Source organism: Sorghum bicolor, chromosome 2, assembly GCF_000003195.3.
Source record: "Sorghum bicolor cultivar BTx623 chromosome 2, Sorghum_bicolor_NCBIv3, whole genome shotgun sequence".
NCBI lineage: Eukaryota > Viridiplantae > Streptophyta > Magnoliopsida > Poales > Poaceae > Sorghum > Sorghum bicolor.
Window position 1 is genome coordinate 14,501,405 of NC_012871.2, and position 72,089 is coordinate 14,573,493.

Genomic DNA, 72,089 nt, shown 5'->3' on the forward strand with positions numbered 1-72,089 from the left:
ATTCGTGGAGTTCTTGGCAGTGAATCGGTACAGACAAATACAAGGAGAAATACAAAAAAATACTACGGAAAGACAGAGAAGAGCAAGGAGATGCTCATGAGCTGCTCACCCCGTCCTGCGACGACAGTCGAGCTCGGCTTGTGCGTATGACCGTATACGATATACGCGAAGTGAGAGCGAGTGAGCGAGTGAGTGAACGTGCTTCTCGGGTGGTGAGAGTGAGCACTCGAGGCTGGCTTTTTATAGGCCAAAGCGCTCAGCTGCGTGCCATTACAAATGCTACTGTAGCGCATGGTCGGTGCCTAATTTGCATGCACGATGCATGCAAATGGACGGTGCCTAATCACCATGTCCTTGCATGCAGGTGCATGCAAATGGTCGGTGCATGCTTGCCATGCATTCATGCATGCATGCATGATATATTCGTGTGGGTGCACTGCTATGTTTTTCTTGCAGGTAAGCTTGCTGGTACTTGCTTGAAAAACTATGAATGGTGCCCAGTTGTGCGTTGCGACTTGCTATCTTTTTGTACAGCAAAAGAGGAGCGGGAAAAAGGCAAGAGGTGGGGCCCACATGTCGCGGTGCGCGTGCGAGCGAGTGCGATCGGCGAGGGGGTCGGGCGTGAGTGCGCTGCGGCGCTGGTGGTGGTGGGGTCGGCGCACGCACCGTTGCCGGGTATCGGACAGAGCGAGCGAGCAAGAGGGATAAGTAGCGGACATATGATGCTCATGCCATGTGGTGCAGGTTATATTTAAAGATGGATAATTAGGATGGATTAGATGGAGATACTATAGAGCTCAAATTATTTTTATAGTTTTTAAAATATATTTTGAAAATAATTTTTAATGCGAGTGATTTTTGAATGTGAATTTTTGGATGTTACAAATACATATATCTTATATTAACATGCATCTACATGTGTTCAAATAAATGTGATATCAAAACATATTGCATGAAGACTTCGATAAAACTAAATTAATATTGTAGATGTTTGTGCCCCTTTTAATAAATTCAGCTAAAGTTAAAAAATTGACTTAGAGCAAAGTCAAAGTAAAACTTTGATTTAAAACGAAGGATTGTGCCAAGCAAAAAATATATATCAGGTAGCTTAAGGGCTTGTATGGATTCATTGGCACTAAAAATTACTTTGCAACAACTAAAATTAGTACTAGTGGATCGAAACAAACCTGCTAATTATTAGTTAGAGGGCTGCTAACGATTACTCTATTAGCAGGTTTGGAACTGCTAATAGGTGTTAATAGTTCATATGCATCTTCAACACACTATCCAACCATCTATTAGCAGATGGATTTAAACAATTTCCTATAAAAAATAGCAACTATTAACTATTAGCTAGCTAATTTTTAGTGCTAATGAATCCAATAGACCCTAAATATAGAAGAACCTAAAGCGCGAAATGTGATGACTATATACAGAGTATTCCCTTTGTTTTTTCATATGGCGTATTAGTCAGGTCCTAAATCAAACATTTGTATATTTTAATCTTAATTAATTTTAAAAATCATATACTTTCTCCATCCCAAATTGTAAGTCATGCCAAAAATGTTGGAGAGTCAAAGCATATCAACTTTGACCAAAATTATAGAAAAAATCACAAAGATTTATAATATCAAATAGGTATAATATAAAAATATAATTAATGAACAATGTAATGATACTAAGTTGACACCATAAATATTATTATCTTACTATATAAATTTGGTCAAACTTGAGATGATTTGACTCTCCAAGATTCAGGGTTCAAAATTTCGGCGAAATTTCGCGAATTTCGGTAATTTCGGTGGTGGCCGAAAGAAAAATCCGAAATTTTATTATATACTAATACATGTGCTATATAACTTTAGACTCATATTTTCTATTGTTTATATTGTATATTCTTCTATTCAATAGATGTGTAATCATAAATCATATTGATACTTGTTTAGATCTAATTTTTTTAAAAATAAAAGCATACTTCATGTGCTAGTCTCTAAAAAAATTTCGGCGAAATTTCGGCTGAATTTCGCGAAATTCGGTAATTTCGGTGGTGGCCGAAATTTTTGCGATAACGAAATTAAAAACCTTGCCAAGATTTATAGAAAGACTTATAATGTGGGATGGAGGGAGTAGATTACAATATAAATTTATGTTTCTGACTTACTATGGGAAATAATTCTATATATTGAAATTAATGGCCAAATCTAATATGACATGCAAAAAGTCTGGGACACGTTGAAATTCACGAGCTAGCCGCTTCCCACACGCTGCAGCCATGCTAGATCGTTGGTTTGCATTACATATATTGAATTATTGATGGACCATGGACCCATTCTTTTCTTGATTTCTTCGTTGGATTCCCTATTACAGCTGGTCCCCTTTCATACCCCACCTTTGATATTACTGGGTCATGCTGACATTGCCCCCTTCATTTCCACGATTCAAGTAAAGATTTGACCTGCTATTTTCTCCAGGCGGGCACACGGTAAAGGTGACAACTGACAATTTTATTATTGGCTGGAGGCAAACAAAATACTAGCAGCATGTTCACAGAGGAGCTCACCAACTGGAAAGATCACATACACATCGACAACTATATGAACATCTTGATTGACAAAATCTCCACATGCAACATCGACAGTGGAGACAACTATAAACATTTGAACTTGTCATGTCGTATTCAATATTCGCTACGTGCTACTCCGAACTGAAACGTTTGTAAAATGTCTTTGTAAAGTATGCACATGTCAATTCAGCAGCAATCGGCTTCAGATCAAATAATTGGGTGGACAAAAGTTTGGATGAAATTCCGTATATCCCGCTTAGTTTTGTAATATATATACAGTTGTAAGGAGCCGAAGTCTCAAGTTACCGTATTGTATGCACACTTACCACAAGCTATATACATATATATAAAAATTCAAAAACTTAGTAGCTCTACATAGGGCATGTTTGATTCCCTTTCTAAATTTTAGCCAGCTAAATTTTAGTCACTTTAGTAGCTAAACTTCCAAACACACTGACTAAAAGGAGCTAAAATAGTTTAGTTCCACTAGTCACAGCTGATTAAAATTTAGTAAGGGGAACCAAACAGGCCTCTACATTCTTTAATCTTTATAGGTAGGATGAAACGACTGGCTACGCATGTTGGTACTTCCCCTTCTCCTAAGCATGTGGCGCAACTTGTTCCGGACCGGTGATGCCACTTGCCACAAAGCCAAAGCAGGTGCTTGGAAATGCGGGGTTAGGAATTAGGATGCCATGCCAAAACACCTCTTTACAGGGAGAAGCAGCGGTTGCATGAATGTTGACTGTGGTGCAGTTGGCGTTGCCTCGGAATCCCTTTTCTGTGGAAGATGTTTTAAAAAGGATTTTACAGCCCCATCAACACCATCTTCTGATTCGATTGCCTTTGCTAGCTGAACAGCTCGTTCCTTTACCTGCAGTCAAACATAGCGAAACAACTCAATACGAATTGCAACTTAGCGCTCCATCTTTTTAGAAACATAGACATTAAAGATTGCAGGTAATATCTGCATTATTTTCATACACCTCCTTTATATAATCTCTTTGATTTCCCATCCTATGTATAGAAACTAGCACAGAAATTAAAATGTTTACCTTTGGATCAATCATAAATTTGATTGCATCAATCAGTGATTGCAATTGTAATTGCTCCACAGGTATAGGTGGCGCCCCCAATCCTCTGGCATGCACCATGCTGCCCCAAAAGAATTGATCACCAAAGAATGGTATGATGGTAGTGGGGCACTACAAAATTTAGGGGTAAACATGTCAGTCGGAAAACACACACACACAAATAGGGAGAGACGAGGGGATACCCCAGCCTTAAGACCAGCAGCAGTAGTGCCAGCACCACCATGGTGTACCTGAAAAGGACAAAGGCCATATTACAAGTCGTTAATTCCAAGATAACTAAAGAGTTCTTCTATGAAGTTCCTCTATTAACAGCCAGTTTGTCTCCTTACGTCGATCAACTGCCATTCCTGGGTCTGAACTGTTTTTACATAGCACAGCAATATCACACTCAGAACAAATATAGAAGAAACCACACTCAACAATTAAAATCAGTGCACTATTGCAAGTTTTCAGACACAGCACATAGCATAGCCAGAGCTATTGTCAGAGGTAAAACTAAGACAAAGGAAATGTCAAGCACTTCCATTGTCACAGCTTCACAGGGCATGACTTCATTCAGTCTCTCAAGTCTGCAAAAATACAAGGAACCACTTGCATTTCACTACCTTTGTTCAATAACATGATCAGAGAATCCCACTGATTCTTTAAGTATTCCTAATCTTTGTGTATTTATTTATTCAACCCCATTAGTTACAAATCCAACTGCTTCTATATTTTTATTAGAATCCCAAGTATGAATTCCAGGACAACACAGCCTAACATGCAATGAGGAATGCAACTATACACATGATTTGCAATCAGCAAAGCTCATCTCTAATTCTTCCCCAGCTTCATCTGCATAAGCTTTCCTCCATGTTAAACCATCATACTTGATTTTTGGCGTATAAGCATCTGAGAAAGAAAGACAGGTCTTACCACAGCTTTGCATTGCAAAAAGAGCCAATCATGTGGAACATTATCAAGTACATACACAAATTCCTTTGATTCTTCCACTGGAAATAAAATAGTTAGACATGCACATGCTATTATTATTTTTATTATAAAAAGTTGGACATGCAAAGCCTCTGAAAGTGAAGAACATGGTAACATATCAAAAGTTAAAGAACTCTTATAACTTACAATTTCCAAGCCCGCCCCAACCCTTGTTAATGATACCTCTTTGTCCAGTAATTTCAAGCGCTTGGACAATGATTCTTGTCAACTTATCTGGTTCTGGGATTGGCTGGAAATAGGAGTCAGCAGTAATAAGCTAAAACATAAGACTAAAAAAAAAATGTGTAGCAGCTACTTATCAGGAAGGCCAAAATGTCACAAAATAATTAAAATACAACTGTAGGGAGATTTTATCTTGATATCAATGATAAATTATTCCAGATAGCAATTGTACAGCAACAACTGTAGGCCAAAATGGTCGAGCCAACATTTAGCCTCAATTCCAACTTTGTACATGAGATTTGACTTGTTAGTAGTGGAGCCAAAAATGTAAGCATGTTTGAGATCCTTGCTATAAGATAAGAAAAACTCATAGAGTAATTGTTGGTGTGCGATCTGGTGATCACCACACCGGCGAGTAAATTTGTATTGGCGTGCCCCTGATCCGGATGGTTGTGCAAGAAGGACACAAGTGATTTATACTGGTTCAGGCAAGGAGTGCCCTACATCCAGTGGGGGGAGAGATCTTGTATTATCTAGCACCGAGGTGCTTGTAGTAGGGGTTATAAGCTTAGCGAGAGAGAGTTACTCCCAAGTCTCAGGATGTGGGTGTAGCATGGAGAAAATACTCTGTGTGTTGCGAGTGTTGCTCTCGTGGTGTGTGAATGTGTGTGCCTGCCTAGAAAACGGTTCCTGCCCCTCCCTTTTATAGTCACAAGGGGAGGCAGGGTTGTACACATGTGCATTAAATTGTAATCTCTATCAGATCCAAGGCCCTGTAGCCTCACGCTCACACACCACGAGAGTGACACTCGCAAAACACAGCTTATTTTCTCCACGCTACACCCACATCCTGAGACTTGGGAGTAACTCTCTCTCCGCTAAGCTTGTAACCCCTACTACAAGCACCTCGGTGCTAGATAATACAAGATCTCTCCCCCCACTGGATGTAGGGCACTCCTTGTCTAAACCAGTATAAATCGCTTGTGTCCTTGCACAACCATCCGGATTGTCACCCCTAGCGCCCAGGCCATACCTCGACTGCACCTCGCCATACCTCCGCAAAGCAGAGAGTTACTCCCAAGTCTCAGGATGTGGGTGTAGCGTGGAGAAAATACTCTGTGTTTTGCGAGTGTCGCTCTCGTGGTGTGTGAGCGTGTGTACCTGCCTAGAAAATGTTTCCTGCCCCTCCCTTTTGTAGTCACAAGGGGAGGCAGGGTTGTACACATGTGCATTATATTGTATTCTCTATCAGATCCAAGGCCCTGTAGCCTTGCTCTGCGGAGGTATGGCGCGGCTCAGTGGAGGCATGGCGTGTGCAGTCGAGGGACGGCCTCTGTCCTTCGGTCATTGTGGGCGCTAGGGGTGACAGTGCTCATCGTGCTCGTCCCTATAGCCGTCATGCAGAGCCATGCTAGTCACTGTAGAGGCGTGTCCGACCCTGCAGACGACGTGCTAAGCCCGGCTGATTGACGGGTAGGGAGACCAGAGGCCCCTCAAATTGGGAATCACGCCTTGACTTTGTCGGGTTCATGGCTATAGGAGCCTAGAATGACGCCTTCATGTTTGTACAGACCTCAGCCGTACGCAAAATGATGGGAGTTGGCAGCACAGTGGTTGTCAGACCCTGTCCTATGCTGTCGTGGGCGAAGTGGCGATTTGACCCCTGTCTCGTCCTGTCGTACCACGGTTCCGTCATGGGATCGCGGCTGACGTCACGGGGGTCTCGAGCGAACCAATGGCATGGAAGCGCCCGATCCCCGGGGTCGGGTGATGCGGAGATTTGCGGGGCTGCTCGCTTGAGCTAGTCTCGAGCGAGTCGGAGAAGTGATTGATCTCGGTCGAGTCGGAGAAGTGATTGGTCTCGACCAGTGTCTGAGGCCTCAAGGCTTGGCCTCGGGCAAGACGGATTGCCCGTGATCATCTTAGCTTTAGTCCGTTTTCACCCTGATTTTGGGTACCCCTAATTGTGGTACCCGACAATATTGAAATGTCTTCTAATGTTAAATTTCATCTGAATATTTCAAAGAAACTCAGCTTAAGGTTAAGTTCATGTCTACTACTCAAAGAAACTAAGCTCATGCTTTTGTTGGGCAAATTAAGGTTATTTTTTTCTCAAACAACGGAGGAGAGCTACGTGTCATTTCATTAAGACGAAAAAACAAAGGGTATACAAGATCATTCGCGCCATACCCTAGTTTACACACGACCATGATCCAGCAAATTAATAAGTTTATAACATAGTAAGTTTTGAGTCAATTTCTAATCTACACCAAATGACCAAAATAAGGACCTTGATTGCAGATTAAAACTGAGCTGTGCTTTTGTGAGGCAAATTAATTTTAACCAATGCTCTTTGAACTATAAAATGTCACTCTAAATCATATAGTTATCAGAAATACCAACTATAAGGCCGAGTGGCTGGCATTGATCCGCTCATGGGCACATCTTTATGTCACAAATTTTATTACATATCAGTTCCTAATAATAAACCTACCAACTCTATTATCCATTTGTTCCACACGATAGAGAACAAAGAATGGACCAACATAGAATAAACAGTATAAATACAGCATTTGGCCAGATATAAATGTAACAGGATTTAAAGCATAATCGTGGTCAACATGTAGAAAGAAAAGTAAACGCATCAAAATACATTAGTTCTGAGCACTAAATAAAAACTTACAAGGCTACCAAAACCAATATAAATAGGACTCTCACCACTCCCTAACCACCTCAAAAGGGGCTCGGGAGGCTCATAATTTGAAGCAAGATCAAGGAAACAAAATCCAACAACATCAATTTTAGGTCCCCAGTCTGTAAAGGAGGCACAGGTTAATTTTTCAGCAATAAAAAAAATCAGTAATTAATATCAGTAATAGTAACTATGACTTGGTGAAATTTAGTCCAAAACTGACAGAAGTATTCAGATATTAAAGGAAGCTCATTAAATACAAATAAATAGTGACCATGCTTTGCTTCGATTTCCAAAATTGTATGACCAGTTTATGCACAATAATCTTGATGAAGTAAAAGAAAAAATACCAAGGCATTTTCAAAATCTTGTTAACTTTGATTGGGGTATTACGAGGCACGAGGTACCGACCTTTTGGTTTTGGGACAAGGTAAGGACTCCAGATATATGCATGAGGAATATCATTCGAATAAGCATGTGTACCACTTAGGTATGTAACTGGTCTCAATTTCAATTTCCTTTTTCGGAGATCATTTATCATATCCCTTATGCCAAGCCAGACAAAAGAGTCAACAATCTGGTATGAAAGCTGTAACCCAAAGTAATAGTCAAATGGGTGCCACATGATAGTCTTTGATATGTAATGGAACTGTTTCACAAGAAACAGTGAGGAAGCTTCATTTAAAGATAGAATGTCTACTTGTTGTAAGCCTGTGTATTATCATATTTGTCAAACATTATTTTGATATTAGGTATTATGAGGAAGTTTAACATTTAAAGTATTAGTCTTTCAACCAGTAGACATTCTATCTTGTGATGATTGCTTCATGCAACAACAATCAACTTACTCTATATCCAGCAGGTTGCTTCACATGAGAGAAAGGATGTGGAAATTCACAGGTAGGCCTGGCAATAAAATAAAAATCATCACTGATATGCTTGAAGTTAAAATCTAGGCCATATTGGTCCATCGAGAGAGAGATCTTACGTCCACGGCATTGTGAAAATTATGTGAATCGGTATATTGAGAGCCTCTGCCACATGTACATGTCCTGTATAGGCACTCATTTCGGTCAGCAGTTGAACTAAGATAACAAACAAAATGCGGTAAGTGGAAAGGCTATTCCTTTAGAGCCAAAAGAATGCCTTATAATTGACCTATTAGAAGTGTAACAAATCAAACAGAAACGTAATATAAAGTAGGAATAATAAGAGGATTACCATATGCTGCTGGATTAGCTATTATGGCGTCCGCACTAAAAGAAACACCAGTATCAATGTCCGGATCCTTGCAAGCAGGAAGCAAGGAGAATATGATGTCCCTAATCTGCTTGCGCTGGATAGGAATTTCTGATGGAGTTGCAGGCAAGAATCCTTTGTTCTTAACCATGTCTGCTCAAATTACCAACCCTGTACTGTTATGCAAGATCTATTTATAGCGAACTCTAAGGTGAAAGCACAAAAACAATCAAGCATTACACTCACATACATCCAGCAAGAATTTTTGGATCTCCACCAAGGGGATAAAACTCCAACCCAGTAGTCATCACGAAGTCCTTGAAGTTGGCATGGGTTGCTAATCTAACACGATGACCGTAGTCCTGCTAACAGAAGTAATTGTTACTCATCTTGAACAAAACATAAAACAATTAGCATGTTGCAGTTCCATTTGGTGAAAAATTCAACAATTAGTATAGCTCCCTTATGCTGTGCTGGACCCTCAAATATTTCCTGCCAACCAGTTATAACATGCACATAGCAATAATGTTATACAGCCTATTTTATCATGACATGCTCTGAATCAAATTGGTCCTAGATGACATTTTTTCACGAGGACCAGTTATAACATGACATTTTTTCTTCGTTAGCTTACTCATCGTAAATAAATTGGTCCACATACTGATCCTCTACAGGCACATTTCACAATCTTTTAACTAACCACCATGAAAAATCTAATAGTGAAAGGATCATATTGTATCAAAAGAATTCGATAACATGCTCACCTGCAAACGTTTTCCTATAGCTATGAATGGCTGAACATCCCCTCTTGTACCAACAATCAGCATAGCAATTTGCATTGGTGGCCTGTACTGAAGATCTGAAGAGTCCAATGTTCCGCCACCAAAGGCCACATTGTGGTGATCCTCAGAAGGAAGATCAAGTGACGCAGCTTCAATATTAGTGGGGATATCAACAACTACAGTTCCATCATCTTTCAGTGTAGCCATTCGACTAAACAATTTTAGCTGCAATGAATTCAAACCAAGATGCAACAGGTAGAAACTGTCATTTAATTAGAACATTGCAGAAAGGGATAAAAGTACACACATAACTAACTGAGAGCGAGTTGCAAATTCACGAGCTTTGTGCTGTGTGAGTGTGGGGCCTGTGCTGTGTTTGTGAGGCTTTGATGGGGCTTGTTTTTTAATAACATTTTTTCTTCTTAATATAATGACATGCAGCTCTAAGCTGGTTTGAGAAAAAAATAATGGTGCTAGAAATTCAGTGATGATTACAGACATCCACTGCTAATTTTTATACATGCATGGCTATGTAATATAGTACATTAGCAGTGCAACTATTAAATGTAGAATCTGTTCCCTTAGAAAAATATTTTTGCATGTAAACAGTGGCTAAATACAGGAGCTACATATTTTTTGTCAAATGCATGAATAATGAACCACAATAGCATGGGCGAGCAAACATGATAGATTAGATTACCTTCTTTTTAATAGATATCGTATCAAGTACGGAAGATGCATTTTTGCTATCTACAGGTCTTGTTCTCTCAGAACCTGACACCTCTGAGGACGTCTCAGAGAATTCAGTATTGTCCATTTCGCTGGAGCTTGTACCCTCATCTTGTGGGAAACAATTGTTGGACACTAGAAGTACAAAATTTCAAACAATTACATAAGAATAAAGTCAAGTTTCAGAGAAGTAGTGAAATGAATAAATACAACCTAGTTCACCAGACAAAAAAAATCAATAAATCAAAAAAAAAAAAGTTTAACTCTAGGAGCTAGCATACTGTTTGCCCTAATCTCTTTCCTTTGCAATAAACAACTATTGATCTATCAAATTATGCATTATTCAAGATGGGATAGAATTATAAAAATCATGGCATAAAGCAAGCAACACAATAAGGTTTATGAAGAATCAGATAACTAAGAATTAGAAGGTTAATCTATTAAACCATGAGGAAATCAAAACCACAACTAACAAGCAGCAACAAACATTGCAAGGCAAAACTTCAACAAATCCTAACAACTATGTAGTGCCACACTTAGTTTTAGTCACTAGAAAATATATAATAGAATAATGTCCATAGCAAGAGGAAAATGTGACATTTTAGTGTTGGGTAAAGTAAAAATTTCAGCCACCGACAACATGCGTGGAGTTTGATTTTCAACCCTGCCAAACGACCTCCAATTGTCAAAACCGGACAAATTTCATCCTCTAGCTAGTTTCAAAGGTGGTCTTCTATTTTCTAAAAACAATACAGATCCAATTTAATCTTTAAAAATTCATAACTGATTTACTTTAAATACAAAAATCTAAAACTACTACCAATTTTCTTCTAAAAATGGTATATATCTGTTGCTACTCCATTTTTAGTTATTATTTTAAATAAATAATGAGCCCGACTAGCAATAAAGCAATGGTTTTGGAACATAAATACATAAATTACCAATACTCCAAACAGAGCAGCAACATATAATAACGTTTTAAAAAATGGTATAGTTTCACTCTTTTCTGATTTAAAATAAATTAGTAATGATTTTTTAGAGATTAAACCAGATTTTTATTATTTTTAGAAAATAGAAAACCTCCTTTAAACCTGCTAGAGCACTAAATTTAGGTTATCCTCAGTGGGGGTTTCATGACCCCGTTTTCAACACATTCATATTTTAGAAACGGTGTAGAAGAGTTTCGTCACCATAAAACTCTCTCTACTCCCGTGAAACTCTTATCAACTCTTTTCATTAATATGGTGCTATATCAGTATATTTAATGTCCATAAAACTCTAATGAGAGGCCATCTAGGACCAGACTGCCGTCTTTGAAGACAAAATGTCCAAGTCTCAACCACTGTGGAGTCAAAGGAACCAGGGGACCACGGATCAGGCAGGAAAATTCCCCCAAATCCGTCCACTTGTACCAGTTTGCCGACCCAAACTGCAATTACACCGGAACACAAGAAAACAAAACATTGGCCCGCCTCAACCTCCCCTCCTCTTCGAATCAGGACGACAATCTCAGCAGAATTCACCAGAAAGCCAGCGATGAGCGTGAGCCTGCTGTCTGCATATATAAACCCTAACGCCTCCCCTCGAATTCGGCCGCTAGAAGTCTAGAACCAACCTTCAACACGACAATGCCACACCACGACGCCATCGCTATCAAGTTCTAAGACTAACACGGATCAAATCGCTTCGTAGAATACCGTTACGATCGAGGACACGACACGGAACCAGATTGGCTAAGAATTTGACGATGAAGGAGGAAACTAGAAACTCCTATAATCATCGGTAGGGTTATCGGAAAAAGGGACCAAACGGGCTCACCGGACGAGGAACCGACGTCCTCAGCGCCGGCACCGGCGGCGCCGACACGGCTGCTGCTGGCTTCCTTCATCGGCCGCGGGAAAGGCTTCTAGAAGATTCCTTCCTTCCCTCCCTCCCTCTCTCCCGAGGCCGAGGGGCAAGGCCTCCTCCAGAGGACCGGAACCTCCAAGCACAAGCAGGCGACGCCACCACGAGAGTCGTCGGAGGGTCGGAGCCAGAGGAGAGAGAAACGGTGAACGCGGACGGAGGCTTCTCACGGAAGGACGGAGACGAAGGCCATTGGGCGTTGGGTAGGGGACACGTGGCGGAATCTGGAAGCGAAGACGTGCGCCCCGGGTGCGGACGGACGGTCCGGATGCGTGGTGGACCAGGTCTGCGGATGATGGAATTGCCGTTGAAAACGGTTGAGCGACCGTCTGTTGTCCAGAGGCGAAAGACCATAGCGGCTGGGCTGCCGGCACTGTCCTCAGTACGCACGCACACTCAACCCTATGAACACACGTACGCAAACCCTACTCCTATGAGCACTGACCACTTATTTTCACAACACTTTTCCTTTACAACATTTTTCACAAAGCTTTGAGTTCCCACAGCTTAGCATGCAAAAAAAAATCTCAGAATAAGAATTTTACTGTTTGGCAATGCCAATTTTATTAGGAGACAAAAAGCTTTAAAGAAGAACGCCTTCCCTTGTTTATTTGGATTTCACTACTGTAGCACTTTCGTTTGTTTGTGGCAAATATTATCTAATTATGGACTAATTAGTATCAAAAGATTCGTCTCGTGATTTACAGGTAAATTGTGTAATTAGTTTTTAATTTCGTCTAAATTTAATGCTTCATACATGTGCCGTAAGATTCGATGTGATGTAGAATCTTAAAATTTTTTTGGTTTTTGGGCCCTAATATTATGCTACTTGCCGCAAGTGCCCCTTGCTCGAACCTTAGCTCTCCTATAGAACAGATTAAAAAAGCATGCCCATCGCTTCACGATCTTGAGACCGCTTTCACATTGGTCCTTGGATGGATCACCTCCCAAATCTCCATAGTTTCGTCATTTACTTGCATCAACATCGATCGCTCGTAGTTTGTATGTGGGAGAGCATCGGCCACATGACCATGCCCTCCTTGACGCCACTAGACATGGTGCTCTGTGGCGTGCTGTCATCACCCATCTTCTTCCTGATGTCGCGCAGCCGTTGCTTTTTGGCCAAGGCCTTGTTTAGTTTCAAAAAAATTTACAAATTTTTCAAATTCTTCGTCACATCGAATCTTTAGACGTACGCATTAAGTATTAAATATAGATAAAAATAAAAACTAATTACATAGTTTGGTCGGAATTGACGAGACGAATCTTTTGAGCCTAGTTAGTCTATAATTAGACAATATTTATCAAATACAAATGAAATTGGTACTATTCACATTTTGCAAAATATTTAGATATACCCAAAAATCCAAAACTTTACAAGATTCTCCGTCACATCGAATCTTGCGGCACATGCATGAAGTATTAAATATAGATAAAAAGATTAACTAATTGCACAGTTTACCTGTAAATCACGAGACGAATCTTCTAAGCCTAGTTACTCTATAATTAGACAATGTTTGTCAAATAAAAACGAAAATATTACAGTGTCAAAATCCAAAAACTTTTTGCATCTGAACAAGGACTAAACAAGTTGGATGGTTCCACCGTGTGTCTTCCACGTCGATCTTCCCACTCTAATACTAGCTGTTGTAACTAACGGTGGTTGTTGAGCTCTAGAGCTTGTCGCTGACGAACTTAGGAATGAAGAATGATGGACGCGCACCGCAAACATGCAGAACGCAAGCAAACACATGCTTGCGAGAAAGAATTCTTTTTTACTATAAATCTCAGTTTTTTTATGTATTGCGATATACTCAATGTATTTTAAATTATAAGACGTTTGTCTTTTTTAACACCAAATTTAACTACTTTTTTATTTAAAAATTTATGTAAAATATCAATTCTTTTATCGTGGCTTGGTTTATTAATAAAAATTTTTTAAGGATGATTTAATTTGACTATATTTATATAAATTTTTTTTAATAAAACAAGGGACGGAGATAGTATTAGGGTGTGTTTGGTTGGGTTGTGACTTTTGGAAAAGCTACTGTGAGCTTTGAGCTTTTTGAAAAGCTGCTGTGGGATGTGGGTTTTGAGAAATCTAAAAGTCATTTGGTTGGTCACTCGTGGCTTTTGAAAAAAAAAATGAACGGATCTCAAAAGTTAGTGAAAACAGGGGGTGAGTTGCTTTTGGATTTGTACTACGAGAAAAGCTGCTTTTGGGCAAAAACACTTGTGGCTTTTGAGCTCTTTGGTTGGCTTTTGGCTTTTACAAAAGCAGGTTCAAAAGGCCAAATAGAGCTTTGATCCGCTCTCCCCACCACGCCGAGCAGCTGCACCAGTGTGCCGTCATTTGCGGTTGTCCGTGCCACATGCACGGCGTACACAACGTGGTGGAGAGGAAGCCTTGGACGCGGTCACAGGTGCAGTTGCTATAAAAACATGTTCGTTACAAAACCAAACTACCTTCTGTCAAAAAAAAACTACCTAATGCATCCACATACTGATACATGACTGGCACGATTACATGTTGCTAGGTGCAACAGTCAATAGGGACGAAGAAGCGAAAATGTCTGGTGGCTCCACATGCTGAGCACCCACTATCCTCACCGTCAAAAATTGTTCTCGAGATCCGTGACTACCTTCTCTTTATCATATTCTCTTCTGGTGACCTTTATTTTTCAACCGTATTCATCCTGTATTACCTTTTTTCAATGACACTGCTATGTATAGAGCCCACCACGTGTGGGCAGCATCCCATCCTGCACACCGCTCACAGCGATGCCCATCGCTTCTCTTTCTTTTTAACCATTGCAGCTTCAACCATTGTAGCTTCAACATGCCCAGCGTCACATCTTTTATTATATTTTCTAAACTATCTTTTATTCCATTTTTAATTTTTTCCATTCGACTTACTTGTTTTATCTTTTTTTTTATATTTTTTCTACTACTTGTTGCCAGGCAGTGGCAGAGCTCGGATTTTTGCTTGGGGTATGCCGAACAAAAAATTTTCATATATAAACCGATAAAATCTATTTAGCAATTCGATAGAATTTCATAAAAAATGTCCAATAATTCGGTACACAATTATTAAGGTCTTGTTTAGTTGCAAAAAAATTTACAAAATGAACACAATAGCATTTTTCGTTTGTATTTGATAAATATTGTCCAATCATAAACTAACTTAGCTCAAAAACTTTGTCTCGCAAATTATAGGCAAACTGTGCGATTAGTTATTTTTTATTTATATTTAATGTTCTATGCATGTGTCACAAGATTCGATGTGATGAGAAATCTCGAAAAAAATTGTAAATTTTTGGGAAGTAAACAAGGCCTAATTGGCATAAGTCGCGCATCCATCGTGCGTTTGGAATGGAGTCTTTTTTTTATCAAAGCCTTGTTTAGTTCTAAAAAGTTTTTGAATTTGACTACTGCAGCATTTTCACTTTATTGGACAATTAGTGTCCAACCATGAATTAATTAGGCTTAAAAGATTCGTCTCGTGATTTATAACCATATTATGCAATTAGTTTTTGTTTTCGTCTATATATGTCTAAAGATTTGATGTGACGGATAAAAAATTATTAGGTATGAAACTTACATTTATGTTTTTTTGGTCTAGGCCTAGGGTATGTCATGCCATACCCGTGCCACCCACTGGATTTCATTATTGGGCCTACGGTATGCCATGCCTTAATAATGGCATGGGTATGGGATGACCTAGTAATAATAATTGTGTACCGAATTATTGGACATTTTTTATGAAATCCAGTGGGTGGCATGTCATACCCATGCCATTTGTTTCTTGTATATCTTTCACACGCCATTTTAAGTACATAAACCCTCTTTGCACTACTGTGATATATTCTCAATAAGTTATCACGATTTACCATCTAGAGTAAATTTAGGAAACAAAAATTGCTAGGTGTGTCTAAAAATGAAAATAACTTTGCTACAATTGTAGTGCTACTTAATGTGAAATTGTGCAAAGTGTGCTCATATCTTAGCACAAATATGTAACTCCAACTATCATGGGCGGCGCCAGGGGAATACCCATGATTTTTATGACAAACACAAATATATGTATATATTATATACACACACATGTATAATCAGCATATATGTTAGTTTGTTGAATATTACAAATATATAGCCCATAAGAGCAACTCCAATAGTCTGGTTAAAATTAATTGTCAAATTCTATTGTTTAGCTATTTTGTCGAATAGAAAATTTCTAAAAAAAAGAAAAGATCTACAACAATCTTGTTATTTTACAAAGTCTTATAGTTAGCGTCTGTAATAAGCTATATAGCCACTGAAAATCAAGAGAAAACCAACTTTCTATTTTACAAAATTAGATAGCATATTAGCTGGAGTCTACTTTTTGCAAGGGGGTCAAACACAAGGGAAATGAGACGTAAAAGGTCAAAGTAAAACAGCAATCAAATGAAAAAAAAAACAGACAATTCCAGAACACATATTCCTTATAATAATTTAACTATACAAGTTATTCACATTTCTCTGCAGAACCAAATCCAATCAAATTTGGATAAAAGAATGATTTTCAACGGATCCCTAGCTGCTACCATTATACAACGAAAATGAGGATTTCAGTCTAAGTGGCAAGTGCACTGCACACACGCATCTCAGGAGGCAGAACAAAAAACCTATCCCAACCTCAACTAACAACTTACCTATTGCCAACCGAGCCAACTGAAACTTGAGACAACAAACCAAACTATAAGGACAAAAAAATAATTACATGGCACAAGAAGAATGGAAACCCTAGGTTAAATTTTACATCTGATGGAAGATTCTAGATGTATCTGCGTGTGTATGCACGTGCAACAACGTAGGCCTAACCCGCCCTTCCAGGGCTCAGCTCTTCAAGAATTGAAAGGCAGGAATTGCAGTAAGCTCTTGTGGTGGGGCAACATTCTGAAATTCTTTGGCATCCATAGAATCTGCTATCTCCTCAAGTGATATGGGCATGCTACAGAAAGTAAAATGTCAAGGATTAAGCACATCCCTGGAATCATGCAAGCAACATAATAACGGCACCATAAATCCTTTACGCACCTAATTTCATCATCCAGTAGAAAGGTATTCTCCAGAGTATCCTGGCTTGATTCCTTGGTCATCAATGTTCGCATCTCCTCAAGGACCTACAGTAAGTAGGAAATCAATCAGCACCCACTTGGCTGCTCTATATCCTATGAATAAGAAAAATGTCGAATTCAAAGAAAACAAGGGCACAAGAACAACGGTGAAATTTGGAAGAAATAACACTTGACTGAACACAAGTGGTATTACTTATATTCAAAACTGTACTATTCCATATTACATGAATTTAGAATCCAAATAAATTTCCAATAAAACTGCTTGCAGAAATTGTGCCATTTGCATCCAGGGCGGAATGCAACTGACTATAACTATCAACTTTTAGCATAAGAAAATGATTTTCCCTTGTTACCTCTTCTGACACGCTCTCTGTATTATATTTGTCATCCCAGTACTGAGTGCATATTTTGTAAAGCTGCTGCACACTTAGTACCTGCAAAATACCAGAACAGATTTAGTGTGAGTGAATAAGAACGTGGGTTGTGTGTGTGATAGAGAGCACTTACTGGGCAGAGATCATTGACAATCTCATCATATGAAATCCTGAACTTTTTGAATATGACCTAGACAACATAAATATATCAGTATTGTTGTATTGAGAATTCATATATCAGTATTGTCATAATGAGAATTCAAATCGCATATTCTTTAGAAAGACACAAAATATAACCATCAGCTGCAATAAATGCCTGTGTCAAATTTACCAAGCGGAAAATATTAAGTAAGGACCAGTCTTCTTTTTCTTGAACATGCTGGAGAAGTGCAGGTCATTGTATGTTAGGGGCTGACTTAAGGTTACTGTCAAGGGCAACATCCCAAAAGTGGTCTATGCCCGATAGGAAGTAGTATGAGTTTGGTATGTACCTAACATTAGCCCCCCCCCCCCCCCCCCAAACACACACCAAAAAAAACAGGAAAAGGTAAAAAAATATTTGATCAGGATGCAGTGGGTGACGGGATTGAACCAGATCAGGAGATTGCATGTAAGGACCATCCCTCAAGCTAAATAAATATTTTCCACCTAACTAAATCAAACTAACAATCTATCCCTAACAACATCTAACTAATGTATCATGGTCGCCATGCCAGGTGTGATGCTCTGATGCTAACAGGTACACACATACAGTGCCTGCAGACATGACCAGAAAAAACATCACAACAGAACATTGCCTCACCAAAAAAAAAAAACATTGGCGTCTTTCCTTTTTTTTTCCAATTAAGAAAAAGATCCAATCTAGAAAGCTATTATACTCACTTCCCTCTATTCAGGTATGATGTAAAAATGTGACACCTTCAACTATCTGGAAACACCAACCATAACTAAGTCTACTATATCTTGCTACTTGTTTAACAATTTCTCAGTTCACACTACCTAACCATGTTTTATACAACTTGGACAATCTATAAGCATAGGTCTGAACAAACTGTTTGGGTGAGCTGTCCAAGATAGTAAAGACTGGAACTAAAATAAAAGTCACATACCAAAAAATCGACAGCTTGCCTGATATGCTTGAGTTCATCCAACGCAGATCCTGCATACTGTTAGCAAATAACAGTTAGGTGGGAGCAAAATAAACAAAATGCATACTTAATGTTTATATTTGCATTTCCATATTGAGGCACAAGAAATACAGTGATATAAAAGTCCTGTAAAATGATAGCAAGAACGCAAGATTAGAGAGGGGAAATAGAGGGGTTTTACAAGATGAGCATGTATCGCACCCAAGAGATGCTAGTGTAATGGACAATTTTGCTCTACCTCACAAGAGAACCCCCTCTATTGCTTTAAATTCTGCAAAGAAATATGTATCTAGGGTACATAGGAATTCAAAAATCATTTTAACTTTTAACATTATGGCTTGTGCAACTAGGGGAAAAAGATTTCAACAACGTGCATAAGAGGAAATTGGTACAGAAAATCTCAGGTTCAGATATATGCAGCAACTCCACATGTATGATTACCTCTGGCTTGACTTCTCCACACCACACCTCCAGTTGTGCCAATCCTTGTTTCACATATTCTCCATTACTGAAAGAGCAGCATTCATGACGTACAAGAAGGCTGCAGAACAGTGTTGTGGCGTAGTAAGCAATCTATGCATTGGAGAAAAATGGCAAAGCACTAGATGGCTGAAGTCAGCATATAACTTACTTACCTATTGAAAAGTTGTGCATTGATAAATGAGAAAACCTGGGTAAATATTTTCCGGATAAAAATAGATGGGACCTACAAGTTCAGCAGATGTTTAGAACAATATCCAGCGTTATAGGGAAGATATGTTGAATAAGTTTAAACTTACACAGTTGTCTTGCAAAATTTTCAGGAGTTCACTCAAATTGTCGACTATCGCCTGCCAATAACTACCTTGAGTCGAAAATGAACGTCCCCTCGGCAAACTTGATGACCCAAAAGAACGGCCTCTCACCATACTAGCTTTCACAGTTCTTGGGACCTGCAGTCATGACGTGATCCAAAAGTTTAACTAATGAAGACACTAAAAACATAGCATCAACTCATCCTTTGAAGGTATTGGAGGAAGAGCAGCTATGGCGTTTAGTGGGAGCCTGAGGTTTGGTGCAGCTTGATGTAACTGCCAATTTTGACTCGGTAGCTTGGTAGATGTCGTTAATAGTTTAAGGAGTGCACGTAATGTAGGTGTGGGGTTGTGTTGTATTTTTTGACAGCTCTCCTATGTATGCGAGGAAAAAAAACTAAAAGCACAGCAAGTACTTTTGCATGTGAAGGCACTGAAAGTCTTTAAAAAAAACACAGGAGAGCTGTGTTTCATTGTACTAGAGAGGTGGGGTGGTCCACAACAGGATCCTCACTCATACAGGAACAAAATATGAGTAACATCCCCCCTCAGTCATAACAGTTGATGCGCCGCGTATGCTGTGGTTGGAGAAGAAGCCGATGAGTCCTTATGCAAGGCGATAGCCCTTTATGCCGATGTCGAGGTAGCCGAGCGTGAGGGCACAGTAGCCATGGTCGAAGAAGCCGTGCTGAAGATGGCCGAGGTTGACGTAGTTGTGATCAGATTGTGTGTCGATGGAGCTGCAGGCGCATAAGGGGCGCCATGGTAATGACGGAGACGCGTTGAGGTAGTCATCATGTGAGGAGGCGATGCCGAAGTCGACGCAGTCAGAGCCGTCATAGACGTAGAAGAAAGGCAACGGCGCAATCGAGGCAGACGGGGTGGGAACGGGAGGGTCGATGCCGAAGTCGATGCAGTCAAGCCGCCTGAGGGCCGAGGCGTAGCTAGATTTGCCAGATCCAGCAACGCATCGGGGACGAAAGCACACGTCGGTGTCGCCAATACCAAGCGTACAAGGGAGAGGGCCCCAACCGTGTGGTTGAGCTGGACGAAGAAGAAGCAATGCGAGAGAATACGCGTCGGCGAGCAGGTCTCAGCGACGATACGGGTAGTGGCAGCTCGATGACGAAGACCCAATCAGTAGGATGAAGACCTTGTGCAGGGATTGCGCAGCACAGTCGTCGATGCACAGATGACAGCGATGGAGATGCAACGGCGAAGCGTACACACGGACAGCGGTGCTGTGGCCCGATGAGGCGACACAACAGCAGCCCTGTTGCTCAGAGAAGATGCACATAGTACTCGGAGACAATGTCGATGAAGTCGATGCCGATGCCGGAGTAGAACGCGCGAGGTCGATGGGCGGTGGGCGACTCAATCCCGATCACTCATCGGGCAAACCAAAAAGATACAACAGCAGGAGATCGGGTGTACCCAGCAAGATGACACGACTGCGGCGGCGCGTCCCGATCGGGCGGTGCAAGGCGCATGGCGGGTCACGAACACGCGAGGTCGAAGGCACCGACGCGGATCGACGAGGTGGAGATGGACACATCCACCCGACAACAGCGACATGCTAGATCTGGCTACCTCCATGGCAGCGCAAGGTCGAGACGTGTGGCCGGCCCTGGCCGCCACCACGGCGGCACGGGACGGTGCGAGATCCATCTGCCTCCATGCGATGAAGATCAGGTGTTGATGGCAACAGCCGGAGGTAAGCCCGGGGACAAGACGGCAGCGGCAGCCTAGCGATGACATAGGGGAGATCCCAATCTGCTGTGCGACGACGACGACGGCAGCCAGATCAATAGGATCGGGAGCCTAAACAGGGGCGCTGCCCCTGGTGGAGATCGACCTCTCCCCAGGGGAGCGCAGTGCGGAAGCGGTGGCAGCTAGGGTTAGGATCTAAACCTAGGCGAATGATACCATGAAGGAGAATATAATTGGTGGAATATTGGATATATTGCATTGGACCTCATGGGCTGATTATATAGGGTACATAGGACTAACACCTTATAAGGATACACAATGTGGTACTATTCCTATTTACTCTAACAACTACGACAACTCAACATCCCAACCTAAACAAACTCAGGACCTAGATAGTGGCCAAGAGTAGCTCAAATAGCCGTGCATTGCTCCAGCAGCAAACCACAAAGCACCTTCCTATACTAACCCTTACAACTCTATTTACGTCAAGTGAGATAAAGATGCAACCGTTACAATGCTTATAAATCTCCTTAGCAACATGGATGATCAGAGAATTGAGGACTTCCCACAACAAAGATGTACATCCTAAAAGAACAATCTTATATTAGCCTAGAGGAAGTGTGCAATCTGCCAAGTGTACGAAGGCCAGAAAACCGTTGCTCTTCAGTATGTGCCCTACTGCCCTCAGAGTTGCAGTCGGCCAACTTTTTCACTTAAGCACAGACTGAGCAGCATCGGATTTACTTGATCAAACTCAATGCTTCAGATCTTCCACTTCCATCTTGAGTTTGAAGTGGGGGAGAGGGGGGGTTGGCTAAGTGTATAAAGGCCTATCTACTACAGGCCCATATGGCCCATGAGGCTCTCTCTATATATAGCTTCGCCAAAAAAAAAGGCTATCTCCATTAATGGACTGTTGAACTTCTCAAACCCCCAAGGTTGCTAACACAACCGATTGACACAAGGTTACCAATGAAGATCACATGGTAAGTAAGATACCTGAATAGCATATGCCAACAATGAAGAAAGATCTTTCTTCACATTGTCTCGTATCATACCATATAAGCCTTCCACAAATGCTGTAAGTTGCTGCTTAAAAAGAAAAGCAGGATACTTCGCCTCGATTTGGCGTACAAGGTCCATATCAACCGTGATGTTTGAAGAGCGGAATACCTGTAAAAATGACATCAGCAGATGAGGCCATCAAGTGGCAACCTTATATGGTGAGAATAACAAAACTATGGCATGTTCAGATTCAGAACACATCCTGTCCAGATGGCACTGTGAAGAATTTGGATCATAAACAACAAAATAGGCACCAGAGCGAAGTGTTCCAAATTATTGTACCTTGTACCCCACTTCATGTTCAATGAAAATATTTTTATTTTCATGCAGAAATGACTCAATATTACAATATTGATTCTTGTCAAGAGGACATGCATGTGTTTGAGAAAAGAGGAGAGCATGTGAGACAACTCCAATAGTAATTGATGAAACATACCATCCTCCCAAGGAATGATGATTGAGTCTGTGGCCTTTTCTGTGGACTAGTTCCTGTTGAGCCAGCAGCTTTTAGGCTCTTTTGAAGCATGATCAATAAAGTTGATGAATTTGATAGCCAGTATGCAAGATCCTCATTGCTGTCGTGTTTCTGAAATACAAACAACATCAATCGTTGAAGAATAAATTTACTGAGATATAAATTGGAAAAATGTCTGTGGAACATGGATCCTTGTAAAAAAACATATAGAACACAAAACACAGGATACCTGCATGGCGGAACCAAAAATTTGAATAAGCCGATCAAAAACACTTGTTTTCTCTGTTTCAAATATCTTCCAATGAACAAGACACTTATATATGGTTATTGCAGCAACTGGCTTTCCTTCACTAAAGCCAATATTATCACTAACACAGTTTATAAGTGCATCAATACTCTCCTGCAAAAAGTATATGGTTCAAGGGAGCTTCACATGATATATTGTCCTATAAACACACTAAATGGTTTAAAACATACAGATATGAAAGTTTTAACATACATGCTGCCTCTCAAAAAAGGATGCTCTTGGCTGTCCAAAGCTCCCATAATCTTTGGGAGCAGGAGGAGTTCCATGAGGTGTCTGGAGAGAGTGATAAATTTTAGATTCAAACATAACAGAACTGGTAGTTGGCAATTGAATATATTATATGCTTCTGACCTTTTGTTCATCAATGCGTGGACTGCCATTAGTCAAATTCTGCAAAGGCAGAAAGACATTGACACATTTCAACAATGAAAATGTGTAGTTTAAAATATTAACAAGTAAAATATGCAGAAGTAGAAATACAAAAGAGAAAACACCAACAGGTGAACAATTGTACTAAAATGTTTGTATGACTCAAGGAATGGAGACACCACATACAGATTTCGGAGATGCGTTTTCAGGTATTGTTCTAACAGGAGTACGCAACAGCGCCTGCTGCCGAAGTAGTTGATTTTCTGCTTCCATAGTAGTTACCTTTTCTTGAAAACTGCCACCATGCAGAACAGACAATTTTCAATTCAATCCGTAAAACATGTACATGATGCATCAGATAAAAAAATATTACATATGTAGACAACACCAACCTTTGCATTGTGTTTGTCAATTCATTTATCTTTGACTCAGCATCTGTAGCTTTCTTCAGCCACTCTTCTCTTGCTTTCTTCATTTCTTCAAACTTCTGTTCTGTTTCATCAATTTTGGTCTCAAGAGAGCCCACTAAAGCCTAAAAGTTTAACACAACATGGCCATGTCACCATCTTTTGTAGTAATATAAAGGAAAGATAGGGAAGAGGTAAATGAAAGGAAAATAAATGAATTTATAGAGCCAGACGATATCACAAGCTTCGGTGAAAAAACTAAGATAGATCAAGAGGCACTTCCAATCAGCATTTGTTAGCTTTCCTGAAAGCAAGGGCTACAAGGAAAAGATGAGCATTTCACCATGACCATTTGCTAGAATTCACCAGGTAAGATCGGGAAGTTTCTCCAAGGCGATAAGATGGTTGAAAAACAGACCATGCTTATGTTTTGAGTTACAGACAGCTAAAGTTACTAGGATAATTCGCATGAACAATATTTAAGCACAGGCTTTGGAGAACTTCCGTAATTCTGTTGGGTCTCAGACGTTAAAGGTACACTCTCTGTCCCAGTCCTGAGTATCTCCTGCTATGGAATTTGGTTAATAGTATGTTGCTGCAAGAGGAGATTGAAGATCAGCACTGATGGAAGCTCACCAGGTCTGGTATTTATTCTAGCAAATCAGCCTATAATGCTTACTTTTGTGGCTCCATTCGCTTTGCTCCATGGAAAAGAACTTGGAAGAGCTGGGCTCCTCAAAACTGCAACTTCTTCATCTGGCTTGCAATCAACAACAGATGCTGGACTGGTGATCGTCTAGCAAAGAGAGGACTCCCTCATCCAGCAGCCTGTCCTCTTTGCGATCAGGCAGGAGAGATTCATCCAGCATTTGTATTTTGTAGATCTCTTGCGTCTTTGCTAGACAGGTCGGGTTTATTATTTTTCACTTTTCAGAGATTGGGGTTGAGCTCCATCAGCCTGGTTTCTACTAGCAAATTTTAAGTTGGCGGCACCAGGCAATCAAGATACCTAAGGGCTAAGGAGATGAAAACAGGGTTTAATACACTCATTTCCCTGGTCGCCTGGGAAATTTGGAAGCACAGGAATGAGTGTGTCTTTAATGGTGCAAGTCCAAGCATCACAATTTTATTGCAGACAATCACAAATGAATGCATCATATAGTGCTCTGCTGGTGCAAAAGGACTCCAGGAGCTATTGGCTGGGTCACTTGCTGTGGGTTAAATTTTTCCCTATGTTTTTGTTGGTACTCTTTGTTGCTTTGCCTGTGCTAGACTAGTTTTTTTGGCCTTGTGTCCCATAGTCACAGGTCTTGTTAGTTGTGGAAGGCTAGTTGCTCTGGTCTAGTGTTTCGCTTAGGGAAGGGATTCTTCTCCCTCTACTTTTTCTTCTTTTTCTCTCTTAATGAAATGATGTGCAACTCTCTTACGTGTTCAAGAGAAAAATATTTAAGCACAATACCATCACTTGTAGCAACATGGTTATGTTCAAACAATATGGTTTCATTTAGTTCAAGCCTCGATAAGCACCTTTAAAACTAAACTATTCCCATTTGAGACTAAAGTTCCTGGTCTGCTCAAGGCAGCAGCACCATCAACCAGATGGAGGATTACTATGCTTTGGGGCATAGCTCATTAGCATTTCTCATAGTAGAATACTAAATATTGCAGTCTACAAAGTGTACTTCAATTCTCATCAAATAAGTTTGCCTTTAACTCCTTAGCACAATTTTATGATGTAGCATTATGCAATATGCAAGCAAACTCATTCACCATACATACCTTAAGATTCTCATTCTCGGCAGTGAGTTTATCAATAAGAGTTGTATCAACTTGAACCTCTGGTACTAACGAAGCTTTCTCCAGCACTTCTTTTGCAATTTCCCGTTCCCTTTTCAACAGATCTTTGGTCTCCTTGGACTGTAATTGCAGTTCCTGCAATTGTTGTTGCAACTTCCGATTTTCTTGTGTCTTGGCCTCTTCCATGTCAGTCTGCAGGCAGGGAAAACATACATAAGGTACTTACAGAGGCATTAGATGACTAGAGCTAATATGAATGTTTTTAGGGCGTGTTTGGTACTTTGGTTTCCGGATTTTTTTCTCGAAAATGCAGGAGAGCTGTGCATCATTATATTAAGAAGATAGTGTTTGGCTTCCTGTATCTACGCCAGCCAGGCTCCATGGACACAGGTGCACTGTGTTTGGTTGCCTAGGTGATGGTTTGGGCCTCTCCACGGGGTGCAGAAGGGACCAGCGAGCCTGGCTCTCTAGGAACGAGAATGGGATCCATTTCTCCAGAGCCAGGCTCGCGAGATGCAATGTATTAGCAGGTTAATGATGAGTTAGCATAATTAAGGCATATTAATGTATTTCAAAGTAAACTAAAGCTTACTATGTTGAAAATAAGTACTCCATCCATTCCAAATTGTAAGCTGTTTTGTCATTTCTAGGTACATGGCTTTTACTATGCATCTAAACATAATGTATAGGTGCATGGCAAAAGCTATGTATCTAGAAAAGGCAGAATAACTTACAATTTGGAACGGAAGGAGTACTATACAATCGATTCAGGCAAAATAAATAATATCTTAATACTTGTTTTTCTTATTTCAACGCAATATAACATATATTGATGCAGCCAACCAAACAAGTCCACTGCTCAGCCTGGTCTTCTAGATTCAGTGAACCAAACAGCAAGTGGTTGCATGTCTTTGGTCTGTCCCTGTACAGTCTGGCTGGTAGATACCAGCCAGGCTCTCCTCAGTGGTGAACCAAACAGGCCCTTATTGACCTAGGTTGTGCCAACAGTTACAGTCCATGTTACAAAGTTACATATCTGTTTTAAATTAACCTTACTTAAATGGATAAAGTTTACCACAAAACTGGGAGTTACTACTATATTGTAGTAGTAATAATGAAATTCAGACAATAGATAGCTAATTTGCAGTGAACAGTTACAATAAACATGTAAGATGATCGATCATCTCCATTAAATACCGTGCACTTCCTAACTCATACGATACAATGTTTATATATTCAGTAAACAAAATCGGCTAGGATGAGACAATTGGATCAAGCTAATCCAATCCAATCCACTTGCATCCCTAGATAACAATCAACTTCAAACTGGCTGGAACTGGAAAAAAAACTAGTTAGCTTTAGAAGCTAAATAGAATGATAAATAATAATAAAAAATTAAGATAACCACAGTTTGCAAAAACACACTTAAGTGCATTCATGTGCTCTAGTGACCGCATATTTTTGGACCCATTCAGAAAAGTTGAGTCTATAGGTCATAATACATATGTTATGTGGTCAGCAGGGGTGGAGTTTCCTTGGTTGGTCAAATTTTTTTAATGTCCCTTCCATGCAAATACAGAAAGCTAGAGCATCTGTCAAATAAAGTAAACCAAAACTTTACCCTCATGCGTTTCTCTAGTTGCAGCCGCCAGGTGAGCTCCTCAACTTGCTTCTCTAATTTATTCTTGGCAGCTTGGAGAGCACCAGTTTCTTTAGCAGCCTGAAAATACAAAAAAGAAAGGTGAAGTTAGTAGATAATGTAGCTTAAATAATGATTAGGTTACATAACTCTGACTCAGTTCCCATTGTTGATCCAGGATCCAGAGTACCAGAAGTGAAATGGCTAGACTTATGGCCATTAGGTGCAATTGCAGATGAGTTGGCCCATAAGGACCATAAGCTTTTACTGACCATAACTCCATAAGGAGTTGGCCTATAAATCGAGTTTGGCCCATGAAGACATTGCCTCATTTTCATGTGTATAGGTACCCAGTTGTCAATTGATAACGTAATGATGTGTACGCCTTTTTTGATAATTCATCAGAAATCTCTTATGCATAGACATTGGAATAAAAATAAATACTGCAGAAGCATGCCAATAACTAATAAAGTAAAATATAGTCAGGCCATTTACAACATAGCTTCTTACCATTTTAAGTTTCCGAAGCTCTTTTCTGGCCACTCTTCCTCTCCAAGCACATTGAGTAGCAATGGCTGCCTTCTTCAAGCTCATGAATCGAGAGTGTGCTACATAACTACGCCAGAAACTCTGTGGACGACAAATCAGTAAAAGCGAGGTTGATGTATTGGACCATAAATGAAGTAAAATAGTGATTAGTAAAATATGGACACAGATGCACAGGCTTGAACAGGAGTCTAATTGAATAACGATACTTGAAGAAATAAAGCTACTCAAGATTAAAAAGAAAGTCATCTGGAATTCTTAACTTGGTAATTTCTTTGTAGCATCTAGCAAGTAATAAAACATGTACTTAAAAATTATAATCATAATAAGTGTAAATACAAACTTATTGAGGATATGGAGGTGCAGAAAAAAGATATAACAATCCCTAGGTAAACATGATAGACTTTAGTCAATAATTGCATATGGATACGAAAACATAAGCAAAAATAATCATAGTTTGACTGCCCTAGTACCATGATCCCATTTATTTATACACAAAAAGATAAGACTTTGAATGGATGACTGAAAATTAGATGCTTTTAATTTAAAGAAACTAAAAAGGAGACCTGAGATATACCTGAATGATTACCGCAGCATTTGTTTGCTGACGGAACTGGAGTTCCTTGCGAGCAGCCATACCGCGTAGACCAGATTGGATAGTAGTTGATGCAGAACAGATATTTCTGTAATTCTTCCTTGCCAAGTGCATACGATAGCAGGTTTGTATGGTCAATGAAGCAGCCTCCCTGCGGAGATCTTCATAATAATGTCTTGCAATTTGTCCTTCAGTTATCACATTTCAGCAATCATTATCTCCACTTCAAAATAAGAGATATTACTAAAACGAATTTTTAGTTTCAGTAATATTAAGATGTACCTCTGCAAATAGCCTGGAGATGAGTAGCAGATATTCGCAGTTGAATGAAATTTTTGTGAGCCAAGTATGACCGTACTTTTCTCTGGATTTTACTAGCAGAACGGCCCAAGACCTCAGTTCTCAGAGCATCTAATTCAGCCATTTGACCAGCACGCAAAAACAGTTTAGTTTTCCCTATCTGTAAATTACAAGAGCAATTCAAATTAGCATATTAAAGCTAGAACTACAGAAGCAGAAATTTGTCCGGATGAGGATGGAAATATTGCATTGCACTTAATGTTTCTCTTATTAACAATTGCCATGATGCAACGACAAATATATAGAAGGTTGTCAGGAATTGCAAATATTTATCCCATGACATCAAAACATGTCCATTGTTTGGGTTGAAATTGACCCAATCTCCTAAGCCATCAAACCATAAAACTAAAGTAGAACTAACCTCCACATGGGATTTATCTGGGAGCAACATAAAGGCTGAGCCGCTGAGGCAAGAAAGTATATACCATTCAACTAGATCTGCTTACTGGAGTGGCCCTTTAGGGCCTGTTTGGAACACAGGAATTTTACAGGAATCATTAAGGAATTTCACATGAATCAGCTTAATTTTGCAGGAAAAATGCAGGAACAAGAAAAAAATCCCATTCCAAACAGGGCCAAGATTACGAGAATAAAGGAAATATGTTGAATCACAATAAGGAAAACAGTAGAGAAACCAAAGAAAGACCAAACATAGTACAATTGGCAAATTTGATTATTTAAACACATCAAAACTACTAATTTCAGCCACTTGTAGCTGACCTGATAGCCTGTGAGCTTAACCTTCTCAAGAAGCATGTTTGTAGCAGTAACTTCATCATAACTGCCAATGTAACAGTAAGTACAAACTGTAAGATCAAAATGGAAACGAAAATGCAAAAGACCAGATCAAGGTATCAAGAATACCTTTCACCAAGAACTTCAGGTAGTAAAACACCAAAACGGTCAACAAATTCATCAAATCTCCTCCTTGTTGGATATCCTAGACAGCTTATTCTTATTGCCTCTAATACTCCCTGTTTACAAGATTAGGTAATGTATCAGTTTAGCATCTCTATCTTCAACAGCTAGTTCATAAAAAAATGCATTAAAAGCAACATTTAAAAGCATAAAAATCCTTGGGCATACCGCTATCATGTGTATCGCAGAAAGTCGATATTTTATAATATACCCCCTCAGTCCCAGAAAGAGTGCACTTCTAGTTACAGGCCAAGTCAAGACCATCATTTGACCAATTTTTTACCAAAAAAACATACTAATATTTATTATATCAAATAAGTGTCATTAGATTCATCATGGAATGTATTTTTATAGTATAGCTATTTGGAACCACGATTGTTGACACTACTTTCTATAAATTTAGTCAAACTTGAAATACTTTGGCCTTGACAAATCTAATGTGCACTCTTTTTGGGACAGTAGTACGGACCTGTATGCTGTATACTGTTTTGTCCACATGATTGCCTTTTGTCCTTAGATCAGTTCAAATGAACAAACGCTTAGCAGCCTCCATATATGGTTAAATAGGGAAGAAGGGCAAATGGTTCAAAATAATTTTGATTTACCAGGATAAGCCTGTCCTTATTTTTCTATTCAACCATTCTATCTCTCTCAAAGCATGTACTTCCAGTGAAATTACTTGTGACAATGTCTTACCCCACATCGAAGTTGCTGGAGAACATTACTGTTCTCGAAAATTGCTGGCTTGAGAGCATTATTGGGCTTTATGCAGCGGATGTAATGTGGCTCTGTTGCACTCAGAGTTTCCAGCAAAGATTGTAATTGTTGCTGTAATAGTATCAGAAACGTTAAGTATCCTGATAACAAAGCTATAAAAGATGGGACAAGCAACATTCTGTTTTACCTTAAAGCTTGAACCTATTGATGTAAATTTCGTAGATTTAGCTGATTCTTCAGAAGGTGGAAAAAGATTGGAAACAAATGAACATCTCGAAGCATGTAATAAAACTTGATGCTCATTCACAGCATAATCAATGTTCTTATCCAAGAACAGATCTGTTTGATACGTAACCTGCAAAAGAAGAAAATGGTGTTCATAATGTGTGTGCCACATACTCGGATACTCCATTCAATTATAGAAAGATATGATGGCAGTATGGCACCACAGAACTAATTCATCTCCAGGTTAAATGTATGCATCATGTGCAGTAAGTGATTTTGTTGCCACTTGCCAGTGACAGGAACAAAGCATAAGCTGAAAAGTTGCTTATTGACGTGTTAAAAAAGGGGAATTATTCTAAACTTGCATCCTTTATCTACATGTAAGTTGTGTTTATGCACTAGTATCCTCAAAAATTCAGTGCATTTACATTACAAATTACAAAACATGTATCTGCAAAAACATCTCCATATGTGCAGTTGTGCACTATTTGAAAAAGAAAAGGAAAATAAATATGTATAAGAACGCCAAGCTGAGGAAACAATTGATCACTTGCTCACTAGCTGTGTGTTTGCAAGGCAATTCTGGTTCTCCCTCCTAAATTTCTTTGGGCTGCAAAACTCTAGCGCCGACGATCAATGATGCTTTTTTTTTAGGACTAGCGGTATAGAGCTGATGAGATGGTCGATGGACAATTGCAACGAAGCATCAACTCCCTCATTATCCTATAGGCTTGGACACTTTGGAAACATAGGAACAAATGTGAGGAGTTGGCCCAACTTTGGGCATTGGCTGGAGCGCGAGGGATCTCTTTCTTGTCAGCCCTTGTTCCTAGGGGCTAGGTCGTTCCAGGTCGTGTGTACTTATAGCAAAAAGACGCTTATGTAATGTTGTGATCCTTTGGGTGTGTGGGTGTTGGTGTAACCAAGGTTGTTTACCCTTTTATCATTCTTATTTAACAAATAATACACAGCTCTCCTGTGTGTTCAGGGTAAAAAAATGTCTTGATAGTTTGTTTATTTTAACTTGTAGGTGTTAATATATTTTTCTACAAACTTGGTCAATTTTAGAGAAATTTGACTAAGGGAAAAGCTAAAGTGACCTATAATTTGGAACAGAGAATACAATCTAATATAATGTACGCAATCATACGTGACACTGTCACAAAATCCACAATGAATGCATCTTACATTTTGTGAAGAATCTAAGAATTATTCTTTCAAACGATAGTAGCGCAGACAGAAATATGCTCCTTACATTTCCAGCATAGTGATGAATAGTGAAATCAGACCGTGAAAACTTTGGCCTACTGAAGTGTGGGTTCTCCTTAAATTTTTGATACAGCTTTTCAGCAAATATTTCATGGGTTGAATTTCGCAGCATGCTGAAGCACAAAACAAGACGATGTTAGAAAAGCTCAGAACTACAAAAAAGATACCCAGGTTTACTTACCAAGTTTCATCCAGTAGAGCAATTATACCCCCTGGTTTCTGTATTGAAAGAAAGATGTCAAAAATGCAATCTCACAGCATAGCCAAACTACAATGGAAATTTTTAACTAACATCTCTAGATGGTTAAAAAATTGCAAATGGAACTCAGGCCCATCCAGTTTGTTCAATAATATTGGTATCAAATAATTCTACATTCAATCCTAGGTTACATGAGTCTACAATAGTAATTAAAAAAAGGCAACAACTAGCTGAAGGCGGGTCAAAGAAAATGTCACGGATTCACAGTGGTGCAAAAACGATCATACCAATGCAGAAAATAAATATATATGGATGATAAAAGAAAGCATTGCAAAGAACACCGTATGTTGTTCACCTTCTCAATAAGATCAAGAATCTCTTGGTTATCTACGAACTGGATATAACTCCAATCAATTTCTTCCTTTGTATATTCTTCTTGTTCCATCTTAAACACATGCTGCTCATGGAACATATAAAATAATGATTACACATAATGACACAAAACAAATTTTATTTGACGATGCTAAAACATAGAATGCAGAACATTCTCAAGAACTGAGACTTTCATTCTCTGACCTGATTAAAGTGTTGCTGCAGCTTCTCGTTAGTTAAGTTGATGCAAAACTGCTCGAAACTGAGGCATATCATAATATCACCATATAACAGTTGTTATGTTTCGCATCATCAAAAGATAACAAGATGGTTTCATGTCATACACAACATTAGCTAAGTAGAGTTATGGAAGATTTAAGGCTCTTAATAAGGAGAGTATATAACTTTGCTATTACTATGCATCACCATAACCAGTGCAACCATTAGCTGCAGAAACTACATGCTGCAACCTCTAAAAAGAAGAGCACATATTGCAGCCAAATTTTGAACCCAGGGTCCCCATTCATGTCAACAACAACATGATGTTGGTTTCCCTTAAGGTTTTGTTTTGTGCGGCAAGTGTTGTGAGTCAAGACCATATATACATATCCCTTTTATTCTTTTGAATCTTCACAATTACCACACTCCTGTAGTCACATATATGAAATACTCTTTCTTCTTTGGTCAAATAAGCTATTTTTTCGCTTTACAAAAGTGCAACTTAAGCAATGAATCTTTTTAAAGCAACATGGAGGATCTTTTCCCCTGATAAAGCCTATTGCAATATAAAAAGTGAAATCAACATGCATATTGAATGATTGTCACAATATGCACTCTGCTTTTTATTCATATATTTGGGTTCCCTAAAAATGTTACAACACCGAAGAGCCACTCAAAAAAAGAAGATTAGGAGAAAAGTTCCTAAGATATGCTGATACTACTACACTTTTAGTTAAAAAGCAGAAAAAATATGTTTACGTTCTAAGAACATGAAGGCCATTGTTTTAACTGGCATTGTATGACCTATATGTTACATAATCGACAATTTCCATTTTGAACTAATTCCAAAGACTTGAGATGTGTGATGAAACAAATAATCCTAATACAAGCCATTTGATTTAACTTCAAAATAGATGGAATGGCTTTGTATTGCAGCAAACATAGTTTGAACATGTTGAACCTGTCATGTCACCAATATCCACTATCCAATAAAAAAACTGCTGCTGTGACTTCATTACACTATATTAATACACTGACAAAGATAAACAGAAGACTAAATGCAAAGGCATACCAGTTAAGCACCTGTTTGTCTTGAAACTCTCAAAACCATATATATCCAGTACACCAATCAGAAGCTTTGAACTTAGATCTTGTCCTATTGAAGTATTTATCTTATTTACAAGCCTGAAAAAAAACAGCAACATAAGTGAGTTATCTTTTTATGTTACCAAAGTAACATACTATAAAGCAACAATAATAAACTGCTTGAAAATGTGAGAACTTACCAATCAAATAAACGAGAGTAAACAATTCTGGCCAATGCATCTCTACTGAGAGCTGCTGCTCGTGCATCTAAATTTTTCACAATACTTTCACCACGTGTTACCATAACTCGCTTACACAAAGATTCCTCAAGAGCCTTCTCATCACACCTGAAATGTTGTCAAATGCATGTCATGCAAAAGATGACAAGCTAATATTACGCAGGGAGCACAAGGAAGGACTAATACATGAAAAGCTCTGCAGCTGTCCTAAGATGGAACTGGGACTTGTCATCTTTGGGTACAGAAGAATCTGCTTCACTCCCTTCTGAAAATTCCACATTGCCCAAATGAAGAATAGCAGCGACAACTCTAAATATTGCATCCTGCATGAAATGGCAACAGAGGTTATAAGCAAATATTTTATCTTCAGATTAAATAAATTAATTTCAACCATACACATGTACATACCTGTTCATCAGAACTGATGCCCACAATGTCCATTGCCCTCCTAGTTATGATATATTCTGAAGCATCATCCATCCCATCAAGCTTAATGCAACTAGACTGGTTAAGATAGTGGAACGATGCGGCATCTCCCAGTTTATATCTCTCACGGTCCTGCAACAGCAACATTTTAACACAGATCAAAAGTTGAAGACACAGTTGATGGCAAAATCTACATCATCAAAAGAAAAGTAGTACTACAATGTAGTAGGCTGGCAACACAGTTGCCCAACATATATTGTTTACAAAGTTGTGGTTTAGAATTTGGTTTGTAGCCATGTTGAATCTTTTACCTCAGGTGGTGCAGCACATAGCATGTAAAAGCAGTGATAGTTCCTTTCTGGATCAGATATTTGACAGACACGAGACCTTTCTAGGAGGTAAGTCCTTATGGCAGCTCCTGAGATCTTCCCATTCTTGTCAAACTGAATCTCAACAAATTTGCCAAAACGACTGTGTAATAAGATAAAAGAAAGCGACAAAGTATGAGGAAAAAATAAAAAAGATTGTGCCAAATGAGCAAATACCAACTGTTGGAAACAGAAAAAATCACATAATAACCATGTTTTTTAAGTTCATTACCTTGAATTATTATTCCTGACTGTTTTTGCATTTCCAAATGCCTCAAGAACAGGATTGGACTGTATCGATCAAATAGATAGATTAGATAGTATCAGACACAATGGCATTAAGATTGGTAAAATGTGAGTTTGATGCAATCCTGCAGAACGAGCAGCTTGCTCCTTTACAAACATTCCAAGATGCCAGTTCATAATCTATACATCCACTATTTTGGGTCGTTAATATTCCCAGGAGCAAGAAGAGAAATTGGAGCCCTCACCTCCAGTACTTGTTGTTGCACTGACCTTCCCCCAGATTGAGCTTTACCACCCATAAATGCAAGATACTGCATAAGACTTTTAGTGCTTTCTGTCTTACCAGCTCCACTTTCACCACTCACTAATATGGCTTGGCTTTTACCATAATTCATCATAAGCCTGCATGGTTGATACGTCAGATACATGCAACATGATAAATGCATAAAACATTCGAGTTTTCCTTGGGGTGTTGAAACACACCTATATGCATGATCTGCAATGGCAAAAGGATGAGGGCTCAGCTCGCCAAATTCTGCGCCTTTATAGATTCCCATCATGTGATTGTTATAAAGGTGGGGAAGTCTTTGAAATGGATTAACTGCTATTAAAATGTTGCCAGTATAAGTCTGGAAAGGAAAAACATCTTTAAGCGGTTAGATCAGACCACAAGGTTGTTCGGTACACTAGAGCATATTATAAAATAAAAACAGATGCAGTGTTGCACAATTCCAAACTCCTCTAATACAGAAACTAGAAACATAAACACCTTAATAACACCAATAAAATAAGAACAGCAATGAAACACAAACACTATACAAACAGGACCCAGGAGGTGTAATTTGAACGAGTAACTCTACTATCATCCTAGAGAGCATATAAGAACAAAAGTCAGATAACCAAGAACTCACAGGACTGGATCGAAGTATGCATGAGTAAAAAGAATAAAAGAAATGTTATGTTGAACAACTCAACTTACATATATTTCATTCATCGCATATCTAGACTTTAAGTTCTGTAGAACTCCTGGTTCATTTAGATAAGCTAGCCTCGTCATATCCTCAACGCCACAGCGCTTCGCTTCTGCATCCTTAGGATACACACTTGAGACATTGGCAGTAACCTGTAACCAAAATATGTTTATTTATTTTTATTTATCATTATCCATATACTTCAATAAATTAATGTACTATTATAAGCTATAGTGGTATAGTCTGGCACTCATGAATTAACAAATTCAGACTTAAAAATAATTAACCTCAGGCATAAAAAAGAACTTTAGGAGAAAAAATGCTGCAACAGCCTCAGTAAAGCATGAATAGAAAGTGACAAACCATCAGGACGAGATAAACAAACAAAATGTCACTTTTGGGCAGAAAATAAAAAGAGAAACCTATCATGGAACTAATAACTGACCTTCTTCCCAGAAGTGCAGTTTATAATTAATTCATCTCCTTGGACCTCCTCCACCAGCCCATCAATCCAAGCCACCTCAGCATTCTCAACCCAAACATGAGAACCCACTGTAAAGCGGACTTTGGTTGCCTGCAACAGAATATGAACAAGAACACAACTAATTTCAGTTAACCAGTCATTACAGTAAACTAACTAGTACGAAGGATGATGAGTGAAGAAAGAACAGTAACAACTACAATATTTCAATCCATAATAACAATGAGACACATTTATTGACAAAATAATAGTTGAGAAGTTCCTGGATATCAGATCCTTCCATTGTGTTTGAACTTACAAGTGGCATACAAGGATCCACATCTAGCAATAACAGGACACATAACTTAAGTTTCTTGTCCACAAAAAAAAAACTAAAGTGTGAAAAGAAAGTATATATAAAGCATCCATAGACATTGTCCCATGATTTTGGTGCCCATTTTTGCACACTGATTGAAGAAATAATGAACCAAACAGAGACTAAAGGCTATTCTTGATTAATGCTAGCCCAGCAGTATCACAGAAACCTTGATCAAGTTCCATGAGATGATCAGAGTGTCTCAGTGAGAAGAACAAGATGGAATCTACAATAAGACAGTATGAGAAGCTGAGGCAGAGACCCCAACCTCACCACATTGCACAATCACGGCCAGACGAAAGAAGGGACAACAAAAGGCTGTCCCGATTCATATCCTAGGTACACCATTTCCCGAAATTAAGCCCGGCTCAATAAGACGTGTTTATCTCAATGCCAATGATCGCGCGATACACAACTGCTTCAACTGAACGATCACACCAAACGGCGTGGAAACACCACGAACTGAGCCGGCATTTCGGCGCCCTCATCAAGTGGGGCAGTCCCCGACACGCTACTACCCAAACAGAGCAACACAAGTAACAAGCACAGATAAATCCGACGAAAAGCAAATCGCAGCACGTACCATTCCGTCTACGGGGCCGGATCAAGGCCGGCGGCGCCGAGGGCGAAGAAGCGGCTCCGCTAGCGCGATCGCCGCTACCGCCCTCCCGCCGCCGCGAGGGGGGAGTTAGCGCCGGAGTGGCCGACGCGCGAGCCCAAGGCGGGATCCGCACTGCCGCCGCCGGGGTGGGTGGAGTCCACGGGATCGCGACGTGAAGCGTGCCGCTAGATTTGGATTCGGACCTGCGTTTCGTGTTTGTTTGTTTGTTTTTCTTCCAGGGAGGAAGGCGACTAACGCCTAGCGAGCCGCGGGGATGCGAGAGCGAGGACCGAGTCGACGGGGAGGGGGATGGGGAGGGGGAGGGAGAAGTTGGGGACGAGTGGGAACTCGAGTGGCCAGATTAAACAAAAGCGAGGAGAGAGATGGGAGAAACTCGCGCGCTGCTGCAGCTCGGGTTCGCTGTCAGTGTCAGCGCCGCCGCCGCGGCTGAAAGGTGGGGTCTCAACAACGTCTCAATGCATGTTTTATAAGAGTGTCATGCACATTAAATAAAGTGTCACATAAGTAAAATTGCTGACTTGACAGAGTTATTAAATGAAGGAGTTTCATCAGATGAGAGAGAAGTTTCATCCCCATGAAACTCCTGTGGCTCGGTTACCTAGTAGTTTATAGTCTTGGTAACTGTGCCATGAAACTATACATTGAGACTGACTTTATAGGCACTGTTGAGATTGGAGATAAAAAAATTTTGGGTGCCACATCGGACGTGTTGGAAGGATATCGGGAAAGGCTTTTAGAAACTAATAAAAAATAAATTACATAACTCGTTTGAAACTGCAAGACAAATCTATTAAATATAATTAATCTATCATTAGCACATGTTGGTTACTGTAGCACTTAAGGCTAATCATAGACTAACTAGGCTTAAAAGATTCGTCTCACGATTTTCAACCAAACTGTGTAATTAATTTATTTTTTATTTACATTTAATGTTTCATGCATATGTCCAAAGATTCGATGGGATTGATGAAAATTTTTTGGGTGGAGAACTTATGAGTTGGCACTCGTTTGTCTCTTCTTTTCCTAGGTACACGGTCTATTTTTTAAATTCACCGGTTCTAGATTCATTAAAATTAAATGGCAGATCTATCTTTTAATTCACCAAACGCTTTTAGCTTTACTAGCTCCATCAGCTTCTTAGAAGAAAATCACTCTCGATCAGCTAAAAGCTCAAAATGTCAATTGATCCAGGTGAGGTTTAGATATACTTGACCATGAGGCCCGAGCCTATTGGCCTGCAGGTCGTGCCTAGGCCACACCCCAGGCACGCAGCCCGGCACGGGCACGGCCCGCTAAAATGGCAAGCACGGTGGCAGCAGCCCACCCCCAGTCCCCTGCAGCATATAAAGTCGTCGAGTCGGATGCCCCCTGAACCCTAAACCTAATCCCCTCCCTCACTCGCACTGCGCTCCTCGCTCTCGTCCTCTCGCACTCGCACTCGCAGTCGCTTGCTCGCTCTCGTAGTTTCGTCCTCTCGCACTCACCGTCGTCGTGTTCGTCCGTCGTCTCTGACTATGGTAATCTTGATCCAAGGCCACTGCTCCCTACTCCGGTGCTCCCCCTGTCCTCTATCTCTCGTTGTGTCCTCCTTTCTCACCCTTCCCCTCCTCTCGCTCTTGTTGAAGTGAAATTGAACTATGTGAGTTGGTGTTACTGTCAACTATCGAGTCCCTCCTCTACCGCTCGCCGTAGTTTGATCTAATCGGCGTCTCTCTCCTCTGTGTCACCATCGTCATCTCCAGCACCGGGCTCCTGTAGCATAGGTACTCAACGAAACCTAACCCTAACCCTAACCCTAACCTTAGATTTGATTCTATTGTGCATGTCTCATCTCCTCTTTGTTTCTCTACGTAGGTTGTTGCCTGATGCCTTGTCTTCCTCCTCTGGCATGGACATGGCTAGGCGTCCCCATGCTCCATCGAGGAACGGTGCTAGTGGTCAGTGTCATCGTGAACCGTCCACAGATGAGGTCGCCAGGCCGGTGGTGGATGAGTATCCACTCAATGAAGATGACCTGGCTGAGGCGGCGCTCGAGGACGATGACGACCTCCGTGAGGATGTGGCCGTGCTATTCGGTGTCGATGTCGGTGACGATAATGTTCAACACAACAACATCATTGATGTCGATGTCGAGGTCGGCGATAGTGGTGGAGGGGTCACGACTGGGACAAAGATTAGCTCCACCTCCACTCATGGTACCACTTCTTATGGTAAGCGTAAGTCTAGTGTTTGGGATGATTTTGAGGGAATTAAGGAAGGTGGTGTTAGAATTACTGCTATCTGCAAGATGTGTAGGACTAGGTTGATTGTTATCTGCTACTGGTCATTTGCTTAGGCACCAAAAATATTGTAGGAAAAAGACTGATCATGCTCATAGAGTCCAGTCTAGACTTGTTGTGGATCCTAATGGTTTGCATAATTAGGTATATGATCCTATGGTTGCTCGTATTAAGTTGTGCCGATTGATTGCTAGGCTAGATCTCCATTTGGGCATAGGTGACACACATGCCTAAGAGGATTACATTACTCATGCTCATAATGCTCAGTTTGTCAGGGTCTCTAGACAGACCACCACTAGAGATCTTGGCAAACTTTTTGCTAAAACTCGTGATAACATGATGAGATTTGTGTTGCCTGCTACTTCTTCTCTATCTTTAACTTTAGATATATGGTCTGGTAATGATAAGGACTATATTAGTGTCGTTGCTCATTATGTGAATTCTGATTAGGAATTATAGAAAAGGGTTATTGGTTTTAGGCTTATTGAGGTTAAACATACCGGTGAAAACATTCTTGAAAAGGTTGCTTCTACGATAGAGGAGTTTGGTTTCATTAATAAGGTTTTTGTTGTCACTCTAGACAATGCTTCATCTAATTCTAAGGCTATAGAGTCTTTAACACCTATGTTCTCTGGTTACTTGGGATCTTTTGCAGCACCTACAGAGGATGATCCTTATAAGCATAAGTATCTTCTTGTGCATCACTGTTGTGCTTGTCATATCATTAATCTCATTGTCAAATCTGGATTGAAGAGGTTGAAACCTTTTACAGAAGATATCAGAACTGTAATTAACTAATTAAATTCTTCGAATCATAGAATTGCATTGTTTAAAGAATATTGTATTGCTAAGGGTGTTAGACCTAGAAAGTTTGGCTTAGATATGGATATTAGATGGAATTCTACTTACTTAATGTTGAAACACTTGATTCCATATAAGAATATATTTTCTGTGTTCATTAATTTTCATTATGGTACTAAATTGTTGACTAGAAATCATTGGCATGTTGTTGAAAAGATCATATAGTTCCTAGAACTCTTTTATGATTCTACTGTTGTCCTGTCTGGAGTTTATTACCCCACAAGTCCACTTGTTTTGCATCATATCTTGGAGATTGCTTTCTCATTTGCATGATGGTGAAAGAGATCAAAATCTTAGACATATTGTTACTCCTATGAAGCTTAAATTCCTTAAATATTGAGAGAACATACCATTGTTATTCATATGCCTTCATTCTTGATCCTAGAGCTAAGATGAGAGGATTCTTTAGCTTGTTAGAAGTACTTGCTCTGAGTACAGGATCCACTTACAGTTCATACTATGTTGATGTCCAATATGAATTGTATACACTATTTACTAAATATGAGTTGAAGTTTGGTGCAGCTAGGTCCCAAAGGGTTGCATAACCATCAGCTCATTCAGGTAAGAAAAAATAGGCATGCGGCAGGATCTTTGGAGATCCTGGTGAAAGCCCTAATTTGGTTTTAGATAATTGATAAAATCCTAGTACTAACCTATATACTAAGTGTGTGTAGACTTAATGAGGTTGATACATGCCAAGTGATGGAGCAAGTGATGATCATGGTGATGATGGTGATGACCACAAGATGATCAAGTGCTAAACTTAGAAAAGAAGAAAGAGAAAAACAAAACCCTATGGAGATCAAGGCAAAGGTATTGCTTAGGGTTTCGGTTTTGGCGATCAAGACACCATTAAAGGGTGTGATCACATTTATGATAGATAGACATACTATAAAGAGAGGAATTCTTTGGCTAAGCGGTTATCAAGTGCCACTAGGTGTCATTATTCATGTGCATGCATTTAGAACCTAGTGAGCTAACTTAACTCGTTCGAAGAAAATGATTGTGAAAATGCTAACACACTTGCACATTGTAACACCCTAGGTGTTAAGCACGCACTTAGTCTTACCAAAGTCATGCATAAGCATTCCTATCAAGCATAAGCATCATGAGCATGACACTCTTTTTAAAAGTATGATTTTATGTGCATCATCTCATGTGTTCTAAATATGATAAAAATATGATGCTTGCTTCTAAAATTGTGAAAAATTCAAATTAGGTTGCTTTATGTGTAAGAAGAATTAAGAACATTTTTGTGCAATTTTTGGAGCTATGGAATTTGAGAAATGGAATTTATACAAAATATCCAAAATAACTTTATTTAAAAACCTAGAACTAAGTTTTAATTTGTAATTCAAATTCTATTTAGAATTTGGTCTTACCTATTAAAGCAAAGTTGTAGAGCTTTTAGTTTGGCACCACTTTGCTTTTGGGTGAAAATGGTGAAAATGATTTGAAAATGGTCAAAATGCTTTTGGAAGAGGATTTGAGAAAAGAAATTCAAAAAAAATAGAAAAGGGAAAGGGGCGCTAGCAGGCCGCGGCCTCGCTTCTGGCCCGCTGGCCGAAGCCGGCCTGGCCCGCCCGCGCCTTCCCCTTCCCCCTCCTCGCGCTCGCGCCCGCGTCCGCGCGCGCGGACGGCCTCGCCGTGCCGCCGTGGCGTGCCGGCAGAGCCTGGCCGCCGCGTGGCGGGCATGCGACGGCGTGGAGACGCCCTGGTCGGCCACCAGGAGCCCCTGGACGCGCTCGCCGAAGCCCCCGCTCCCATTTGCGCCCTCCAACGCTCGCTCTCGCCTCTCTGCTCGCTCTCGCACAGCGCTCGCCGCTCCGCCGCACGCCATAGCCGCCGACGGCTCGGAGCTCCTCTCCCGGCCAGCTCCGGCCCTCTCCTTCCCCTTCGCGACCACCACCGGCTCCGCCTCGTCCTTCCGCGTCGCGTGCTTGCGCTCTTCCGCGCTCGGTAAGCCCTGCGTGTCCGCTAGAGCTCACCGGAGTAAGTCGGAGCTCCGGCGACCTCTCGGCTCGCGCGGTTCTCCCTCTCCTCTCTGTCTCTGCTTGCGCTCGTAGGTGCTTTGGGTCCGCCTTGACCTCGCACACCTTTTCCCGTCAGTGGCTCACGCTCTACCGCCGTGAAACGGCCGGACCACGGCGAGCAGCGCCGCCGCGTCCGCCATTCACGACGGCGAGGTAGTTCCGGTGCTCGTCCGGTGCCAAAGAGGGTACGGCTGGACTCGTCTCGTTCGCGCGAAGCCGTAGGTGCTCACGGTGTCGCCGGAAACCTCACCGGCGGCGAGATTCCGACCGATCTTTGGCCGCGGGGTCACGGGGTGGATGACAGGTGGGGTCCTCTGACTCGCGTGTCCCGCCTGTCAGTGACTCCGAGGGAATGGATCCGGGTGCGTTTAGTGTTTTAGGTGGTTTTCCGTTTTAAAAGTTTTTCCAGGAAATGATTTAAATGTTCAAAAATCCATATCTTGATGAATATAGCTCCAAAAATGGTGAAATAAATTTTGGTGTGTTCCTTATTTCCAGATCTATAGCCTAGTATGATTGCATGTCATGTTTGAGTAACTTTCCTGTAAGAATATAATTAATCCATGTTTTTCCTAAACTTGGAAAATGCATAGTAAATAAAATAGGGTTCAGAAAAATGTAAAACTTGTTTTTCTGGCTCTGCATGTGTGTTTAATCACTGAGAAAATATTGTTACATATTATTTGGTGTATAAATGAATTTATGATAATTTAAATGTTTGCATGGCAGTGCTTTATGATTTTTAATAATTAAATGGGTCATGCAATAAATCTGGAAGATTTTGTGGGTGTTTCTTATGATATTAGACAAATTGTAAAAATATGAAATCTGTTGTTTGACACTTATATCACAGTAGGGTGATTATACTTACTTTATTACTTAATCTTGTGATTTTTGTGGCTCAAAATAAGTAACCAAAAATTATAAAAAATTTTCAGTAAACTTTATGCTTAGCTGGAAGTCTCCTGTAATTTTTGTGGAATTTATTGATGAACAGAATTGCATGTCATTTTTAATGGGCTTAGAAAGGAATAAAGAAAACTATGAATGGTTGTATATATAGGTTGAATGGAATAAGTTGGGTTTGGTGTATCTTTGAAGCATCATGGAGGTTGCTGGTTGCATTTGAAAAATAATTATAGAAGAGAATGTAATAGATGTTTGATTCAATTGTTTATTCTTGGATGATGTTGACTACCTTGTAATAAGCATGACCAAGTGCATTACCTATGCATCATAACATGACTCCTTTGACACTCTCTCTTACAAGCATCCACTCGGGCATCTCACACTCCACTCATGAGCATATATGCATCATACAGGCTCGCAGGAGAACGAGGTGGGACCCGAGGAGCCAGAGGAGCTTCAGGAGCAGGAACCTCCAGAAGCACAAGAACCCGGAGAGGAATTGCAGGAGTGTCCGGATCACCGACCCAGCACGTTTGAGAAAGGCAAGCCCCGGAGCATTCTAAGTCTCCCTATTCTCGCTAACTTATATAAAGTGCTATACTTGTTCTACTGTATTGCATATTAAGTGATAGGAATTGCCTGATACCGTTGCTGCATATGTACTCCTTGTCATCCCTACTCGTTTATCTACCTTGTCCTATGTAGATAGGCGTGGAGTCTATGCTTAGCTTGCTTAGTCCGGTAGAAGTCGGGTGATGCCCTGTCACCTGCGAGATATAGGTGGATACCTGCTTGATTAAGCAGTGGTTGCTTGGGAAAAGAATAACCAAGTGTGGAATGAATTTGGAGACCGGGCAGGGTCTTATGGTGGGTTGACCATGGTGCCCCTGCCTGTGTCGATTAAGGACCGATCGTTGACGGCCCTCTTGTCATGTTGAACGCATGCCCCACACTTAGCTGGAAGGATAAGTCGTTCCGACCGCGAAGCCTGAACACTATCCGGGCCGGGAATCGAGCCGCCATGCGCTGTATTGGTGATGGTTGAGGAGAATGACGAGGGCGCGGCACGCAACCTTGGTATACCTTGGATACCTCGGTCGCCGGAACGGTCCTCGGGTACTGGCGGTGCCTGCCGAACCCGCGAATTGGTCCTGGATAGTGTAATACGGTGATCTGTAGCTCGCTTGATCAGTGAGTGTGGTTTGTGTGGGGAATACCTCGCCAGCTGGTTAGAAATCGATTCGAATCGCCATCGCTCCTGGATAGTGAGCACTTGACATGAGCCCTGTCCTCGTAGTAAGGACTATGGAACACTTGGGTTATAATGATGAATAGTTTTAAGAAATACTATGATGAGGTACTATCATAGTCTCCTACTTGCTTGTAATAGTGCAGGTGCAAACCTAGACGATAGGTAATGATACTTTCAACTTGAGCCAATTAAAAGAAGAAAGACTTATGTAGGTTATGTTAGCGAAATACTGCGGTTTTGCAAAATGGTCGTCAGCTACCCCACTATATAGCCTTCATGATCCTTGATGAGTCTTTATTTTAAGTTTATGACGGGTAAGTCTAGCTGAGTACCTTCTCGTACTCAGGGTTCTATTCCCATGTTGTTTTGCAGATGGTCAAATGTACTATGGTTATTGCATCCTCTGTCTGTACCCACCTATGGGTGATGACTAGACCAAGGGCGATGGTCACTCCGTCTCTTCTTTTGCTTTTGTGGGAATGACCGAACTATGGCACTGTAACAGACTTATCGTGTGTGTTGTAATTTCAAACTATGAAGCTTCCGCTACTTGAAGAACTTGGTTTGTAATAACTTTAAGCACTCCGATGTATTTTATGAATGTTGTAATCTGGATGTACTTGTGGATGGCGACCGCTAAACTTATTACGATCTTGGCTGTTATGCGATGTGTGGTTTGAAATCCTTCGAGATTTCACGGACTACCGGGATTATATGGGCTTAAGCGTGATGGTTCGACTATGCAAATGGTCACTATTAGGCTTAATCTCTTATAATTTGGTCGGTTCTGTTACAGCTGGCATCGGAGCAAGGTTTAGCGAGTTACTGTTCATAAGTACGTTTTAAACAAAAATCTAAACCGGTTTAGTAAAAGATTTTATTAATTAATTAATAATGATCAAGGTGTTAAACTAAGTTTTGGAAAAAAAATTATCTAGTGTGCCATGGTCATATCCTTTATGCCCAGTTAAGGACTCTAAGGTGGCTAGTTAAGTACTGACTTGGGGGTTAATGCATCATATTTTCATTTCGTCGCTCATACGGCGTGCAATAGTATGAGTGCCATTCATTTGAGTGGTAATGTATGGATCAATTCTTCCTCTACGCCATGGTAAGTGGGAGTTGTGAGAGCATGATCGGATACACTGCCGGTCTAGGGAAGTGTTGTCAGGTACTGTGTCATGCACACATGTTGGTGTGTCTTGGGAACAGTACCGCATGCTGGGAATTCCGTCCTGAGAGGCGATGCCGTCATTAGGGCGATGATGTGGGTAGTGACACATCGCATGCATGGACGGGTGTCTGTGTATGTGAAGTGTATAGTTTTAAATTTTGTTCTGCACGATCATGCTGTGGGTGGGCTGAAATGAGTTTTCTGCAGGTACCCTAACCACGTTCTCGCTTAGAACGCTAGTTACGTTGTGGGAGAACGTTGTGTGCCACCGCATATACCGCTTAGTGTTAACTTTTGTTTTCTAAGTTTGTGAGATCGTAAGTTCGTACATGCATCATGTGCATTTCATATCATTGCTTACTTTCCCCCTTAGTTTAATCTGTCCCAATTTTACATGAAATAAATAAAGGTAATCCTCGCTCTTACCCACGGTATTCCATTTGCAGCAGATGGCACGCACTAGGCTCACCGCTCGCAAGTCCACTGGTGGGCCGGCCCCTCGCCATCCGTTGGCAGCTAGGAGCTCGCGACATAAGAGCAAGTTCCTAGAGGAGTTTGGGATGCCCACTTTGCTTTGGAGGGTGCTCAGTTCGATGGGGTATCCCGAAGGAAGGGAGCCTCGCTACTATTGGGATAAGGAGCCGCTTGGTGATGAGACCCTGGTGGGGATCGAGGCAGTTGTCCCTACCAGTGGAGGAGACCCTGCTTGGGGCGGTTGGGTGTACGAGTCCCGAGGTGTCACGCCTTTCCACGGTGCCAGCAGGGCAGCTTTCGCAGTTCTGAGGGACCTCATGGAGAGGTTTCCACAGGAGCTGGCCCACGCCTTCGCTGGGGTGTTTCCCCGGGGTGACCCTTACACTTCGGTGTGGGATCAGTCCGAGGTGAATGCTCTAGAGAGGAGTGCGGATGAGGACCAGCACAGTGACAGTGCAGCTATGAGTGCCATGTACGCATTGATGAAGACCTATGGAGGCCTGGAGCGTTGTTTGGGTCGCTTGTCCGGGTCTCTTCTCACCGTCCAGGATGAGAAGGGTCAGATGCAGCGTGAGTTTGACTCTGAGGTTGAGAGGCTACAGGCAGAGTTGGCTCGTGTGACCAGAGAGAGAGACCAGGCAGTCCAGAAGAACAGTGAGCTGAGCCAGGACCTGCTTGCAGTCCGGGAGCAGAAGGACAGGGTGACTACTGCTCACAGGAACTGCGAGCGCATGCTAGTCCATGTGCTTGGACAGAGGAATGAAGCCTGGCACGAGGAGGACACTTTGAGGGCCCGACAGCTAGAGCTAGAGCAGCAGCTAGCTAATGCCGAGGAGTACAATGAGAACTTGCATGAGGAGATCCACCAGCTGCATAACCAGCTCCACCCTCACCACCTGCCTGGAGCAGCGGAGCTAGACTCTGAGGACGAGATGGACGCGGACCCCGAGATAGGAGCAGCTGCTAGTGAGGATGAGGATGGCTCCGGCATGGACAGTGACCATAGCGAGTAGATGCTAGAGCTCTAGAGCTAGTCTTTCCCCTTTTGTGATGAATGTTGCGTGGCATGTCATGTACTTTTGGATCTGGGCTGTGTAAGACTTTATGAGTTGATGCTGAAAGTCCAGTGTATGTATGCTGGCAAGTTGGATGTACGCGAACCTTGTTGCGTGAATGTTAAGTAATCTGTTAGTGATGTTGTGCGTGGATGATGAGTTGTTGTGCCTTTGTTTATTGTGTGAATTTATTCCCTCAGTAAATTCAGTATGGCACGATTTTACACATTTTCTACCGGTTGATGGCAACTCCTAACGATTGCTTATCATTGGCGTATGCAGATGGTACAAACACATGGCGGGGGTAACGGCAACCCGGGTCTTGGAACAGGTACATCCGGAAATGGGGCTCAACGGAATGAGGACCGAGCGCCAACACCACCACCACCTCCCCCGTACACTGCGGATGTGTTTTTCGCGCAGTTTCTGGGAAGCCAACGCAACATGGAACAGATGCAGCGCAACATGGAAGAAGCTTTGCGCAACATAGCTGACAATACCCGTCGTGGGGATAATCAGGGTGGCCGAGAGGTCAACCAGTACAGTTCGTTCAAGGACTTCATGGATACCAAGCCACCAATCTTCAAAGAGGCTTTGGAACCCCTCGAGGCAGATGAATGGATCAACACCATGGAGCAGAAGTTTCGTCTTCTTCGGATGACAGAAGAACTCAAGGCTGAGTATGCGGCACATCAGTTGCAAGGACCCGCTGGGATTTGGTGGTCCCATCACCGTACCACCTACCTAGAGGGGACACCAATCACCTGGAACCGCTTCACCACCGCTTTCCGGGGAAATTACATTCCTCCTGGTGTGGTTGAAATGAAGGTTGGGGAGTTCATGAGGCTGTCCCAAGGGACGAAATCTGTGAAAGAGTATCTACACGCTTTCAACAATCTTGCTCGATATGCCCCTGAGTTTGTAAACACGGAGGCCAAGAAGATTGCCAGTTTCTAGAGAGGCTTGAATCCAAAGATGCTGAAGACCATGGGTACAGGGGCCAGGGCTACCTTCAATGCTTACATCAGTGACTGTCTCACCCAGGAGAATAACAACAACAACTACAGTGCATCCAAGTCACGTAAAAGGGCTTTTGAAGCTGGATCATCCCAGTCCAGGGCACCAGTGACAGGGCGACAGCAGTATCGTCCCCCTGCCCCAGGTGCTAGGTTCCGACCGCCGCAGAGAAGGAACACCGGACATCCAACACAGCAGAAGCCGTACAAGGTGGCGATAGCTCCTGCCAAGCCAAAGGCAATTCAAGCCGCAGCACCTGCCGTCAACAGTGCGCCCAAGGGTCCATGCTATAACTGCCACAAGATGGGGCACTTTGCTAAGGAATGTCCCTACCCCAAGAGGCAGCAGCCAACCTATCCAGCTCGTGTGCATCATACCTCGATCGAGGAAATCCCGGAAGGAGAACCGGTGACAGCGGGTATGTTTTCTGTCAACCAACATCTTGCGGTTGTTTTGTTTGATTCTGGATCGTCGCATTCATTCATGAGCCAAGCATTTGCACAAAAGCATAATCAACCAGTTACAGATCTGGGCTATGGCTACCGCATCAGCTCAGCAGGGGCAGATGTGTTGACCAATAGAGTGGTCCGAGGGGCAACCCTGGATGTAAGTGGCCGAGTTTTTCGGGTAAATCTAGTGGTCATGCCTGGGTTAGTTTTGGATGTTATCATGGGCATGAACTGGATGAGAGAATGGGATGCTGTCATAGATACTGGAAAGAGAATGTTATCTCTCAGAGAACCACAGGGCAGTAACTCTTTTCAAGTACCTCTGCCCCGTCGTCTTGACTTTGCTAGCATCTCCTGTGCTATGCACGTGGTCCCTTTAACACAGATCCCAGTCGTCTGTGAGTTCCCTGATGTTTTTCCCGAGGAATTGCCAGGACTTCCCCCAGATAGGGAGGTAGAGTTTGCAATCGAGTTGATACCAGGTACAACACCAATATCTAGAAGGCCGTACCGGATGCCACCAAACGAACTCGCAGAGCTGAAGAAGCAACTGAAGGAGTTACTAGAAAAAGGGTTCATCCGGCCAAGCTCGTCGGAATGGGGTTGTCCAGCGTTGTTTGTGAAAAAGAAGGATCAGTCGTTGCGCATGTGCGTGGACTATCGTCCACTCAATGCAGTGACAATCAAAAATAAGTATCCCTTGCCAAGGATTGATATCCTGTTTGATCAGTTATCCAAGGCAAGAGTGTTTTCTAAGATAGATTTGAGATCTGGGTATCACCAAATCAAGATTCGTCCGCAAGATATCCCGAAGACTGCTTTTTCCACCAGATATGGGTTGTACGAGTATCTTGTCATGTCCTTTGGGTTGACAAATGCTCCTGCATACTTTATGTATCTGATGAATTCAGTCTTTATGCCGGAATTGGATAAGTTTGTTGTGGTGTTTATCGATGATATCCTGGTGTATTCAGAAAATGAGCAAGATCACGCCGAACATCTGAGAATCGTGCTGACACGATTACGAGAGCATCAGTTATATGCCAAGTTCAGCAAGTGTGAGTTCTGGTTGAAGAAAGTTCCGTTCCTAGGGCACATTTTGTCTGAAGAAGGGATTGCTGTGGATCCATCGAAAGTGCAGGAAGTCATGGACTGGAAGGCACCAACTTCGGTCTCGGAAGTTAGAAGTTTTCTTGGTCTGGCCGGGTATTATCGTCGTTTTATACCTGACTTCTCCAAGATTGCTAAGCCAATGACAAGTTTGCTACAAAAGGACCATAAGTTTGTCTGGACGGAAGGGTGTGAGTTAGCCTTCCGCACCTTGCGAAAGTTGCTAACCACTGCTCCCGTTCTGGCACAACCTAATATAGAGAAGCCTTTTGATGTGTTTTGTGACGCATCGAAGAGTGGCCTGGGATGTGTGTTGATGCAAGATGGCAGGGTGATAGCTTATGCTTCCCGACAGTTGAGAAAGCATGAAGTCAACTATCCAACGCACGACCTTGAGTTAGCAGCAGTGGTACATGCTTTGAAGATCTGGAGACATTATCTGCTAGGAAATAAGTGTCACATTTACACCGATCACAAGAGTTTGAAGTACATCTTCACTCAATCCGAGCTGAATATGAGGCAACGACGGTGGTTAGAGCTAATCAAGGATTATGACCTGGAAGTTCACTATCATCCAGGCAAAGCTAATGTGGTCGCAGATGCTTTGAGTCGCAAACCACACTATCAAATGGTTCAACCGTTGTTTGAAGATGGGTTCAATCTTATGCATTCTGAGGTCTTATGTCATATACAACTCAGTTGTTCACTCGAGAGTCAAGTCATTGAAGGTCAGAAAACAGACAAGGGTATTTTCCACATCAAAGAGAAGATCAAAGATGACCCAAAGACTCAGTTTCGGGTTGATGAGAAGGGGGTACTGTGGTTTCAACAGCGGTTAGTGGTCCCGAAAGATCGGGAGTTGAAGAATCGCATCATGGATGAAGCCCATCTCTCTAAGCTTTCTATTCATCCTGGCAGCAGCAAAATGTATCAAGATCTAAGGCCCCACTTTTGGTGGACCAAGATGAAGAAAGAAATAGCCGCTTATGTGGCCCGTTGTGACACGTGTTGCAGAGTTAAGGCCATCCATATGAAACCTGCAGGTCTGTTACAACCGTTATCAGTTCCGGAGTGGAAATGGGAAGAGGTCAGTATGGACTTTATCACCGGTTTACCAACCACAAGGAAGGGGAATGACTCGATTTGGGTAATCATAGATCGATTGACCAAATCGGCCCATTTCATCCCTGTGAAGACTCGTTACCGACCTCCTGAGTATGCCGATATATATATGGCTAAGATTGTCAAGTTGCATGGTATTCCCAAGACAATCATATCAGATAGAGGACCGCAGTTCACCGCTCACTTCTGGGAGCGCATGCATAAGAGCTTGGGGACCAGTCTGATAAGAAGCACGGCGTACCATCCCCAGACTTCAGGTCAAACCGAGAGGCTAAATCAAGTGTTAGAAGATATGCTGAGGGCCTGTGTGCTATCATCCAAGGGATCATGGGAATCGTGGTTACCGCTGGCTGAATTCTCCTACAATAATAGTTATCAAGAGAGCATCAAGATGGCCCCGTTTGAAGCTTTGTATGGTCGGAGATGTCGAACTCCGTTAAACTGGGTTGAACCTGGTGAAAGAAGATACTATGGTATTGACTTCGTGAATGAAGCAGAGAAAAAGGTGCAGATCATACAGCAACATATGCAAGCGACACAGTCACGACAAAAGAGTTATGCGGATAAGAGAAGAAGGCCACTTGAATTCAACATAGGTGACTATGTGTACCTCAAGGTTACGCCAATGAAGAAAGTTCAACGTTTCCGAGTTCGAAGCAAGCTTGCACCCAGATATGTGGGACCATACCAAGTGCTAGAGAGGAAAGGCCCAGTGGCCTATAAGATTCAGTTACCTGAAGAGATGAGCTCGATCTTTCCGGTCTTCCATGTGTCGCAACTACGGAAATGTTTGAAAGTGCCTGAGCAAAGAATTGAACCTCGAGGGATCAAGATAAAAGCAGACCTAGAATATAAGGAGCAGCCGGTGGGGATTGTGGATACCAAGGAGCGAGTAACCCAAAACAAAGTTGTCAGAACTTATAAAGTGGTGTGGAGTCATCATGACGATAGGGATGCCACTTGGGAAACAGAGGATTACTTAAAAACAGTTTATCCAAAATTTCATAAGAAATGGTTAGTAACCCAAAATCTCGGGACGAGATTTCCCTAAGGGGGGAAGGGCTGTAACACCCTAGGTGTTAAGCACGCACTTAGTCTTACCAAAGTCATGCATAAGCATTCCCATCAAGCATAAGCATCATGAGCATGACACTCTTTTTAAAAGTATGATTTTATGTGCATCATCTCATGTGTTCTAAATATGTTAAAAATATGATGCTTGCTTCTAAAATTGTGAAAAATTCAAATTAGGTTGCTTTATGTGTAAGAAGAATTGAGAACATTTTTGTGCAATTTTTGGAGCTATGGAATTTGAGAAATGGAATTTATACAAAATATCCAAAATAACTTTATTTAAAAACCTAGAACTAAGTTTTAATTTGTAATTCAAATTCTATTTAGAATTTGGTCTTACCTATTAAAGCAAAGTTGTAGAGCTTTTAGTTTGGCACCACTTTGCTTTTGGGTGAAAATGGTGAAAATGATTTGAAAATGGTCAAAATGCTTTTGGAAGAGGATTTGAGAAAAGAAATTCAAAAAAAAATAGAAAAGGGAAAGGGGGCGCTAGCAGGCCGCGGCCTCGCTTCTGGCCCGCTGGCCGAAGCCGGCCTGGCCCGCCCGCGTCCGCGCGCGCGGACGGCCTCGCCGTGCCGCCGTGGCGCGCCGGCAGAGCCTGGCCGCCGCGTGGCGGGCATGCGACGGCGTGGAGACGCCCTGGTCGGCCACCAGGAGCCCCTGGACGCGCTCGCCGAAGCCCCCGCTCCCATTTGCGCCCTCCACCGCTCGCTCTCGCCTCTCTGCTCGCTCTCGCGCAGCGCTCGCCGCTCCGCCGCACGCCATAGCCGCCGACGGCTCGGAGCTCCTCTTCCGGCCAGCTCCGGCCCTCTCCTTCCCCTTCGCGACCACCACCGGCTCCGCCTCGTCCTTCCGCGTCGCGTGCTTGCGCTCTTCCGCGCTCGGTAAGCCCTGCGTGTCCGCTAGAGCTCACCGGAGTAAGTCGGAGCTCCGGCGACCTCTCGGCTCGCGCGGTTCTCCCTCTCCTCTCTGTCTCTGCTTGCGCTCGTAGGTGCTTTGGGTCCGCCTTGACCTCGCACACCTTTTCCCGTCAGTGGCTCACGCTCTACCGCCGTGAAACGGCCGGACCACGGCGAGCAGCGCCGCCGCGTCCGCCATTCACGACGGCGAGGTAGTTCCGGTGCTCGTCCGGTGCCAAAGAGGGTACGGCTGGACTCGTCTCGTTCGCGCGAAGCCGTAGGTGCTCACGGTGTCGCCGGAAACCTCACCGGCGGCGAGATTCCGACCGATCTTTGGCCGCGGGGTCACGGGGTGGATGACAGGTGGGGTCCTCTGACTCGCGTGTCCCGCCTGTCAGTGACTTCGAGGGAATGGATCCGGGTGCGTTTAGTGTTTTAGGTGGTTTTCCGTTTTAAAAGTTTTTCCAGAAAATGATTTAAATGTTCAAAAATCCATATCTTGATGAATATAGCTCCAAAAATGGTGAAATAAATTTTGGTGTGTTCCTTATTTCCAGATCTATAGCCTAGTATGATTGCATGTCATGTTTGAGTAACTTTCCTGTAAGAATATAATTAATCCATGTTTTTCCTAAACTTGGAAAATGCATAGTAAATAAAATAGGGTTCAGAAAAATGTAAAACTTGTTTTTCTGGCTCTGCATGTGTGTTTAATCACTGAGAAAATATTGTTACATATTATTTGGTGTATAAATGAATTTATGATAATTTAAATGTTTGCATGGCAGTGCTTTATGATTTTTAATAATTAAATGGGTCATGCAATAAATCTGGAAGATTTTGTGGGTGTTTCTTATGATATTAGACAAATTGTAAAAATATGAAATCTGTTGTTTGACACTTATATCACAGTAGGGTGATTATACTTACTTTATTACTTAATCTTGTGATTTTTGTGGCTCAAAATAAGTAACCAAAAATTATGAAAAATTTTTAGTAAACTTTATGCTTAGCTGGAAGTCTCCTGTAATTTTTGTGGAATTTACTGATGAACAGAATTGCATGTCATTTTTAATGGGCTTAGAAAGGAATAAAGAAAACTATGAATGGTTGTATATATAGGTTGAATGGAATAAGTTGGGTTTGGTGTATCTTTGAAGCATCATGGAGGTTGCTGGTTGCATTTGAAAAATAATTATAGAAGAGAATGTAATAGATGTTTGATTCAATTGTTTATTCTTGGATGATGTTGACTACCTTGTAATAAGCATGACCAAGTGCATTACCTATGCATCATAACATGACTCCTTTGACACTCTCTCTTACAAGCATCCACTCGGGCATCTCACACTCCACTCATGAGCATATATGCATCATACAGGCTCGCAGGAGAACGAGGTGGGACCCGAGGAGCCAGAGGAGCTTCAGGAGCAGGAACCTCCAGAAGCACAAGAACCCGGAGAGGAATTGCAGGAGTGTCCGGATCACCGACCCAGCACGTTTGAGAAAGGCAAGCCCCGGAGCATTCTAAGTCTCCCTATTCTCGCTAACTTATATAAAGTGCTATACTTGTTCTACTGTATTGCATATTAAGTGATAGGAATTGCCTGATACCGTTGCTGCATATGTACTCCTTGTCATCCCTACTCGTTTATCTACCTTGTCCTATGTAGATAGGCGCGGAGTCTATGATTAGCTTGCTTAGTCCGGTAGAAGTCGGGTGATGCCCTGTCACCTGCGAGATATAGGTGGATACCTGCTTGATTAAGCAGTGGTTGCTTGGGAAAAGAATAACCAAGTGTGGAATGAATTTGGAGACCGGGCAGGGTCTTATGGTGGGTTGACCATGGTGCCCCTGCCTGTGTCGATTAAGGACCGATCGTTGACGGCCCTCTTGTCATGTTGAACGCATGCCCCACACTTAGCTGGAAGGATAAGTCGTTCCGACCGCGAAGCCTGAACACTATCCGGGCCGGGAATCGAGCCGCCATGCGCTGTATTGGTGATGGTTGAGGAGAATGACGAGGGCGCGGCGCGCAACCTTGGTATACCTTGGATACCTCGGTCGCCGGAACGGTCCTCGGGTACTGGCGGTGCCTGCCGAACCCGCGAATTGGTCCTGGATAGTGTAATACGGTGATCTGTAGCTCGCTTGATCAGTGAGTGTGGTTTGTGTGGGGAATACCTCGCCAGCTGGTTAGAAATCGATTCGAATCGCCATCGCTCCTGGATAGTGAGCACTTGACATGAGCCCTGTCCTCGTAGTAAGGACTATGGAACACTTGGGTTATAATGATGAATAGTTTTAAGAAATACTATGATGAGGTACTATCATAGTCTCCTACTTGCTTGTAATAGTGCAGGTGCAAACCTAGACGATAGGTAATGATACTTTCAACTTGAGCCAATTAAAAGAAGAAAGACTTATGTAGGTTATGTTAGCGAAATACTGCGGTTTTGCAAAATGGTCGTCAGCTACCCCACTATATAGCCTTCATGATCCTTGATGAGTCTTTATTTTAAGTTTATGATGGGTAAGTCTAGCTGAGTACCTTCTCGTACTCAGGGTTCTATTCCCATGTTGTTTTGCAGATGGTCAAATGTACTATGGTTATTGCATCCTCTGTCTGTACCCAGCTATGGGTGATGACTAGACCAAGGGCGATGGTCACTCTGTCTCTTCTTTTGCTTTTGTGGGAATGACCGAACTATGGCACTGTAACAGACTTATCGTGTGTGTTGTAATTTCAAACTATGAAGCTTCCGCTACTTGAAGAACTTGGTTTGTAATAACTTTAAGCACTCCGATGTATTTTATGAATGTTGTAATCTGGATGTACTTGTGGATGGCGACCGCTAAACTTATTACGATCTTGGCTGTTATGCGATGTGTGGTTTGAAATCCTTCGAGATTTCACGGACTACCGGGATTATATGGGCTTAAGCGTGATGGTTCGACTATGCAAATGGTCACTATTAGGCTTAATCTCTTATAATTTGGTCGGTTCTGTTACACACATGTTGACACACACATGGTGGTGTTGGCACACTTTGAGAAGGAGGTGGAGTTTGAAGGTTAGAGAGGCGTTTGGGTTCCTTTCTCCCTCTCGTCGAGCTTACGAGGCGGGATTCAACGCTTTTGAGAAAATGAAATGCATTTTTTCTATTGCGCCGGTGGAAAGTTTGGAGAAGTCGCGGGAGTGTTTTTCTGTTCAAAAACATTCACTAGACGCTGGCCTCAGAGGCACCAAACGCTCCTCCTTCGTGTCCGGTGCGCACTCGGTTTCTGGCAGAAGTGGAGGATGCACCGGACGCTAAGCATCGAACGCTGACTAGAGACTATTGGCGCGTCTAGTGTTGCCTGGTCTCTGTAGGTGCTTCTGATTGAGAGCACCAAATGCTAAGGAGTGTTCGATGGTGTGAGTCCAGTGTCCCTGCGCATTTGTAGCGCTCTCTGAGTAAGGGACTGGACGCTCAGGGTGCGTTCGGTGGTGAGTCCGATGACCCAGCGTGTTTTACACCTTCTCTGGGTACGGGTCCGGTGAGTACCGGACATGTCCGGTGCTCACTTGACCGCGTCTGGTGATTTGAATATGACCGTTAGAGATGGACGCGTGAGATTCAGATCGTGAACACGTCGCTGTGTTCTAAGCACCAAACGCAGGTGTTGAGCGTCCGGTGGCTCCTGCTTGAGTGTCTGGTGGTCCTGATTTCTGTCCAGTGAAAAAGCCAATGACTCTATTTGTTTGAGAGGCTTATAAATAGGTGTTAGCCGGCTTAGGACTCCCTCTCTTGGCATTCTAGCATACTTGACAACCTTGTGAGCCTAAGTAAACACCTCCCACTCATCTCCTTCATAGATTAACCATCTTTGTGAGATTGGAAGTGATTCCAAGTGCATTTGCTTGAGTGATTGCCTCTAGTGGCACTTGGGGATTGATTTGGCTGTGGTATTCTTGTTACTCTTGGTGGTTGCCACCACCTAGATGCCTTGGAGCAGCGGAGGAGCATTGACACAAGTTGGTGATTGTTCGTGGCCATCTCTCGGTGATTGTGAGGGGTTTTGTGCCTACCTCGGTGGAGAGCCAAAGGAAAATTTAGAGGATTACGCGTGTCATGGAGCTACCTCACTTGTGGGTAGGTTCTTGCAGTATCCTAGTGAGGACGAGGTTCGTGCTACACCTCTTAGCCGCTGAACCACCAAGTGTTGGTCGACACAACGGGGAGGTAGCGTGTCGGCAAGCACGTGAACCTCGAGAGAAAAATCAGTGTCTCAATTATGTTTGATTGGCATTCTCCCAGTGATTGATTGTTTATATATTGTTGATTGGTTCATCCCCTACACGCGGTATAAATATCTCTTCGTCTCCTTTTACTTACCACAAAGTAGTGTAACTAGTTTAGTTGCTAGTCTTGCCTTGTGTAGTTAAGCTCACTAGTATAACTTGTAGAGACTTAGTTCATGTGTGCCTAGTGATCATAGCAACTAGATTTGTTGGATAGGTGGCTTGCAAACACCCCTTTAGAGCTAGAGGAAAAAGTTTCGCTTTGTTATTTACTAACCTCTTACTCTAGTGAGTTTGTAGATTTTTTAAATAGGCCTGAAAGAGCATCTAGGCCCCTAATGGTTTCGGTGATTAATGACAATGTTGATTACTATGACTAATGTTGTTTTGTAGAGGCAAAGTCATTAGTGAGGTCATGGTAATAGGTACTCGATGAACAGGGACGTACATGCCTACTTAATAGTGGAAATCGTTTCGGTTTTCGAAAGATGGATGGACATCGTCAAGACTAGACTGGGTCTAAGTGCCATATGGTGAAGAGCACTTAGAGTAGTTTAGGACTTTGTTTTCCTTTGACCGTACTATTAAGAGGGGCTTTGATCTAGTAGCTTGACTTAGGCAAGGCTTTAGGTTTAGGTGTGGTGTACACTTGGTAAACCTAGCACTAGGCAGCTCAGAGATAGTCCTTAGATCAAGAGGAACCAACTTCGTTTTGGAACGATCGCGTTTCGACAAAGTTAGGGTGCCTAAGTAGGCACCGGACGCTGCACCAGACGCTCTATGAGTGCTTCCGGTGAGATCCCTTAGCCATTGAAAGGCTTGGTGCCTAGGGTTAGGCACCGGACGCTGGCACCGGACTCACTGGGCAGCGTCCGGTCCCATACCTAGAGAGGTTGCAAACCTGCCCCGAGCACCGGACGCACCGGGTAGCGTCCGGTCTTAAACTCAGGGAGTTTGTAAAACTCCCCGGAGCACCGGACGGTGCCACTGGACGCTGGGAAGTAGCGTCCGGTGACCTGTTAGATTCAGGTATAGTTAGCCATTGGGTGTCACCGGACGCTCGGTGCAGAGCGTCTGGTGTAACATCAACAACGTCTGGTGACCCCGTTTTCAGTGGAAAACGGTTGGCTGACCTTTGGACTTCGTGGGGGGTATTTATACTCCTCCACCTCATCCATGAGAGGTCTCTTGCCCATTTGAAAATCTGAGAAACTTGTTGTGGAGCAAGAGAGTAGCAAGAGCCTAGAGAGGATTGAGATTTGAGTGATTTCTTGTGAGAATCCTTCTCTAGTTGAATTTCCAAGAGTCAAGTGTGCATCCACCACTCTCTAGTGCCTTGTTTGGGTCAAGTGAGAGTTCTTTGCTTGTTACTCTTGGTGATCGCCATCACCTAGATGGTTCGGTGGTGATTGGAGGCACGAAGACCGCCCGGAGTTCTTGTGGGTGGCTCGTGTCAAGCTTGTGAGCGGTTTTGGGCGATTCACCGCGACAGAGTGTCGAAGAATCAGCCCGTAGAGAGCACTTGGTCCTTGCGCGGACCAAGGGGGAGCAAGACCCTTGCGCGGGTGCTCCAACGAGGACTAGTGGAGAGTGGTGACTCTCCGATACCTCGGCAAAACATCGCCGAGCACTTTCTTCCACTACTCCTTTACATTATAGCATTTACTTTATGTTTTTACATTCTTAGAATTGCCATACTAGAATAGGATTGGAACTAGGTTGCAAAACTTTTATCCGGTAGCTCTCTAGTCACACTAGGCACAAGGGGTTGAATTGGAGCTTATAGGTTGCTTAATTTTTTAGAGAAGCCCAATTCACCCCCCCCTCTTGGGCATCTTGATCCTTTCAAGGCTATTCACCCCCTCTAGCCATATTAGGACCTTTCACCTGGTTTTGGTGGATGTTGGCATTTCTTAGCGTCACTAATAAAAAGAGACCATAGATCCATCCTTAGCAATGGCACCAGAAATGTCGGGTGTGGCATACCGTAACTATCGCTACATCAGAGAGATAACCCAAGGCAACTCGAGGGCGCAGGCCTTAGCAGTGCAATCTGGTAACAATAATTAGGAATGTCGGATTGGCCTTCCTAACCATCCTAACTTGCCATATGCAAAGCTATGGCACTACGCTTGAAAGTGCACAAGGATTACAATCTTAAGTAACGGTACTTAGGTACGCCAATCGATAGTTCATGAATGAAGAAGTAATATAACTGTAAGCGGACAAAACTATCATTGTAGCATTTCAACCCGTGAGTATTCAAGGGTGTCGAATTTATAATTCCCGTAGGAAGGCAAAGGGATCAAACATGGTGTAAACATGATTACTTATTGAATGCTTGGTAGACATAGAGTAAAGAGGAATAAACATGATATTCAAGATAGTGGACACACTGAAAGAGCATCTAGGCCCCTAGTGATTTCGGTGATTAATGACATTATTGATTACTATGACTAACGTGTGTTTTGCAGAGGCAAAGTCATAGGTAAGGTCATGGTAAATAGGTACTCGATGGACAGGGACGTACATGCCTACTTAATAGTGGAAATCGTTTCGGTTTTCAAAGGATGGATGGACATCGTCAAGACTAGACTAGGTCTAAGTGCCATATGGTGAAGAAGGGCACTTAGAGTAGTTTAGGACTTTGTTTTCCTTTGACCATACTATTAAGAGGGGCTTTGTTCTAGTAGCTTGACTTAGGCAAGGCTTTAGGTTTAGGTGTGGTGCACACTTGGTAAACCTAGCACTAGGCAGCTCAGAGATAGTCCTTAGATCGAGAGGAACCAACTTCGTTTTGGAGCGATCGCGTTTCGACGAAGTTTGGGTGCCCAAAGGGGCACCGGACGCTGCACCTGACGCTCTGTGAGTGCGTCCGGTGAGGTCCTTAGCCGTTAGGACAGTGCCGTGCTTAGGGTTAGGCACCGGACGCTAGCACCGGATGCACCGGGTAGCGTCCGGTCCCATACCCAGGGAGCTTATAAAGTTCCCCTGAGCACCGGACGCTAGCACCGGACGCATCGGGTAGCGTCCGGTCCCATGCGCAGGGAACATGTAATGTTTCCCCGAGCACCGGACGGTGCACCGGACGCTGGAAGTTAGCGTCCGGTGACTAGTCAGAGAGAAGTACAGTTAGCCGTTATGAAGCACCGGACGCTCGGTGCAGTGCGTCCGGTGCAACATAATGTGCGTCCGGTGACCCCGTTTTCAATGGAAAACGTTTGGCCGACCTTTGGACTTCGTAGATAGTATTTATACTCCTCCACCTCGTCCATGAGAGGTCTCTTGCCCATTTGAACACCAGAGAAACTTGTTGTGGAGCAAGAGAGTAGCAAGAGCCTAGAGAGGATTGAGACTTGAGTGATTTCTTGAGAGAATCCTCCTCTAGTGAGTTCCAATAGTCAAGTGTGCATCCACCACTCTCTAGAGCCTTGTTTGGGTCAAGTGAGAGGTCGTTGCTTGTTATCTTGGTGATCGCCATCACCTAGACGGTTCAGTGGTGATTGGAGGCACGAAGACCGCTCGGAGTTCTTGTGGGTGGCTCGTGTCAAGCTTGTGAGCGGTTTTGGGCGATTCACCGCGACGGAGTGTCGAAGAATCAGCCCGTAGAGAGCACTTGGTCCTTGCTGGACTCAAGGGGGAGCAAGACCCTTGCGCGGGTGCTCCAACGAGGACTAGTGGAGAGTGGCGACTCTTCGATACCTCGGCAAAGCATCGCCGAGCATTTTCTTCCACTACTCCTTGACTGTCTAGCATTAACTTTGTGCTTTTATATTCTTAGAATTGCCATGCTAGAATAGGATTGGAACTAGGTTGCAAAACTTTTTATCCGGTAGCTCTCTAAGTCACACTAGGCACAAGGGGTTGAATTGGAGCTTATAGGTTGCTTAAATTTTTTTAGAGAAGCCCAATTCACCCCCCCTCTTGGGCATCTTGGTCCTTTCAATTGGTATCGGAGCCTAGTGCTCATTATTTAGGCTTTACCGCCTAGAGAAAGATGTCTAACGGGGATGGACCGCCACCCATGTTCGATGTGGATGACTTCCCGTATTGGAAAATACGAATGGAGTCATACCTTGAGGCATGCGACACAAAGTGCCTAAAACCCTAAACCCTAAACCCTAAACCCTGTGTGTAGGTGAACTACAAGACCGGTGGATCACATTGGGTAATTGATAGTGGTTGCACTCAACGTGTGACCGGAGATCCCCGGATGTTCACCTCTCTTGATGAAGATGTTGACAACCAAGAGAAGATCACATTTGGTGACAATTCAAAAGGCAAGGTCAAGGGACTAGGAAAGGTTACTATATCAAATGACAACTCAATCACCAATGTGCTCTATGTGCAATCATTGAGTTTCAACTTGCTTTCAGTTGGACAACTTTGTGATCTTGGATTTGAATGCCTATTCAAGAAGAAAGAAGTAATTGTGACCAAGGAAGATGATAATGAAGTGATATTCAAAGGCTTCCGACACAACAACTTATATGTAGTTGATTTCTCATCAAATGAAGTTAATGTCAAGACTTGCTTATTCACCAAGACTTCACTTGGGTGGTTGTGGCATAGAAGGTTAGCACATGTTGGAATGGGTACACTCAAGAAGTTGATGAAGAAAGAATTGATTAGAGGCTTGAAAGATGTGACATTTGAGAAGGACAAACTTTGTAGTGCATGTCAAGCGGGCAAACAAGTTGCAAACACACATCCAACCAAAGCCTATCTTTCTACTTCAAGAGTGCTTGAGCTACTTCACATGGATTTGTTTGGACCAACCACATATGCTAGTCTTGGAGGCAACAAATATTGCTTGGTCACAGTTGATGATTTCTCCCGGTACACTTGGACATTCTTCTTGCAAGACAAGGCCGAAGTTGCATCAATATTCAAAAAGTTTGCAAAGAATGCTCAAAATCAATTTGATGTGAAAATCAAGAAAATTAGAAGTGACAATGGCAAAGAGTTTGACAACACCAACATTGAAGAATATTGTGATGAAGTGGGAATCAAGCATGAGTTCTCCTCAACATACACACCACAACAAAATGGGGTTGTAGAAAGAAAGAACCGGACATTGATCACCTTGGCAAGAACAATGCTAGATGAGTAAAACACTTCGGAAAAGATGTGGGCCGAGGCAATCAACACCGCATGCTATGCTTCAAACCAGCTCTTTCCTCACAAGTTCCTAGAGAAGACACCATATGAGTTGCTCAATGGGAAAAAGCCTGATGTCTCATTCTTTAGAGTGTTTGGGTGCAAATGCTACATCTACAAGAAGCGCCAACACTTGGGAAAATTCCAAAGAAGATGTGACATTGGCTACTTGGTTGGCTATTCATCAAAGTCCAAGGCATATAGAGTCTTTAACCATGCCACAAACATGGTTGAAGAAACATTTGATGTTGAATTTGATGAAACTAATGGCTCCTAAGGAGCAAATGATAATCTTGATGATGTAGGTGGTGAACCATTGAGGGATGCCATGAAGAACATGCCGGTGGGAGACATCAAGCCTAAAGAAGATGAGGATGATGTACAAGTCATTGAGCCACCATCCACCTCACAAGGTTCACAAGATGAAGACAAGGATGTGAGAGATGCTCATGAAGACACCCAAGTCACTCATGAGCAAGCGGTGGCACAAGCACAAGATGTTGATGCTCCCCAACCAACCCCTCAAGTGGCACCAAGAAGAACATCACATCTCCTCCAAAATCACTCTCAAGATCTCATCATCGGGAGTCCATCACGTGGCGTAACTACTCATTCTAGACATGCTTTATTTATTGAACATCACGCTTTTGTGTCTCTTGAAGATGAACCAAAGACTATAGAGGAGGCTCTTCGTGATGCGGATTGGATCATGGCCATGCAAGAGGAGTTGAACAACTTCTCTCGCAATCAAGTATGGACACTTGAAGAGCGACCCAAAGATGCAAGAGTGATTGGAACAAAGTGGGTCTTCCAGAACAAGAAGGATGATCAAGGCAAAGTGGTGCGCAACAAGGCAAGACTTGTGGCAAAAGGCTTTTCACAAGTGGAAGGTCGTGACTTCGGTGAAACCTTTGCACCGGTGGCTAGACTTGAAGCAATCCATATCCTACTTGCATATGCATCTAGTCATGATATCAAGTTATTTCAAATGGATGTGAAAAGTGCCTTTTTAAATGGTTATATTAATGAGCTTGTCTATGTTGAGCAACCCCCCGGTTTTGAGGACCCTAGGTACCCCAAGCATGTCTATTGGTTGTCCAAGGCTCTCTATGGTCTCAAGCAAGCTCCTAGAGCTTGGTATGAGAGGCTTAGGGACTTCCTCATTGAGAAGGGTTTCAAGATTGGGAAAGTTGACACAACACTTTTCACCAAGAAAATGAATGGGGAAATCTTCATTTGCCAAGTTTATGTTGATGATATTATTTTTGGCTCTACTAATGAAGATTTTTGCAAGGAATTTGGTGATTTGATGTCCAAGGAGTTTGAGATGTCCATGATTGGGGAGCTATCCTTCTTCGTAGGATTTCAAGTCAAGCAAATGAAGGAAGGGGTCTTCATCTCTCAAGAGAAGTACACTCAAGATCTTCTCAAGAGGTTCAAGATGATGGATTGCAAGCCAATCAAGACTCCCATGGCATCAAATGGGCATCTCGACTTGGATGAGGGAGGTAACCCTATTGACAAGACTCTCTATCGCTCCATGATAGGAAGTCTACTCTACCTCACCGCATCTAGGCCCGATATAATGTTTAGTGTGTGTATGTGTGCAAGATATCAAGCAATGCCTATGGAATCTCACTTGATTGCGGTCAAGAGAATTCTTAGGTATCTAAAATACACACCTTGCCTAGGCTTGTGGTATCCCAAAGGTGCAAGATTCCAACTTGTAGGCTATTCCGTTTCGGATTATGCCGGGTGCCGGATTGATAGAAAAAGCACATCCGGAGGGTGCCACTTCCTAGGTAGATCACTTGTCTCTTAGATGTCAAAGAAACAAAATAGTGTTGCCTTGTCAACGGCCGAGGCGGAATACATTGCCGTCGGTGCTTGTTGTGCACAAATACTTTACATGAAACAAACTTTGCTAGACTATGAAGTAGTACTAGACAAAGTATCTTTGTTATGTGACAACGAAAGTGCCGTAAAACTTGCTAACAACCCGGTTCAACACACCCGCACAAAACATATTGACATCCGCCACCACTTCCTTGGAGATCACGTTGCTAAAGGTGACATATCTCTAGAGAATGTGGGAACGGAAAATCAATTGGCGGATATCTTCACAAAACCCCTAGATGAAGCTAGGTTTTGTATGTTGAGAAATGAACTTAATGTGCTTGACCTATCCAACTTCACTAAAAGATAAAAGTTGTGTGTTGAATCTTGTAAATAACTTTTGCTTTGCATATCATGCATACTAAATCTAAAATACAACTTGCATGTAGGGCTTGTCTAACATGGTTAAGATAACCCCCTTGTGTGTGTGAAAAAGCTTAACCTTGGATCAAACTTGGCAAGCATTAGTTTACTTTCAAATATTGCATTACAACTCATATCATATGCATGCTTGTTAGTTGACCGTTTCTTTTCGGTTATTCGTTGAGCATCCTGTGTTCGTCCATAGATAGGGGGAGCATTCAAAGCTCATTGTGATTCAAACCCCTAGCTTTATGGCCATACGATGCTCCTTTGTGATTTTCTCGAATTATTTTCATAAAAACTACTAAGCCTATGGCTAAATATTTGTGAAAATTTGAGGTTTTGAGAGAAGTCACTCATACCAGTTCCATTTGGTGTTTACTTGTGTGTCTTTGAAAATGGAACTTGGTTGGGTCAAAGTCGGACGTGGTGCTTAGTTGAAAAAGTGCTCAGGGGAGCACCGGACGATGCACCGGACGCTGTCTCTGTGCGTCCGGTGCAGTGAGTGTGCCAGACTGCACTCACCGGACGCAGGAACAGTGTCTCTGCTGTGTCCGGTGCGGTGCGTCCGGTGCTCACCTAGGGTGACCTAAAGCACCGGACGCTAAGACCAGCGTCCGGTGCCCATCGTCCGGTGCGATGCATTTTTGCAGACCTCTCTGCGCATGAGTCCGGTGGTCACCGGACGCGTCCAGTGCCACATTAAGAGCGTCCGGTGACCCCGCGGTGGGCGCATAAAGCCCGCGCCCTGGGGCTTTTCTCGGGCAGTTTCTTTTCTCCATCCTCCACCCGAGCCCGTGCCCTAGACCCGTTGCCTCCTCGCCAACACCGCCGATCCCTCCGTTCTCCGGCGTCTTTGGAGGTTTCCCCGCGCCAGATCCGCCGAGGACTCGTCCCCCTCCCTCCTCTTCTCGCGTGGATCTGATTTCGTGAGATTTCAAGGGTTTGGGTAAGGTTCTTGATCCATGCCCTCAAGGTGTTTGATCGTTTGTGTCTAAGGCAATTGATTTAGGTTTTGATTCCAATCTCGATTGTCTTCTCGCTGCAGCACCTTGAGGAGAAGATTTGCACTCTCCGGTGGTTGTCGATCGAGAGATTTCATCTGGAACGCATCTCGTCCGTGGATCGTAAGCTGTTCGCGCCCGATTCTTTATCTCATCTTGCGATCTATAGGGTTCTCTCTCCTTTAGTTGTTATAATTTCTTATATATATATATCCTATCTTGTCTATTCTCTGCAGCGTTTTGTTCTCCGTTGTCAGTCGGTTGCTTGTTGGTCGCCTGATTTGCAATGGCTCGTACCAAGAACGTCAGTGGTCCGGCAGCTGGCTCAGGAGGTTCTCCAGGGGGTGATGGTGGAGGTGATCCTCCCCGTCGCCTGTCAGCGGCAGAGAAAGGGAAAGGCAAGAAGCTGGCCACCAAGAAGCGGAAGGCCAGTGACAGAGATGCAGAGGTCGCAGAGGCAGTTGCAGCAGCGGCTGAGGCAGCCAAGAGGGGTGGTCGTTCAGGTGCCCTGAGGATTGGGGATGACCTCACACCACGACAGCGGCATGCAGTTCTTGAGACAGAGGCATTCCATGGATCCCCTCCAGGCACCGTGACGATTGGAGGACAGAGGATTAGGCTCGTGGTTAGGGATCCGACTCAGGAGGATCCAGACACTGAGACAGAGACCCAGGCAGAGGGTCCAGCACAGGAGCAGGAGCAGACCCTCAGAAGGTCGACTCGTGCTCGTACCCAGGCCACTCCTCGGACTGGTACGCAGAGTCAGTCTACCTCCACTGCTCGTGCCACACCAGCCAGAGGCACTCCAGCTTCTCGACCGAGGCCAGTCGGGATCCACAGGGATCTCTCTCTTGTGTCAGCCAGAGAGATCCAGCAGCTGCGGTTCGTTCCGTTTCCCACCTGGTTTCCAGCTGCCAGGGATCCTAGAGCCGGTGCCAGGTTCTACACAATAGTCCAGGAGGACATCTACGAGGCACTGGTTCGCTCTCAGGCACAGTTCAGGGAGCACAGAGTGATAGACCTAGAGATACTGGGGAATGTGGTTGGAGCAGATATTCGTCAGTACTTCACCTACCTCCACGGACTTCCAGAGTTACTAGCACTCCCCAGCACTTACTGTGAGCAGTGGGTCAGAGAGTTCTATGCGTCAGTATGGGTTTCTCCAGATCAGAGTTACATCCACTACGCACTGGCTGGCACAGACTACAGAGTGACAGCTCAGAGGGCCAGAGAGGTGCTTGGGCTGCGAGCCTCTCCCACCAGGATTCACCAGCTGTGCTACGGGAACGTGGATCCCCCTCGTCGTCCTCACGGTGGTGAGATACCACCGGTTGACTTTGTGGCTCCCTGTTTCCGTCCACCTTTTGGGGAGGGCTCCAGCAGGACAGTGGGAGATTTGACACGCCCAGCTAGGATCCTTGACTTTGTGTTGAGGAAGACTCTTCTCCCCAGGACAGGCTACAGAGACGGTTTCACTCGTATCCAGCAGTGGCTCGTCGCTCACCTCATCTCCCAGACGCAATTTGATTTGTGGGATCTGATCGTCTCAGAGATAGAGGACACCATCTCCGAGAGCTTCAGGGGACGACGTCAGTTGCCGTACGCACACTGGATTACCCTGCTGATTCTTCGTGCCAGGCCCCTACCCCTGCCAGCTCACTTGCAGAGGGAGTTGAAAGAGTCAGACACTGTCTTTCCCCACTACGACCCCAGGCAGATGCTGCGAGCACACCACGACCTCAGAGCTGCACCTCCTCCTCGTGCTCCACGTGGACTGGTGCCCCCACCTTCTCCTAGGGGCACCCGCAGTACAACAGCAGTTGCAGAGTCAGAGGAGCAGCAGGACATAGCGATTGGAGTTTTCGCCGATGGAGAGGCTGAGGGAGAGTTTGATTTTGCGTCAGATAGCTCAGATGATGACTATCAGCCGCCAGTGACTGATCTCCCTCCCAGAGCACACGACCACGAGGCAGGCGGTTCTTCGAGTGCTTCAGACCCCGCCCTGCTTGCTATCTTGGAGGGGATGAGGGCAGATCAGCGCCGAGCAGCTGAGGAGCAGGCAAGGCGAGACAGGGATCAGGCTGCCATCAATGCAGCCATGCAGGCCAGGCAGGATGAGCTCCAGCGTCAGCTTCTCACCTTTCAGGAGCAGCAGCTTGCTTTCCAGGCCCAGCAGACAGCGATGATGGCCGCTCTCATGGCCGCCTCCGGGATTCAGCTACCGCAGATTCAGCTCCCAGGCACGTCGATTGTCAGGCCACCGACTCCAGCGCCTCAGACTCAGAGCCCGTCCCAGCAGCCGCTTCAGCTACTAGCTCAGAGTCAGCCGTTCTCGATGCCACAGCACCAGGTCTCCCAGGGTGCTATCTCTTCAGGCTTTGAGCAGGTACCTCAGTTCACTCCTCTCCGCTCAGGCTTCACTCCTCAGTCAGCGTCAACGTCACAGCTTGTGTGGGATTCACAGACAGATCCGCACCTGAGCTTCACCTACAGTGCTCTGACTGGTGACCCTACGCCTCCTCCTCTGCAGGCTCCTGCAGTCTTTATGGCGCCAGTTACCACTACAGAGCTTCTGTCGTCGTCTGTAGCGTCATCCGAGCAGCTTGCACCGTCTACTACCGTACCAGAGACGACAGCTACAGCGACCGAGTCTGTGCCAGCTTCTTCAGCCGGACTCGAGCAGCCACCACAGCCTGTGACAGCTCTAGAGCAGACCCGGACCGCTTCACCAGCACCTGCAGCTTCAGAGGGTCACTCTACCTCCTCTGCCTCGACTGCCGATAGTTCAGATGATGCAGCTCGCTTCGTGGCCGTGCCGAGGGACTCCACTGCTCCGCCTCCTCCACCGGCTTCTTAGGTTTTTGGCGCTTGATGCCAAAGGGGGAGAGAGTGTATCAGAGTTAGGAGTTAGGGGGAGCTAGAGAGGGCGTTTAAGAGTTTATTCTTTTGAGATACCTTTTTATGTGTGCTACTTTATCATGCATCATGCTTACTTTCTTGCATTGCACTTGTGTGAGATACTATGGTTGTGAGACATGACTTGTGGTTATTGTGATATCTTAATGTCATGTGTTTTAGCTCATATCACCTTTGCTTCCGCGTTTTACTCTGATGTACTTATGAGCCTTATGATTACATCCTGTCATATATCACTCACATATTTGGATGCAGGGTATTGGACTTGGTTGATATAAGCATGACTAATCCCTTTGTTCTTATTGTAACATGTTTATTGAAACCAAGTCACTTTAAAAACCTCAACCCTTTTCATACTCGAGGTTGTCATCAATCACCAAAAAGGGGGAGATTGAAAGAGCATCTAGGCCCCTAGTGATTTCGGTGATTAATGACATTATTGATTACTATGACTAACGTGTGTTTTGCGGAGGCAAAGTCATAGGTAAGGTCATGGTAAATAGGTACTCGATGGACAGGGACGTACATGCCTACTTAATAGTGGAAATCGTTTCGGTTTTCAAAGGATGGATGGACATCGTCAAGACTAGACTAGGTCTAAGTGCCATATGGTGAAGAAGGGCACTTAGAGTAGTTTAGGACTTTGTTTTCCTTTGAACGTACTATTAAGAGGGGCTTTGTTCTAGTAGCTTGACTTAGGCAAGGCTTTAGGTTTAGGTGTGGTGCACACTTGGTAAACCTAGCACTAGGCAGCTCAGAGATAGTCCTTAGATCGAGAGGAACCAACTTTGTTTTGGAGCGATCGCGTTTCGACGAAGTTTGGGTGCCCAAAGGGGCACCGGACGCTCTGTGAGTGCGTCCGGTGAGGTCCTTAGCCGTTGGGACAGTGCCGTGCTTAGGGTTAGGCACCGGACGCTAGCACCGGACGCACCGGGTAGCGTCCGGTCCCATACCCAGGGAACTTGTAAAGTTCCCCTGAGCACCGGACGCTAGCACCGGACGCACCGGGTAGCGTCCGGTCCCATGCTGCAAGTTAGCGTCCGGTGACTAGTCAGAGAGAAGTACAGTTAGCCGTTATGAAGCACCGGACGCTCGGTGCAGTGCGTCCGGTGCAACATAATGTGCGTCCGGTGACCCCGTTTTCAATGGAAAACGTTTGGCCGACCTTTGGACTTCGTGGATAGTATTTATACTCCTCCACCTCGTCCATGAGAGGTCTCTTGCCCATTTGAACACCAGAGAAACTTGTTGTGGAGCAAGAGAGTAGCAAGAGCCTAGAGAGGATTGAGACTTGAGTGATTTCTTGAGAGAATCCTCCTCTAGTGAGTTCCAAGAGTTAAGTGTGCATCCACCACTCTCTAGAGCCTTGTTTGGGTCAAGTGAGAGGTCGTTGCTTGTTACTCTTGGTGATCGCCATCACCTAGACGGTTCAGTGGTGGTTGGAGGCACGAAGACCGCCCGGAGTTCTTGTGGGTGGCTCGTGTCAAGCTTGTGAGCGGTTTTGGGCGATTCACCGCGACGGAGTGTCGAAGAATCAGCCCGTAGAGAGCACTTGGTCCTTGCGCGGACCAAGGGGGAGCAAGACCCTTGCGCGGGTGCTCCAACGAGGACTAGTGGAGAGTGGCGACTCTCCGATACCTCGGCAAAACATCGCCGAGCATTTTCTTCCACTACTCCTTTACTTTCTAGCATTAACTTTGTGCTTTTACATTCTTAGAATTGCCATGCTAGAATAGGATTGGAACTAGGTTGCAAAACTTTTTATCCGGTAGCTCTCTAAGTCACACTAGGCACAAGGGGTTGAATTGGAGCTTATAGGTTGCTTAAATTTTTTTTAGAGAAGCCCAATTCACCCCCCCTCTTGGGCATCTTGGTCCTTTCACACACATTGGATCAACCTCAAGGATAAAATAGAAGAGAAATAATAAACAAAGAATAAAGAAATAAATCTACTTGAGCAGGCATGGGTCACATATAACTATGCATAGAACTGTTAGCGGATCATCTAATTAGCAATAAATAGAGATAGAACTAAGCCTAAGATGAGGGGAGATCCCCGCAGCTGGATACCCAGCCGATAGAGACTTTACAAAACTCCTATCGGAATACCTGATCGTGGGGGAATGCAAAGGATGACAGAGCTATCACTACCCTGCCACCTACCCCTCTACCCGAAAGATACCCGCACATCCACTGATTCCCGCATACCTGAACACCATGTTCACGTAATTGGAAACAACTTCTAACCCCCTTCGAAGTGACAGGCTAGGCTAAGAGCAACCATCACAGCATAGTGAACCATCATCACATTCCTAATTCTAATCCTAATCATACTAATCTGATGAACAATGAAGAACAATGATGAACATATCAAGAACATAGCACAAGGACTAAGAACTAGTTCATATACTATGAACATGATAAAAACACAACCATACTCTAGTTCATATGCATAATCATATAAAGATGAATAGAACTTGCTCATGGAAGAAGATTGAATATTATTCATACCAAGAAGATCCTTTCTTCCAAGAAGACAAGCTCTCCTTGCTAGCTCTTGCCTTGCTCTACTACTAATCTAGACTAAGGATACAAGTGAGAGGTGTGAGGTAAATTGACTCCAAATGATGTGTGTGTTGAAAAGGGGGAGTGCCTCTCTTTTTATAGTGGAACTAGAACGGTTTGTCGCATCTAAATTTGGTAGTAGGTGAAACCGTCCTATGCATGGCGGCATGCAACCGCCTGAGAAAGATGGGCCCAGTTTGCGCACCAGGGTGCGGCCGCACCCGGGGTGGGTCCCCCTGGCCACCGCCTTCGCGTGGTCGGTTTGGCTCTAGGCCTGGATCTCTCCCGTGGTTATGATCAGTTCCAGTTCTGCGATGTTCGGGCGTTTCTCTATTTTCTTGGTTTGCGCATTTCTGAATATGTCTTTTGGTACTTTGCGCTTTCTTCGTGGTATGACACATTTTCACTTGTTGCACTATAATTCCTGCAAAAATATAATCACTATGGTACAAGTGGAACTTGTTAGTAATAAAATGCATGTGTGTATATAATATGATTGCTTCTTCTCCTTTTGGATCAAGTTGGCAGTTTATAATTGGTCTATAATAACTGCCAACAAGTCCCTCAAGCTTAACCTTTGCTCGTCTCGAGCAAATAATTAAGTATGGTTGTT

General features: G+C 43.0%; 2 protein-coding genes across 5 annotated transcripts; both read right to left on the reverse strand.

Annotated features, from left to right (window-relative positions):
* LOC8057934 (sterol 3-beta-glucosyltransferase UGT80A2) lies at positions 2,765-12,355 on the reverse strand. Of its 4 annotated transcripts, none has more exons than XR_002449965.1 (14): positions 12,073-12,355; positions 10,226-10,389; positions 9,508-9,750; positions 8,994-9,105; positions 8,726-8,896; positions 8,493-8,556; positions 8,353-8,410; positions 7,916-8,093; positions 7,496-7,626; positions 4,777-4,879; positions 3,987-4,548; positions 3,840-3,887; positions 3,619-3,768; positions 2,765-3,437 (listed from the first exon to the last, which is right to left on the reverse strand). XR_002449965.1 is itself a non-coding variant. In XM_021453117.1 (14 exons), exons 1-14 carry the CDS (start codon positions 12,140-12,142, stop codon positions 3,249-3,251), a joined length of 1,758 nt encoding a protein of 585 aa, XP_021308792.1. In that variant the 5' UTR covers positions 12,143-12,348; the 3' UTR covers positions 2,765-3,248. The 4 variants fall into 4 exon arrangements, 1 of the variants encoding a protein (XP_021308792.1); XR_002449963.1 differs by having other exon boundaries at positions 3,987-4,649; positions 12,073-12,354; XM_021453117.1 differs by lacking the exon at positions 3,987-4,548 and adding an exon at positions 4,573-4,649 and having other exon boundaries at positions 12,073-12,348.
* LOC8057935 (myosin-6) lies at positions 16,626-37,888 on the reverse strand. The gene is made up of 39 exons (XM_021453087.1): positions 37,540-37,888; positions 36,566-36,694; positions 36,129-36,272; positions 35,633-35,778; positions 35,395-35,551; positions 35,136-35,194; positions 34,847-35,006; positions 34,518-34,667; positions 34,296-34,432; positions 34,071-34,217; positions 33,868-33,969; positions 32,770-32,827; positions 32,549-32,650; positions 32,176-32,213; positions 31,981-32,107; positions 30,688-30,855; positions 30,480-30,611; positions 29,730-29,839; positions 29,586-29,646; positions 28,788-28,965; positions 28,488-28,693; positions 27,875-27,994; positions 27,347-27,445; positions 25,708-25,917; positions 23,914-24,053; positions 23,708-23,816; positions 23,504-23,542; positions 23,345-23,425; positions 23,075-23,245; positions 22,807-22,956; positions 22,305-22,478; positions 19,581-19,733; positions 19,437-19,507; positions 19,243-19,342; positions 18,763-18,819; positions 17,787-17,843; positions 17,633-17,713; positions 17,239-17,324; positions 16,626-17,152 (listed from the first exon to the last, which is right to left on the reverse strand). Exons 1-39 carry the CDS (start codon positions 37,540-37,542, stop codon positions 17,038-17,040), a joined length of 4,527 nt encoding a protein of 1,508 aa, XP_021308762.1. The 5' UTR covers positions 37,543-37,888; the 3' UTR covers positions 16,626-17,037.

Bases quoted from the DNA above. Each gene is read 5' to 3' on its own strand.
- LOC8057934 (XM_021453117.1), bottom strand. From the start codon at position 12,142: ATGAAGGAAGCCAGCAGCAGCCGTGTCGGCGCCGCCGGTGCCGGCGCT. The intron at 8,897-8,993 runs GTATGTGAGTGT...TAATTTGAGCAG, and splicing joins TCCAAAAATTCTTGCTGGAT to ACATGGTTAAGAACAAAGGA. The intron at 3,438-3,618 runs GTAAACATTTTA...GTTTGACTGCAG, and splicing joins AATTTATGATTGATCCAAAG to GTAAAGGAACGAGCTGTTCA.
- LOC8057935 (XM_021453087.1), bottom strand. The intron at 24,054-25,707 runs GTATGTATGGTG...TTAAACTTTTAG, and splicing joins CCGAGAATGAGAATCTTAAG to GCTTTAGTGGGCTCTCTTGA. The intron at 19,343-19,436 runs GTAAGTAAGTTA...ACTGTTCTGCAG, and splicing joins AATGCACAACTTTTCAATAG to CCTTCTTGTACGTCATGAAT.